This window comes from Pinus tabuliformis, chromosome 8 (assembly GCF_031772625.1).
Source record: "Pinus tabuliformis cultivar Carrire ecotype Pingquan chromosome 8, CPIR1, whole genome shotgun sequence".
NCBI classification, from domain to species: domain Eukaryota; kingdom Viridiplantae; phylum Streptophyta; class Pinopsida; order Pinales; family Pinaceae; genus Pinus; species Pinus tabuliformis.
In genome coordinates, this window is record NC_142294.1 from 1,577,570,146 (window position 1) to 1,577,642,234 (window position 72,089).

At 33.8% G+C, this 72,089-nt stretch overlaps 2 protein-coding genes across 3 annotated transcripts; both read left to right on the forward strand.

The window, feature by feature from the left end:
* The first annotated feature begins 6,676 nt into the window (after positions 1–6,676).
* Positions 6,677–17,534, forward strand: ASG1 (ATP-dependent DNA helicase). Of its 2 annotated transcripts, none has more exons than XM_089374151.1 (6): positions 6,677–7,118; positions 9,651–9,920; positions 10,111–10,284; positions 10,365–10,471; positions 15,947–16,320; positions 16,507–17,534. In XM_089374151.1, exons 1-6 carry the CDS (start codon positions 6,945–6,947, stop codon positions 17,214–17,216), a joined length of 1,809 nt encoding a protein of 602 aa, XP_089230277.1. In that variant the 5' UTR covers positions 6,677–6,944; the 3' UTR covers positions 17,217–17,534. The 2 variants fall into 2 exon arrangements, with proteins under 2 accessions (XP_089230277.1, XP_089230278.1); XM_089374152.1 differs by having other exon boundaries at positions 6,685–7,118; positions 9,654–9,920.
* A 9,497-nt stretch (positions 17,535–27,031) lies between these two features.
* On the forward strand, positions 27,032–27,658 carry LOC149242057 (uncharacterized). The gene has a single exon (XM_089370750.1). The coding sequence runs from the start codon at positions 27,032–27,034 to the stop codon at positions 27,656–27,658; it is 627 nt and encodes a 208-aa protein (XP_089226876.1).
* Positions 27,659–72,089: the final 44,431 nt, after the last annotated feature.

A 72,089-nucleotide genomic window follows, 5' to 3' on the forward strand; every position in this document is an offset into this window, starting at 1 on the left:
TCTGGTTATATTTAGAGAAAATCCGACAAGGATTTTTGTAAATCCAAGTTATGGAAGTTAAACTTCAAAATTTTAAGTGTTCTATACATTTTTGATGGTGCTGAATCCATTTCCACCATCAAAAACACAATTCAAACACTGTCTCTACAAGAATGTTTGAAATTTTTTTGCCCGGATTCCGGCCACTTTTGGCCGTCCGGGCAATTCCTCCGCCTCGTTAGACGACTCCTCAATTTTTTTTAAGGTTTGCCAAAATTGAAACTTCAAGATTGAAGTTCGACGAACCTGATAACACAAGATTAGATATACCAGTTATCTTAGAACTTCTACAAACAAAAAAAACACTGATAAAAAAGTTAAATCTTCACAATTTAACATTCATCTCACCCCTATGACTTTGCAGATAATTTAATCATTAAGTATACATCTCATACCTAACCCCTCACTAGGCATACACTAGCTAATACGTGGATAATTTCATCATGAAGTATTCATCTCATACATCACACCTCACTAGGCATACACTAGCTACTACGTGGTTACTTCCACTGCTGAGAGAGTGTAAAATTTCTACGTGGCATTTTCCCATGGCTTGAAAACTGTAAATCAAATAAAACTGTCGACCTTTTTTTTAACATGTATAAAACGTTTGTTTAAAGCCATGTTTGTGTACTCCTAATCACCACCCAACACGTCAAGTGGGAATTGATGCAACAATTTATTAATTGGAAATCCCTATAATCACACCATTGGCCCCATTCCCTTGTTGATGGGAAATCCCCATAATTAAAACATTGACCCCATTCCTTAGATTTTATCTTCAATCACGTTGTACTGTCCCCAAATGTTTTTCAACATGAAAATCACCTAGCTAAGTGTGAACAAACCCCCTAAGCCAATTGCCACGTCATCAGTAAAACAAACAACCCATGACCCAAGTGCCACATCATCATTAAGACCCATGACTTATGTACCATATGCATAGTATTTAACATCAACTCAAACACAGCTTTCCTATTAAGACAAAGGAGACCAATTTTAATGGAAATTTTGTTTAGTTCATTGCATGTTTGTCCCCCAAAAGCATGGCGTGGCAACGTAAGGTTAAAGAAAGTGGATAGGGTTTGTGTATTTTAATTGACACTTCATTATAGAAAAAGACAGTGCCTACGTGTACATAGTTAGGAAGAGTGTCGTTTCGTTAAAAACAAAAGTGTCATTTTCAATTCAATTAAAATATGGTGTCCAAAATAGGGTGGAGACTTAAAAGAAATGATTAAATTATTTATTAATGTAATTGTTATGAAGAATTTTTTTACAGATAATGTTTGTTTATTCTCTTAACGTTGATGGAGTCCATACATTTTATGTTTATTTAATGGCCTTCAACTTGACAAATTGGTAGTTGCAATTATCGTTGTGTGTAGCCCATCAAACTTTGAATTTGTTCACCTATACAAAAGTTTAATAATGTTTTTACATTTCTAAATTTCTTCCTTTAAATTTATCTATCTGCTTTTAAATGTGAAAAGTGTTTATCACATAGGTCAATTGTCCTGTTCTCAAAGGCCAAACTAACCTATCAAATCAAAGTCTAAAAAGCCAAAGGAACTTGTAGTGACCTCAAAGTCTTCATTACACTACACATTATTATAGGAGTGACACTTTGCAATATCTAGTGTACACATATTATAGGAGTGACACTTTGCAATATCTCATGTACACATATTATAAGAGTGACACTTTACAAGATCTAATCCTATGCACATGACCATTTGTTTTTTATATAAATATGCTTGGAGGAATAAAAATCCACTGTTATAGAATTCCAACTTTGTATTAATAGGGTATAAATACTCACTTTACTTTAATATAAGATAAAATATTGTATCATTTAGATAAGAATATAATCTTTATTTATAGATAATTTTTACAAAATAAAATATTATATTATTTTTGGATAAGAATATAATTTTTATTATAAAGACAATCTTGTGAGGATAAAAATTATTATATTTTAGGTTTTGCTAAATTTTACAATATATGTAAAATAATATATATATATATATATAATTTTGAAATTATACAATGATTTTAATACAACAAACATTATTTTTTGTTATTATAATCTTGTTTATTATTTTACATAGTTATAAAATATATGCATATACAATTTTGGCTGCGACAACAAAATTAACATCACTAAAAGTGTGCATATATCTATATATATAATGTTTTATTGATCCATAATTTGTAAGTATGTCGACAAGATTTTACATTCTTTATTAATATCTTTTGGTAAGATTTTCATAAAGTGTCTACTATTATGGATCCTTTAAAAGACTTTTAAAAGACTTCTAAAATACTATCTGCTCTAAAAAAAACATACACTAAAGAAATAAGTGATAACTTGCTACTTTATTATGTCTAGCACTATTGTTTATTAGTTCTTGTTCTACTAAGTCCATGGGTTTAATCACATGTGTTATTATATTTTCATCTTCGTTGTTCCTTGTGCTAAGATCCTCTGATTGAATGTCATTGAAAAAGCTCCTTTATTTATTGAATTTTCCATGTGCTTAAGAAGGTGGCACTTTGTCTACACAATTTAGCATCCAATTAGTGGATCCTTAAAAAGGCTTATAAAATACTAATTGCTCTAAAAAGCATACACTAAAGAAAAAAGTGTGAACTTGCTACTTCATCAAGTCCAACACTATTGTTTATTATTTTTTGTTCTACTAGGTCCATGGGTTTAATCACACGTGTTACTATGTTTTCATATCCATTGTTCCTTATGCTAAGATCCATTGATTGGATGCCATTGAAAGATCTTCTTTAGTCATTGAAACCACTATGTGCTCAAGAATATGGCACTCTATCTCACACAATTGATAATTATTGCTTGACTTGTAAGAGGGTTTTCATAATTTCTATGAATTGCATCATGCATTGTTGCTTCAATTCCCTAAATTTTGAAATAAGGGAGAGAACAGAGGCTCTATTTCCTTGGATCATCTCTTCATGTGTCCTTAGAATTCATTTAGATTCCAAGCGATCTCAAGGCTTTATTATGAAGAGTAATGGCAAGCCATCCTCTGCACTATGAATAGATGCTAAAAAGATACCCAAACTTCGAGAATACAATGCTTTCCTCATTAAATGATGACCCCCTCGTGCTTAAGTAGGAATGTAGATTTTACCCTTTGTTATGAAGATGGAGACTCAACCTTGGAAACAACTGAAAGAGATATTGATTCCAAGATCATGGAAATAGTGACCAAAAAAGAGCCCAAAGAGCAAAGTTGAAATTGTGTAAGTATAAATCTCATATACATTGAAATGCCCAAAACCAAAATACCATAACAAATAATAAAACTCTACAAGGATTTAAAATAGAGATTTATGGAGATGAATGAAATTGATGGTGACAAGAAGATTACAATGAAAATAAAACTAGTCCTAAAGAGGGTAACCTAGGATATAATCCAAGAGATCAGTAGACTAAAATTTAACCTACAAAGGTGTGACTAGAGGAAGATTATAACTTTCCATTTGAAAAAATTATTACCAAGCACTATCCCACCTACACCAAGAAGTGTTAACTCCATGCCATATGCTCTTGTAGCTAGAGGAGTGTGTGGTACAAGAGAGGGTCTCTTCATGTTTAATGCTAAGCTTTGATGGATATGTTTATGCATTGGTGCACCTATTTGATATTAATGCTTAGTATTTGTCATTACCCAAAGTTTTAAGTCAGTAGTTTAATGGCTACTTACCCACAATATGCCAATTTTAAACTTAAGTGCCTTATTTTCCATGACAACATTTAGTTTATTGTTGTTATGGAGAATATGAGAATATGATATCTTCTAAATCTTTGAAGCTTCATATTATGGCAATTACACTGTTCCTCTAGGATCAAGAATAATCTTCTCAATCTAGCCACCCTTAAATGTTCACCCAAATTTGAGTCAACTTTTTTTGATATTAAATATAAAATCACTAAATAATTTAATTATTCTAACACTAATATATAAAAATTTAATCAAATCGTAATCCAAACCATTAAATATACATCCAAAATAAGTCCACTAAATAATATATATATATATATATATAAACACTTTGTATTTCATTCCAAAAACAAAGACTTACAAAAATATATGGGCATAACTACCATATGAGCTCTAGTTAAACACAAACCCATTACATATCATATATATATATATATATATGGAATATAAACACTTTGTATTTCATTCCAAAAAACAAAGATTTACAAAAATATCTGGGCATAACTGCCATATGAGCTCTAGCTAAACACATTCCCATTACATATCCCTTCTTGATCCATAAGATAAGTAGGAGGATTCATCTCCAGAACTGAGTAAAATATACATTAGAGTAAACAACATACAAAATATCCCATCAGCCAAGATGTTACCATAAAAAAGAAAGATAGAAATCATCAAGGGCATAGAGATTCAATGACAAGCATATCATAAATTTACCCAAGAGCCAAAAGCACTCAATATCATCCAACAACCAGTACCAAAAAGACCTCATAGAAAACAATCCACCACCATTCCATCCAAATACAACATACACACAATACTCGAGCACAAGAGCATACCAACCCTGCACCATATCAACAACGTGTACGAGAGAGTATCCCAAACAAGCCAAACTAGGAGACATGATGATAAACCTTTGCACACCCATACAAAATATCAAAATCCTCAAAACACATATCATACCATCTCTTTATTGATAACATAACTGTCACAATAAGAGTTCGGAGCTTAATAGAGCAAATGATAACCATATTAGCTACCCAAGAGCCATTCCTAACCAGAGAACCAAAACACCATCAGAAATTTACTCCTCATGATCTAAAGAGGGTATTGTAGGAGTCAAAGTGTTATCACCCACTGGAGGGTTTGTCAAATCCCTAGATTCAGAATCACTAAAGAAAAACCCTTCCATTTTTGTTAAGCGAACATCTACATTCTCCAAGCAAAAATGTAGATTATGAAGCATCCACTTCATATCCTCTAGAGAAGGGAAAACATTGTAGTTGTTGACCTCTTTGTCTCAGAAGACAAGTTGTAGCAAAGTCATGAGCTGTTGATTAATAACCAAGGAACTCAGGAAATGCCACTATTGTTGACAAAACCTACGAGGAGCTGGTAACCATTTCTCCTCCTTAGACACTAATTAAGAGTCCGAAAAGTAAGGGCGGTTACCCGCTTCCTTACTCTCCAAAATGAGAATCTCGTGCTGTACTTCCAAAGGGACCACATCAAAAGCAGAAGCTATAGATTTAGAAGCAAAAAGATACACCCTTTTATAGTCATAATGATTAAAACCACCTATGCAAATACTCATTCTCTATCTTGGAAGCATGAGGACTGAAGCAAAAAGATACACATGACATCCCTTTTTAATAAAACAATATAATTAAACAACTCCTAAAATCACATTTAACACCTCAACTAGTTTAAGTCATCAATGTCTTACTAAAAGACAAAATAGTCATATGCATTTTATAATTTATTTAACAGTTAAATTATAAAAACCCATAACATTTGAGGTATTAATATTATTTGTATATTATGAATATATATATATATATATATATATGTTATAGATTGGTCGGATGTCAAATTTCAGATATTTTCTATGATGTAGATTTTGTATTACAATATTATGGGTATGTCTCATATTTAATATTTTTTTTCATCGTTTAATAAAAAATTGTGATTAAATTTATTCATGATTATTAAATGATTTTTTTAACTGTAAAGTTGACTTTAACTCTGAAATTTAAATTATAATTATTTTTCCTACTTACATTAGTATTTTAAATATATTACATTAATATTCTAAATATGTTGAGATTCATTAGCAATCAACATAAATTATATATCTAATAATTATCTTTCTTATTTACATTTATATTGATTTGAAATAATTTCGGAAAAAATCACATAATAGATTCAAGTCAATGCATTTCGAACGAACCAACGAGTGTCCTTCAACATTTATATTCTAAATCTTCTTTAACCATTTAATTTACAAGACTAAACTAATATAATATATAATTACAATTTAATATCTTACATATACTTTTATTTTAATTTTTTAAAATTAAAGTAATGAATCATGCTCTCCCATCCCCAAGAAAAACAAAAACAAAATATATACCTGATTTTATTTTAACATATTTTTAAAATTTTTAATGACACCGACAACTCATGAACCTCGGTAAGTAATTTCGCTGAGTTTCAATATTCCAAAATACAACTCAATAGTGCTGCGAGATGCAGCTCCTCGAAGAAGGCGGCGACAACAACAAGTTGCAGCCAAATTCAGACAATATATTGGATATCAATTGGATAAAGAAGTCTATTCAATCTAAAAGTACCTATGAATTCCAACCCTTGATTTGATATTTGATATGACAAACAAACCCTAGGAGAGAGAATGCAAAGGGTAATTGAACACCATGACCCCGGAAAAACCAGAAAAGCATGAAAGAAATTGGAAAGAAAGGGAAATTGGAAAGAAAGGGCACCATTTTTCAATGGGGTGATGACATACCTATCCATACATAGTATGTTTATGGTATTGGATGATCTCCATCCCATACATTGACTTGCAAAGACCTGTACGCCCGCATAGTGGGGGATTTCCCCATGTGGGTCGGCGCGATTCACTATAATTACCCTCAACCTTAGGGAACTCTTAGGGACATCTAGACGCGGGTTTCTATCCATTTCTCGTTTATTGCTCGTTTTCCTGTGATTCTAACATTTCAAAGGCTTCAGTATTGGCACTCTCCCCGCCACTGATAGGCCTTGGACTAATAATAATTTCTGTTACTGCGAATTGGGTTTCGATTCGTTTATTGGTTTTGTCCTCAAGAGGGCCGTGCATCGATGGTTCAGTTCGTGAACAGCAAGAGCCCGCAGACCACTGTGGTCTCATCCGCTTTGCAGACAGCAGAGACTCTAAGTCCATCCGATGTTAAAATGGAGAATGTTGATGCCGCAGATCAAGCAGTGCAGCCTTCAAGATCAAAGAGAGCCAAATTTGCAGTGCCATGTCAGCAGGTATTGACTTACCTAATCTACACTTCCTAAACAAAAAAATAGAAAGGAAAAAAAGAGAGGATAAAACATTATATTGGGGATAAACAATCCCTTCATTTTTAGGAAATCTGAGATTTGGGTGATGAGTTGGATGTGTGATTTTCAATGTATATTCTGTTGTCGGCGTGTTCGTTCACTGTTGAGGTCGAATGATATGTGTTTCAAAGTGATGAGGCTTGTTGGTGTACAGAGAGTTTGCAGGATCATAGAAATATTTAATTTAAAACATAATTTTTATTTGCTTGTTTGATTATTGGTCTAGGTGATTTTGGCCGAATAGATAACTGGGCAACGCAACAGAAAAAAAATATGTTCTTTTGCTATGCAGTCATTTGGGGCATGTTACTAGAAGCACTTCCAACAAAAGGCCAAAAAAATACTTTTGTCATGCCAATATGGTTTCTTTGGATTGGAGCTAGCCTTTGTTATTAGCAGTAAGAAACAGGGTTCTGCATCTCCTAAAGAGGATCGCTTGGAAATGTTTATTATGTTTTTAAAAGCCCTCTATGCTGTGCAGACCTTTGGGTCATGTTTCTCGAAGTGCTTCTAACGGAAGGAAAAAAATGCATTCTGTCATGCCAATATGGTTTCTTTGGATTGGGGTTAGCCTCTGTAGTCTAGTAGTAAGAAGCAGGACTGCATCTCCTAAAGAGCATCGCTTGGAAATGTTTCTTATGTTTTTAAAAGCCTCTTCTTGAGTGTTTCATATCAAGGATTTCCCAACGGGATTTGAAGAGTGCTGCAAGTCACCAAGTCTGTTATAAGTGAAACTCTAAATGGTTAAATCACGAAAATTGAAAATTCGTATATGCGCAGTCCGCAGCAAGAACGTGGGTGCCTTAATAAGTGTTGTAGTTATGTTTGAGCCTTGAGTTTTGTCGGCTCAAAATAAAAAACAAATGCTTAACAAAATGCTGATCCTATCCCCATTGTTAGTTTGCCAGTTGATGCAATTTGTCCAATGTTATATTGAATATAGCAGCAGCATACCTGTCAAAGCCCAAGTCATTATTTATTATTGCTTGTTATATTGATGTCTCATTGTTGGGCAGGAAATGTGGAAACACATATAAGGCTTATAGGTTTAGGTGTATTTGCTGCTACACCAAAAAGGCGCAGGCATTAGTAAACTTTCAAACCATGATCATTACCTTCTTTTTGAGTGGTCCCAAGGTGGATCCCAGAGTGGCGGTTAGTCCGCATGATTGATTCCCAACGAGGTGAGTGTCTGGAATTAGTACGCGGGAATGAGTGTCTGGGATTAGTCCGCATGATTGATTCCCAATGAGGTGAGTGTGAAAATCCAACACCCTCCCTTAAATGCAAATAGGGGAATCGAACCTAGGCCAAGGCTCTAATACCATGTTAGGTTTTCCGTTACACCAAAATCCTGCATACATTAGTAAACTTCCAAACCATTATCGTTACCTTTTTGAGTGGTCCGAGGGTGGATCCCAGAGTGGCGGTGTATTTTCCACTGTCATGCTCTTAGGTTTTCCGCTACACCAAAATGGTGCAGGCATTAGTAAACTTTCAAACCATGATCATTACCTTTTTGAGTGGTCCCAAGGTGGATCCCAGAGTGGCGGTTAGTCTGCGTGATTGATTCCCAACGAGGTGAGTGTCTGGGATTAGTCCGCGTGATTGATTCCCAATGAGGTGAGTGTGAAAATCCAATTCCCAACGAGGTGAGTGTGAAAATCCAACACATGCAACATTCATGAAAAATAATCTTTCGGTTAATACCAGCTGATTAGGCAAGGCGAACAAGTTACCAAATAGAAATTCCTGGATCTTTAAGGATCTTCATTTTACACAAGTGACTCCAGAGGTTCACTGTTAATAGTGTACTCTAAAAAACACTTCTTTAGGGGTCTGAAGTATTCACTGTTCACTTCTTAAATGGGAGAGGTGAGGACGAACATTTCAGACTGTTGTGTATGGTTCTTTCTTCTGCTATAATGTAGCAGTCCATAAAAAGGAAAATTTTTAGTCTATACTGGCAGACTAGTTTGGAGTTGAGGCAATCCAATCACTTCTAATCCTTGGCCTCAATGATGTGCACTCTAGACTAAACCTGGGTTTTTCTTTGTTAAGAGTACCATTCTAAAAATTGTTAGGTTTTTGCAGTCTATCTTTTATTTATTGGGATGGTAAAAACAATTCCTTGGCTTCAAAGATGTTCACTCTAGACTCTACCTAGTTATTTCTTTGTTAAGAGTGTTATTCTCAAAAATGTTCTCTAGGTTTCTGCAGTCTGCCTTTTATTTATTAGGATGGAAAAAACATTGGTTTGAAACCATGTATTTACTTTCTTCTTTTGCGTGATTCTCTTGCGGTGGACTTGAATTAGCATGTAGCTAACGTCTCTCGCGTTGCACTATGCTTTTGAAATTCTGCTGTACTTGGTTGGTGTATTGTATGTTTTGGCTATCTTGCAACCATTTGTGACTATTCTTGAATGGAAATCCGTCATTTCATACTGTGTTGTAGCAGCAGTGGAGTGTTGGACCAAGCTCAGGACATCTTCAATCAGCTCATGTCAATCCATTGGATGAACCAAGCCCACTGGGTTTAACACTGAGAAAAACACCTTCCTTGCTAGATCTTATTCAAGTGAAGCTTTCTCAAGGGGATCCTGCATTTTCAGGTCAAGCTGCAGGCAGAAGGAGGGACGGAGGGTCTTCAGCAGCACAAAACAATCCTGACAAGCTGAAAGCCTCCAATTTCCCAGTCTCTATTTTGAGGATTGGCACTTGGGAGGTAAGCAGATACAGTTGTAAATTCATATTTAAGCATTGCCTTCGCAATCAGGATGTAAGGTGAAAGAAGCTAAATAGCAACATCTGGTGTGCATCCAAGAGTTTCCTGGTGCTGTTTTTTGATACAGTTTCTATTTTATCATCTTAAATGAACTAATGACTGAATAGTTCAACGTATTTGTCTCTACTAGTGTATATCGAGATATGAAGGTGACTTGGTTGCCAAATGCTACTTTGCAAAACATAAACTAGTATGGGAGGTCTTGGATGGTGGCCTCAAGAGCAAGATAGAGATTCAATGGTCCGATATCACAGCTCTGAAGGCAAGCTATCTGGAGGATGAGCCTGGCACCTTAGATATTGAGGTAAAAAGGAAAATCATATGGAAGGAAGCTAAGGTCAACCGTTTTCACCCTTGTATTGATTTTACTATTGTATGTTCCAGGTGTCAAGGCCACCACTGTTCTTCAGGGAAACTAATCCTCAGCCAAGAAAGCATACTTTATGGCAGGCTACTTCTGACTTTACAGGAGGACAGGCCACCATATGCAGGTTAGTAAATATAGTTAAATTCTTGTATTCTTCACTTGGAAAAGTTTAAAACAAAAAGAACCAGTCTGTGCTTTTAAAGATTATCCTCACCACTTGAATCGTAATTATCACTGTACTCTATCTGGTAAATACCATTCTTTTATTTTGAAGTGCTATCTGATAATTGATTCATTCTTAATTGATCTTTGGGGTGTTTGCTATTTCAAATTACAATTGTTAATTTTTTCTGCCCCTTTTAGTTTTGTTTACAAGTGGGATCAATGAAAATAATTACATAAGATGCAATTGTGAGAGAATATTTCGGTAAATCTACATGTTGTACACGATATAATTCATTAGATATACGTGAGTACAAAAATGTGGAAGGTGGAGTGTTACGTGAGATTTACAGACATCGATTATAGTGGTAGGTGATTTACAATTATATATTAGAATATGAGTTACAAATATAAAATATAAAATCCTAGTGGGATTCAAGTTGGATGGATTGGAGCAGAAATTGAGGGTTGTGCAACAACAACCACTAGTTACAATGTAGGAGCCGCAAGTTTGGAATAGGACTGCAATTTTGTGGCAAAAATTAGTGTTAAGCGATGGACTGCAATTACTGTACCATGATTGTGTGAAATACAAAACACGAAGAAGGATTGCAAAAAAGTGAGAGAATTCTCCACAAATAAGTGCAATGCATTAGCTACTCACAAAGGAGTGAGTAAGGCTTACTAGTTTTGAACCATTCATGAATGACGGAAATTCATTGTGGGAACTTTGGATGAGGGTTTTAAACAACCTTAAGAGACAAATATGAGAAACTTTAAGGAGACTTTGACTGGGAGTGCAAAATCCAAAGACTGAATTTAAGGAATTCTGAGGTGGCAGGTAGAAGAGAGTGACCCAAAATGGAAAACTTATATATTTGAAAAGCCATGGGCTGAACTGTTGCTCTTTATTGTAGGAGAGATTTGTGTTCAGGGGATGAGCTAGGATACCCCTTGAATCCACAGTCGAAATCTTTATGTGCAAAAAGAAAAAGAGAATTTCTAGGTGGAGATAAAAACCTTGAGATGGACAATAGAGTGGATGAGACTTGATTCTATGGAGGCTCTGAAGCCGAAAGAAGAACCAACATCAAAGTTCAAAGAGGATTTGACTTATTTGTGCACAAGTGAATGACAATGCAAACATTCACATAAGAGTGAATGTGAGAAAATATTGCCACAGCTGTACACATATGTTGTACAATCTATATTTCCTATAAGATATATAGAGTACAGAATTGTGGTAGGTGATGTAGGCGAAGATTTAAGTGGAGGTAGGTGGAGTGTTAGATGAGGTTTACAGATATAAAATATGCTGGTAGGTAGAGTCATAGTAGCAAGATTTGAGTACTAATGGGTTCAAATACGATTCTTAATCAAAATTTCTCAGTAAGGCACCAATACAGAAGTAGAAATCTTTATATATATGAAAACATTATTTTATTTCAAAATTGAGAAAATTTAAAAATAAGAATATACATAAGCCATTTAAAGTGTAATTTAACATTCATTCTTCATTGAAAACTTGAAACACATCCCTTGTTCAAGTTACTCTATGCATAAATCCTCCCATCACGGATTTATATAGGTACCTCCTTTCAGAAGCTTTAGGTTAGATGGCGGGAGGGCAGGGGGTGCATTAGGCTTCTCCTGTAGGAAAAAAATTAAAATGGAGGTCCATCGGAACTTATCAGAACTTAATCTTCTTATCAGAATGTATACTAATGCATAAATTCTAAATTGCAGATCGCTGTCTTAGTCCTGGCCATGAATACGTGTATCTGGCTATCATTCTTTGATTGCATGCTTCAGCCATCCATTTCTACTTTCAATCCTATACTCTCGAGTCTCAACTATCAGTGTTAAGGTTTCTGTAACAGACCATTCAATAGACTAAATTCTAAAACGAGCCTGCAAACTCTTTGAAAATAATCATTGAAAAAGCTCAAAGTATTGTTTTTTTAACAGAATTCAAAGAAGCCCTGAAAAATGCGAAGGACAATGGTATCGAGGTTAGTTAAGTTTTTGGCTTAAAATATTAATCTAACCCATCATACCTAACCATTTAAGTTTTAACCTCAATTAACTCTAGCACTCAAAAGCCATAAAACCAAGACTTATGCTTAAGAAGCATGAGCTGATGTACATGGAAGAATCAACTGATGATCAAAATATAAGCAGACACCAACCATACCATATCTATATTGTATGGAAAATTTGCCAAATTCTGTTGCCGATTTTTTTGCAGGAAAGGCCAATATGGCCGAATCTTGCTGCTATGGGTAGAGTGTTAGGTAAGATTTATTGTTATCTCCTAGAATAGGAGTTACAAAATATAAAATATGAAGTGTTAGATGAGTTATCAATTTTTACCAGTCGCTTATGAAGAGTTTTCTTTTTCAAAGAAAACCTTGTGGGACCCCCCTGATTTCCTCAGAATATCCAGATGGAAGTTGGCTTAACCACCGGACACCATAGTGGCTGGTAAACCCAAGGAACTCAACTGAATTTCAATGTGTGACCTCCTTGTTGGAAACATGCCTTGGATGGACGGTTCCATTGATTGATCCAACTCTTGGGCCTTGGGGATATCTCCTGCAAAGAGTTGATGTTTATACTATATACAAATATTACACGTATTTGATTAAGTCAACCATGACCAAGACTCATCACTCTGTGATTTCCTTTTATATACGTCTCACCCTTCAGAATTTGGACTCTGGTTTTATTTCAACTTTTGCACTATTCTGTATAAATATGACCTTGAGAAAGTTGCTTACGGTTTATAATTTTTTTGATGGAAATTGAATTTTCTCTTTACCTGTATGTCAGGTATGGCAGTTGTGATGATCTTTTTCATGCAATATGTGGCTTGTATCTTTTATACTTTGTAATATGTCATTTTCTTTGAGAGCAAGGGGATGGGTGTACAGCTAGCTTTTTACATGTCTGTAGCTTTCTACCTGTTTTCTAAATTAGAAAATGTTTACCTTTATCTCAGCCGTTTTCTGGTTAAAATGTGCGTTATATATCATTAATCTGCAAAGATGCAGTGCATCTTACGATCTTATATTATAGAGTCACAGGAGAGTAACAGGTGTTTCTCCTCCCAATATTGGTGAGAAGGGCCAACTTGTCTTCTCTGGCTCTCTTTGATACAACCCTTCTCTGAATATGCCTCTTCTAGCCTGATTATATATTTATAACTTAATTTGATCTATAAGTAGACAATTCATCAAAATCAAGAATAGCTGTATCTTAATTGAATGTTCCCTAGCAACACCTTTTCCTCTGGAAGAAGGAGACCCCTGATGATATCCCTTATATTTTTTCCTTCTTGTCTAATCTTCCACTTGTCTTCAAAGGTGACCCCTTTGCAGTAGAGGAGGGCAACGAAATATCTGGGGTACTCAACCATTCCTAGAATTTGCAGGCTCTTCTATGTTCCCACAAGACATTACTAACTGGCAAATCACACAGATGTTGTTGAGAGCTAGCCAGCCAAGTGCCTTCGACTGGGAAGATGAATGGGTTATCCAGGTATAATTGTACCTATGTGTTTACCTGATCTCTTTGTCCTTAACGGCCCTTCTTTTCTGTTAAGCCTATTAGTAAGTGAGACAATGAGAAGCAAGGCCGAGTCTGAAGATAAAGCTCCTTGGATTGCTGTCTAAAATTGACTTCCCATAGAAACATTTCCTGCTCTTCCAGATGGGTTTTAAACTTTTAAAACCTGTAATGCCATTGGAACAAAGAGGTGTCTAGGATGATTCGACAGAGTCCAGAAGGCCTGTTTATTGGCTACTGGTTATATTCGTGCTCAGGTAACTGATCTTGAAAGCAGCCAGAATTTTCATCACACAAATCCCCCTTCTGTGAAAGCCTTTCCATTGCTTTTTCCTGAATAGGAAGGGATAAGGCCAATCTGTTCTATTTCTGTACAAGACATCCTAATATATTTTGCAGCCAGATCCCATCCATGTCTGCAATCCTTAGTCCCAAAATATCTTTGGCTACCACTTGTTAGGCTTGCTAAATCCTCGTAGCACACTGAAACATGAAATTTTTTTAAATGGACCTGGCCTTTTAAAGGCTGCTGCTACACCTGACAATATCACAACAATACTTTGCTGATCACAATTTATCAAGCATACTTGGAATTCTTGAACATCTGGGCTTTGAGGAATGATTTGTGACATTTTTCAATGTCTAGACATCTTTTCTGAAGATTAGCCTGAAATTTGTAAGCAAAGTACCTTGAATTAAAGAAGCCAATAGTACTAAGGTTTTGTTAAAATTCTTTAGCACATGGTAACAGTCCTAGTATGATTTCTAGCTTAACTAATTAGAAAACTTGAAAACTAAAATCTTTATCAAACATGCAATCTGAAATCTACTAGATACTGAAATACGTGTCACTGAAGAAAGCAAAAGCAAGTACACAGATTTGAAACTCAAATCACATCACTGTTTATTGCTCCTTGAAACAGGAAATAACTGAAAATTTCAAACACTACTATTAACTTCCTAATATTAACTTCTCCTAATGAATCTGGAAACATGCACAACAGTGTCTCAACTGTGGTCTTTACTCCAAATCATAGTGCACCTTACTTGCATGGATAGACAAGCCAATTAAAGTCTGGTTCTACTGAAGATGATCTGAGATATGCAAACATGCTTCCTTAGCTGAGGTGGAGAGTCAATAACTAGGGTAGTGCTCCTTTTAACTGTACATACAAAAACTAAATAAGGCAAAGCTAAATCTGAATTTGTAAATTGGAAAAAGCATTTTAACTGGAAATTGACTGAGGATGGTGCATGCATGATTTTGGCATGCATGTGTCCTCTGTATCTCTTTCTTCCACAAATGGTCCTGTGCACTCACCACTGCTGTACAGAATCCATGCTGGAGTATCTGCCACTGTACCTTCTCTGCATGCATGCACCCTGATCTCTCTGTTCGCTGCTGCTGGCTGGATACTTTCTGAGGTGCTACAAAATCCAAATGCTTTTTGAGGCAGATGGTGTAGATAGTTTAGCATACAAGCATTTCACATATTAAATTTCCTAGATAAGATTTTACCCTTGCCAAGGCAAGAAAAGTGCGAAGTCTCCGTACTTGCAATACACCTTGGTTATTATTATGCTATATCTATAAAACCCTAGATATTGTTGAGCGGTTTTCCTAAAATACTGTCCATCTGTTTAATATGTTGTTAATGATTTAACACTAATTTGGGACTTTTGTGGTCTGGTAAGCAAGTCTATCATCAGTAGATATAGCCGAGCCATAATATGAAGGGTAAATATAATAAATTAATCATGCATTATATATAAGATATTATTGTTCAAACTGAAAAGAAAAATTAATTATTGCTTGATTATCCAATTCCATTACAAAACTAACATTCATTTTGGTTTCAATGCATTATAGGAGACACTTCCTACAGTGTCCTCACGGGCTGCTGAACAGGCATTATGAAAAGCTTATACAATGTGACCCTCGGTTAAACTTGCTTAGTAAGAAAGGTTTCCTCAGCGAGGCTTCTCCGCTTTTTGATTCTAAAAGTGCAGTGTTTCAAGACCAGGATGAGCAGTCCAGCTATGCGAAAGCACAAGAAAATGGGTCTCATGTTTTCACGCAGTTTAATCATTTGAAGGAGGAGTATCTGGCACCCTTCTCATGTTTCCCAGATGGAGCACCACCAGTGGCTCAGACACTGGTTCCAAAATTTGAACCACTCGATTCTGAAGTCAGTACAGTTACAGTTAAGGCTACACCTCATGAAACACCTTCACCTAGTTCAGGTATGTGACATGGTCTATAAAGGCTAGTTACTGGTATTCATCAGTTGATATGAATTAGTGAAATGTTTCTTATTATTGTAAGAAAATAAATTTAGGATATTGCTTAAAAGAACTCGATTTGCTTTCCATGTTCAAAAGTTGTATTTTTCTTTGAATTAAAACTAGTGACATTTTGTTTAACATCAGTAATGGACTCGCAAACTATTGAAGATAATGGCAACAGTGATAGTGATGAGGTGAACATGAAAGGTGCCACACAGTGGGAGCAGATGCGATTATTGGAACCTTCTGATGTCTCAGTGCACGAAGAATCTGAGTTAGCATTCTCAACATCTATGAGTACCTTGGCAAATCAGATAGGCTTATGTTTTCAAGAGCAGATACGTTCTTGCAACTCTGTTTATACAGGGGAAAACAACTTGTCTTCACACAAAAGGATTCTTGATGAAATTGCTCAACATTTACTTGGTGATTCTATGCTATCAGCATCGTTTGATGAGCAATCAATCATTGCAAGAGTTAACTCCATGTGCTCTCTCCTTCAAAAAGATGTTTCTAGCATGACTGCTTCAGAGACGAGTCCTGGAAAAGTTGACAATGAGTCAGTGACAGGTTATGAGGCTAAAAATTCCCTTGGAGAAGATGATGAATTAAGGCATGAGATAAACAATGAAAGCAGCAATGCATTTTCAAGGAAGTGTGACCGTGTTCCTTTTCAGTTAGTTGAAAATAGTGCCATGGACTCTAAGCAGAGAACTATTACTCCCAGAAAAGAGTCATCTGGAGATTTGCTACTCCATCTTCCTCGCATTGCGTCTCTTCCTCAGTTTTTTGTTCATGCTTCAGATGAGCTGGCTATGAGGAATGATCCAACAGGCACAGTTGGAGGCAACTGACTGAGATGACATTTGTTTTGATGGACTACCATGACTACTAACTCCATCCTGTGGTTGGAATGCGAAGTTTTCTTGCTTCTTGGATTCAAAGATTTCCAGCATCCTAAATCATGAGTTGAAAAAAGTCACTTCAGTCATGACCCTTTTCCAAAATTTGTTGGTTTCCAATTAATTGCCAATGTTGATCAACATATGTGCAATGGAACAGTCTTTGGAATGTCAGTTGATGTACTTGTATGTATTTTCTTTTGATTGTATATTTGTACATTGCCACTTCTGAGTACATTTAAGTTAATAAAATGACAGGTCTGTAAAAAATCTGATTCCACCATTTCTCCTGGACATGCTCGATTCACTGAGAATGGACCTGGGGCTATGAAAATTTCCTCTCCTTATTGTGATCTTTGTTAGTGTAATTCCTTGCGAGTGCAGCTTTGGCTGTGCAGTCTATAAACAGAAAGAGTATTTGCAAGTGGAGATAAGCATACTCTCGTGCACTGGCTAATGAATCACCTGTTAACAACGACATACAGTATCCATTTGACTAAAAAAGTTCTTGATTCCTTTTGAATAATAGTCGCTTTGGCTGTCAGCTTTCTATCTAAAGTTTTCCAACTTGTAATGCACAGTATGTTATAAATTTTTTGGCTTAGTGAACATATGGCCTATATAAGGCTTGTTAAGTGATGTATACTATTGAAACTTGTAATATGGACTACTGATTGCATTTTATTGATTCAGCCACATGGTTTTTATCTTGTGTTAAGATTGTGTTAAGAAACAGTACAGGAGTGGATTGGTCTCATATAGACCTGCATGACAAGTTTTGCAAAAGTGCAAAGCATTCATGAAAATGTTAGCCTTCGATTTTAAGAACAGTGCTGAAATGACGGCTTTCAAAAAAGAAATTTGATATTGCAGTTTCGCCTTCATGGGCTGATATTTGACACTGATTCAGCTCGTACAATTGAATTCTCATTTGTGATATTTCACTGCTTAAATATAAAATTGTCATAAGTTTTGGTAAGGTGGTGGGTGCAGATGTCAGAGCAGCAAATTTTCAGAATGGGAAAATTGAGGTGCTCATCAAAGGTTGGGGTTTCAAAAATATAATATATGCATACGAAAAGCATACAGGAATGTAAAATGTTCAGTTGCATGAGTCTGAAATTGGTCGATATTTGCTTTTTCCTATGGGCCAGTTCTTGCTTCCTTGCTCTCTCCTATCATGTATATAATAGTTGACTGCACTCAAGCTATAATCAATATGAAACTCAAATATTGCAGCTATAGCTTTGAAGAGCATAAAGTTAATGGAACATAAAGTTACTAGAACTTCTGATCTACATGGCCTTTATACTTGAACGTAAAGTAACTAGAAATGTGCATGATGAAGTATTGAAGTCGGAGCAATGAAAAATTTGGTGATTTTTTTTTTTTTTCTCTTGTTATATTACTTTTCTTTTGTCTTCATTTTAACAGAACAATTGGGCTATTGCCCAGAAATGTTGTATTACATGTTTATGTGCTCACACAATTATTTGCTGCATCGGTGGGCTGTTCAGGTTGTTGAGGCTTTCACCCTGTTGTTTTAGTGCTGCTTACACTTAATTGCTCGGTCTCGGTGGCGCTCACTATTAAGTTGCCACCAGGATTGAACTTGGGCTATTTGTTATGACAAATATTTAGATTTGTTGTTTCACCAAGGTTTATATTTGCACATACAATTAAGAATAATTATCATTTATATGTTATAATGATAAACTTGGAAGGAGCTTGAACTTTTTTAAATGATAACAATGGTTCAACTTGAAAGAGCTATTTTAAAAATGCTATAACGATTAACTTGAAAGAGCGTCAACAATATGGAATACTTTTTGTAATTAAATTCTGGACTCCTTTGCATTTGGCTTTCTTTGGAGTTTTCAGGCACTGGTTTTTGACTCTCCGATGCGGTTAAGATATACCTGCAATTCTAATCCTGATTTTGAGCTATTGATTTGAAGATGTAATTGGCTTTTTGTGGCTTGAGAAGTCTAAATTGCTCAGTGTAATAAAACACAGTTCACTGACATAAGCATGTTCTAAATGGATTTCTTTTATGATGAGAAAAATCATCAATTTACCTCTATAGGTTGTGAAGAGGGGTTGAGGAAGGGATCAATATATTTGAGGATCGTAGTTTATTATCATCATTAAAATTAGGTGATTTGTTAAAAAATTTATATAATAAAGCTCAACCAAACTAAATTTGCATGGTTTAATTATTTTTTTTTTTTTTTTTATATATATATACTTTTTGCATTAGACATCTGAGGTGCCACAATCATATAGTTTTTATATTTGCTCTAATATATTATTGAACACTTGTTCATGTATTTTCCAATAGCATAAATAAAAACGTAATTGGGAATCCGTCTATTAATTAATGAAAATCATACAATACAACGTAATTGGGAATGCGTCTATTAATTAATGAAAATCATACAATACAGAAATTTCATGGTCCATGCATATTCAATTCTACACCAAGGTTTAATTGATAATAAAATCTTATAGCTTATGTATAATTATTATTTGAATATGAATTATTTAATTAATTTATTTTTAAGTAATTTTTGCTTATAAAATTGAAGAAGAAATACTTGTTCCCCTTCACAAAAGAACATTCTAGTCAATGTTGGTTCACTTATTGTTGCATTATATTTTGAGCCACGATCAAATTAGACGTGTGTTAAAAATCTCTTTTTTGGTGTGTAGTGCTTTATCCACTTCATGGACCTTGGAGGTGCTTAACATAGGAAGTAACTGATAAGGGGTTTTGACAATATATTTCTTGATAGGGGTCATTTTTAGAGTGCTATAAGTGGTATTGTTTTGCCATTTTGCAAAGGGAGACCATTGTGCCCATTGGTGTGGCTTTTTAGAAGCGAAGCATTGTAAAGAGGTTTCTAAGCACTTGTTAGTTGTTTCATTTGACCATCTATTTAGGGATGATATATAATGCTTATACTCAATTGGGTACCCTGAAATTTAAACAACTAATAGAATTTGCTAGTGAATGCAAGGTCATGATCTGAGACATTTGAGCTAGGCATGCCATATAACATTAAAATCTAATCCTTGAAAACTTGGGCAACTAGGGAGGGAGTAAATGGGTTAGATAAGGACACAAATGAACATATTTGAAAATGCAATTAAATACCACCATGATCACTGGTTTGTTACCAACTCCTGGGAGTCCTATTATAAAATCCATAGGGAGGAGCAATTGTAATTGAAGGTGAACCTCCTCCGCAAGTGTGTCCACATTTATGGAATTGTGCAATTCCTACGAAGCCTTTTTTCACTAACTTCTCCATACGATAAGAGGTGATAATTTTATGGGATGTAGGTATAAGTGCCTTGAGGGTAAGTTTGTATCCCTCTTTAAGGAAGTTCATGCATATGCCATTGAAATGCATGATGACAAGTTTCATAATGTAATGATTCTGCCCCAAGAACTATATCACAATTGCCAATTTTAATAGTGAATTGAATTTATATAATAATTTTGTAACAACTTCCTTTGAGGAAGCAACTACTCATGATGAGTGCAAAGAAGCGATGCAAGATGAATATGATGCTCTAATGAAGAACGGGACATGCAAATTGGTGGATCCTCTGTTCAAAACCAAACTAATTGGCTACAAGTGAGTTATAAGAACAAGTACAAATCAAATATCTCACTTGACAAGAACAAAGTAAGGTTCGCGGAAAAAATATTTGCATAGAAAGGTGTTGGTTATCAAAAAAAATTTGCCCCACAAGAAAATGGGCCACCATTTAGACTCTCTTCGCTTGGCAATACAATATGGATGGAAAGTCCATCAAATGGATGTGAATACAACTTTTAGCTTGAATGGAGACCTAAAAGAGAATGTGTTCACGTCTCAACCAAAAGGTTTTGTTGTGAAGTGACAAGAACAAGTATGTAAACACAACAAATTATTATATGGCCTAAATCAAGCAACACCAACCTAGTATGAATAATTAAGTATGGCATGGAAACAAGGATGTGCCCACCTCCTTCTGAAAATTTTAGAAATAAGGTTGTATAACTTTTCTCCAACATGTTAAATTTGCGAAAACCATGTGACACAATAGTATTAGAAGGTGGCATGCCAATGCAAATTTTCCTTCTACTTTGAGGGATAAAGAACGAAATACCTATCTTGATACTGGATGTTACAATGGGAGTAGGTGTACCTCCAATGGGGACTCTAGATATAGGATGATTAGTATTCTCAATAGAGATATCAGAGGAAGGGAGATTGGGTCCCCCAACACCTTAAGTATTAGTGGTGTTATTCATGATCGACCTTTATTGAAGAGATTCAAATGTGAAACTAGATTTTTGTGTTGAAAGTCACAAATGTGTAGAAGTGAACTCTATGGGCCAGTAAGAAGTGGATTAATTTTTTTTGGAGTTGGATTAGGGATATCCTCAATTTCAAGTGGCCCGAAATCACAATAAGGAGGAGGGGGTGATGCCCTTCCATGTCTAGGTCTATCTAAATCCCTTAACAACCGGTCAGAGGTTAGTTCTCTTTGCACTTGTTCTTCCCTTGTGGCACTATTCAAGACAAAGTGTGTCTCTTCTTCTAACTCATTTAGATGTGGGTCAGTATCATTTGACCTTTACATGGTAGCAAGTGGCTCCAAAATTTTGGGAGTGATGCCTCAAATCCTTAAAGATTGGTAGAGTGATTAATATGTCACTTTGAACTAAAAGGCCAGTAAAAGCAAAAATCAATTAAATACTAGGCTTTCTACTCTTGAACCACAAATCAATCTAATGCAAAATTCCTAATAGGGAAATAATAAACACACTACTCTTCCAAAGAAAAGTCCAAGGTGATTAGGCCATGGAGCTTAATGAATGAAGAGCCATTCAACAGTTCTTCTCAAAATTGGTTTGAGATGATTAGGTTCCAAATCCAAATAATGAAGGTATAAGAGACAGTTTTGGTAACCCTCATGCAAAATTCAACTAAGGTGCAAGTGCCCTTGTGAATATGGGCACCATATAAAGGAGTCAAAATAGATGTTAGGCACTTGTCTCATGTATTGCAAGTACTTCCCACTTGTAGTCACCAATAACAAATCCTATAGAAAATCCACTAAGGTTACCATTTTGCAACATATAATTGAGTGGACAATTCCGGGTTAAGTTTTTATGTTTGGGAAATGAATGTAGAACTAAGTTTTATATTTGAAATCCTAGAGAAATGATATCACCTCAAGGACTTTCCACTTCAACTAAAGTTCTTGTATATGCATATCCCACTAAATAAAGAAGAGGGGATAGCCTCAATACTTTCTTAGCTTTAACCTCATGCTTGGCATGTGTGTAAGTCATGCTTTGCTAATGAATTTCATTGCTAATATTGGACTTTCAACACTCGCTAATGACTCGACTTTTTCTTTTACATCCTTGGAGAGTTTAATCTTCAACCTACACCAAGGGAAAATTTACAAAGTTGAGAGATTAGTTGGCTATTATAGGGACTGTATTGGAGGATAAGGAGTTGGTGTCCATTGCCTTGATTCAACTTACTCCATCTCAGAAGCCTTTTGTCCAAGGTATTTGTGCTCATGAGAAGATGATTTATTTTTCAAAGATTTTGGATAATCTTGTGTAGCAAGATACTAGGTTGGAGTCTTATGTAGTTTAGCGAGAGGAAGTAGAAGACCTAAACCTTGTTGGGAATATGGGATGGGAAGAACAAAATGATACAAGAATAGTAAGAAGGATTATTCAAGTATTGGAAATAAATATTTGAGTATGGTAAAATGTTTTAGGTGTCACCAATTGGGAAAATATGCTAGCTAGTGTTCAAAGAAAAATGAGGGGAAGGATAAGAGTAGCAAGTTGCAGTAAATGTAGCTACTGTAGTTGCAATGGATGAGGGATCATCCCTAAAGAGACAACCTTATCTATGGTCTCTTGTTTATTTTCTAACGTCGTTTCAAGTGTTGGATGCTATGTAGGTAGTGGGGCATCAAGACATATGACTTATGACATGAACAAGTTATGCTAGCATCCTATGAAAGGATTTGGTTCCATTTCTCTTCTAATGCCATCAAGTGTTATTCTTGTGCTAAATGATATTTTTGTTCCTAGTTTGAAGAAAAATATTATTTCAATTTCTTGTATTATGAAGCTTTGGTTTAGAGTCGCATTTGAAGAAATGCATTTCACTATTTATGATTATAGTCTAGCAAGTATTAGGATTTTGGCTAAAGGTGTGCTAAATGTTGGCCTTCAAATGTTGTTTGCTAATCCGATGGAACTCGTACATACCAACAAGAAGCCAGGTGAGACTTCTAGTTTTGAGGATGTGTGTAGGAGTATCCAAATATTCAATGATGGCTTGTATACCTACCAGGGGATATGCTAATCATATTGCATTAGTTACTTCCATTTGTGAGCCTTGAATATAGTTGTTTTGAGAAGGTTAGATTTGATGCTTGATTATGGAGAGTGATTTTTGGGTGACAGTTCCTTTCCAAGAGCCAATGATTGATTTTGAGACCAGAACACATTTAGATTTACAAATGGAAGTTTTGGTTGAATTGTAAAGGTAACAAACTAGTTTTGGTGTAAACACTTTCCTTGTAAAGAGAGTGCTAGTTTTTGAGGATACTCTAAAAGTGTTTACAACATGCTTGGGGGTGCTTTATGTGATGTGGGGCACATGGTGTATTGATTAGCCTTTGTTGTACCATGATGGACAAACACATTAGAATAGATTGATTGTGGATCAATATGATTTGTTATAATGCTTGTTTGGCAAACTTCCTTATGGTGTTGGAGACGTATGTGGCTTAGTGACTTCCTTAATGAGTGCACACATGGAGAAACCAATTACTTGCTTAAGTGGATGACACACTTTGGTAGAGAAACATTGGGAATCTTGGAGGAGGGTATCAAGCTATATATAACATGAGGGGACTCCACTTTTTGCATGAAGGATTGTACTTGAATTGAGGATGCTCGGGTTGAAGAGTGATCATGTACGTGTGGTAGACTCATAGGTACACATGGATTACTAGATTGAGTTGTAGCATTAGAGGCATCATAAGGAGGAGTGCTAGACCCTTCTTGAGGAGCATTTAACCTTGTATCCTTGCTTGCTAAATGTGCATGCCTTGGAGATTGACATGTGTAACCTTGATATATAAATGGATGAACTATAACATTAATGTCTCAGAAACATGGATCTTCTACATGAATGAAATTTGGTCTCCATTCTGGGAATTATGTAGATATCTGCATCTTCAAAATGGAATCCAAACTTAGTTTAATGGATTTATATTTCCACTAGCCAATACTAACACGTAAATTTCCCCCCTTTCTATCAATGCTAAAACAAAATAAACCTCGATTGCGTAATATGTAAATCGACAACAAATATCTAACTTGGTCAGTGAAGTTGAAATATCAACATGTACTTAACAAGTCATGTGGGAACAATCAACCCCTTCAGCACACACACACACACACATTATATGTCTTTGTGCTTATTATGCTTCCAATGGAAAGCCAAAGTCCATACCCATCGACACTCTCAAATGGTCTAACCAAATGGATTGTATTTTATTTTTTACTCACTCTAACTAGTTTTCAAGATTTTCAACAATTTAATAAATGAAAGGTTATGTTTCAATATTTTGATAACCATCACGACAAGTATTCTCCCTCACAACAATGCTTCCCTCAATATGGTTTTAAATGGAAAAAAGGAAGACAAATTATGTGAGAATAACTATTTATTTTAAATTATATATTCCAAAAATAACAAGGTTGTTAATGATCAGGATGGTGTGCCACAGCTCTGCCTATGCTTACCCTAGACGTAACTCCGACCACGATTAGCAACAGTCACCATAGCATTTTCTCCACAGTTACAACCCGCCGTTCCTCGCCTGCGTTTCCATTTGTTGACGTTAACGGTTACCATGGAGGATATGGAGCTTGATGCAGTAGATTACTCGCCAGATCCCTACTCAGAGCAAGCCGTTTTTTGCAACCCTAACCCTAAAACAACTCCCGTTTCCTCTACTCCATCCAGCTCGATTCCGGTGCCAGTTGTCTCCCTCCCTGGGCATAAGGACTCCTCTCTTCGCATTAGGTCCCTCTCCATCGACTCGCCAACTCTTGACTGCTCGCCGTTGTCTCCCGGCACCCTTAACCTGCTAGCTTCCTGTTTATCTCCTCTGTTCGAACCTGGGCCTCCTATGAAACTTTGTTTCTCTCAAAATCCATCCTCTTGCCTGTGCCTCGAACCTGATACAGCTGCACAGAATTAGAAGACCTCTGATCACCCTAGATCTAGCGAGAAAACACAGGGTACTTTTCCTCCATCTGGTTGCTTCGATACCCCGGTAATTCGAGTTAGGTCGACGGAGACTCATCCAGCATCATATAGGCCCTCGGATCCTTTACAGGATCACCCTACTATGCCAAGAACAAGTAAGAAGAAAACAAAGTGTGTCAAGGCATCCGGTAAGGATTACACCATCAAGTTCGGCGAAGGACTCACCATGGGGGAAGTTGCTGAAAAAGCAAGGAAAGTGCTGGTGGGTAGGGTTCGTGGAAGAACATACACAACAGAGCGATTGGGGTTATGGGTAAAAGAGATATGGGGACAAATCTTCATACAACTCCCGGAGGTTCAGATACTGCCTCGTGGGTGGTTTGAACTCCACTTCACACTTGAAGAATACACGAACTTGGCTCTGGCTCGATACTGGCATATCGAAATGGCTCCGGTACTACTCAAAAGATGGAGCCCTCTTTTCGATCTAGAAAGAGAGTAGATAGGAGCTGGACCACTTTGGGTACAGTTACCAGGCTTACCCCTCTAGTACTGGTCAGAAGAAGTGTTCGTAAGGATCAGGAATACCCTTGGCACCTTCCTGGACTATGAAAAATCCATCATACAGTCTAAAAATTGAACCCTAGCACGCATTCTGGTGCATCTAGACACCCGGGAAGGACTGGAAGAAAAAATTACACTGCAATGGCAAAATTTCACCAGGGTTTAGATCTTAGATTATGAGGGTGTGCCTTTTAGATGTCGAAGGTGCCACAAGGTTGGGCACTTGTTTAAGGAATGCCCTATGGTCTCGAAACCCCCGGAAGCAGCTGTGGGATAGGAAGCAGGCAATGAAAAGGGAACCTCGGACATCCCCAAGAAGCACTCCACGGCCGCTCCAGCTCCATCTCGGAAGGCGACTCCATCCAAGCCAGACTAGCACTCCTCAGGCAACCCTTCGGGCCCTCCATCTCCTCCTCTGACTCGAGCCAAGGCAGCTGCAGAAGCGGCTCGTTCAACGGGTATTCCTCTTCCCTCTTCCCTTGTTCTATCTTCTATTTATGCATTATCTGCACAACATATGCATAATGCATCGACACAGAATTGTTCCACCCCTCTTGCATCCATTTCCTATCCCCTTCTCCCTCACCATCTGGTTTACTCCACTACCTCCCCTATCACTCATCCAGAACACACCTCTTCCCCATCATCTCCACCCCCGACACCCCCTCATCCATATAACTTGCGATCTCGACCTCCCATTGGGGATACACACCAATCAATCTCTAGTCTTGGACTATCCCTCCCCACAACATCTATCAAACCTCTCCGGGGGCGCAAATCATACCTCTCGCATGCAATTCTTCGAGCGAGTGCTGAGGTGATATCGGGAAGGCAAACCTCATTAGATCGGGTACTTAGAGCTAAGAAAACCCTCGACATGGTTCCCCCATGAAATGCCTATCATTTAACTATAGGGGTTTGGCTAGCTCTCCCAAAAAACTAGCCCTTCGCAAACTTTTTACTGCTGACCCTGTTGATATTATCCTTCTTCAAGAAACCCTGGGGGAAGCTCACCACATCACTCGGGTTCTGCAGAGTATATGTCCGGGATGGGAATTCATTGCTCTAGACGCTGTAGGTCGATCTGGTGGTCTAGCCTTGGGATATAATCCCCGATCTATAAACCTTAAATCGGTTTGGGGAGGGAAGGGGTTCATTGGTATAGATTTTTTCTCTGCGGAGTTGGGCATGGAGCTCCGTGTCATGAATGTTTATGGGCCGTGTCAAGGACGAGAGGCTTTCTGGAATCAACTTCTTAATCTCTCCTTGACCTCACCAGACAACTTCATCTTGGGAGGGGACCTCAATTTTTCCATTGGATATAGTGAGTCTTGGGGATCATTGGCACAGATTGATCCACTCTCTGATATTATGGAAAATCTCCTCGAACAAGCTCACCTCATAGATATCCCTATGAACAGACCACTGCCTGCTTGGAGGAATAGAAGGGTTGGGGAGGTAGCCCTTGCCAGAAGGCTGGATCGTTTTGTCATAAAAAATCTGTTGATTCAGTGATTATCTCATTACAGGTAGTGGGTTGGATCCAGAGGCATCTCTGACCACTCGCCTATCTACCTGGAAATATCTGGTCCGCCTATCAAGCCCAAAGCCCCGTTCAAATTCAACTCATCTTGGCTACAGGATCCCTCATACAAAAATCTGGTTACTAATTACTGGTCACAAAACCCTCCTTCACAGGGACTCACTTGGGCTAAGGGTTTTTGTCAAAATCTTCTTCAGCTCAAAAAGCTAATGATCAAGTGGGTAAAGGAAAGACATCAAAGGGATACCCATACCCTCTCCACTGTGGAATCAACCTTGGTGGACCTTATGGATGACAAAAACAGTGGTTTATTAAGTGCTGAAGCCAAATTAAACCTGATAGAGATGGAAAATCAAAGAGCCAGAATTTTGAAGGAAAGAGAGGAAACCTGGAGACTCAAGTGTCATGCAATCTGGCTCAAAGCTGGGGATGAGAACACAAGGTATTTCCAAAATTTTTCCAAGGGAAGGAAAGCCTCCAATACTATCTAGCAAATGCCCACCCTGGATGGAGTTATTGCGAAAACTTTTAATCAACTATCATAGTTAGGCATCTCACACTTCCAACAACTATTCAAGGAGCCTCCGGTTACAATCCTTGTTGAGATCATACAAGTAGCAGGGCATTTCCCAAGATTTGTTGGTTCGGAAGAGGCAGTTGAGATTACTTCCCCTATCACCAGAGATGAACTTGAAGGGACTTTAAAATGGTTTCAGAAAGATAAAAACCTTGGACCGGATGGTTGGCCCATTGAATTCTATTTAGCCTTTTTTAACCTCATCGGGAATGATCTTCTCAATGTTGTTGAAGAGTGCATGACCTCTGGAAGATTGTATGAGGCTATCAACGCCACTTTTATTGCTCGCATTCTGAAATCTGATTCACCAACATCCTTTAATGCTTTCCGCCCCATCTTACTCTGCAATACCCTGTACAAAATCATTGCAAAGATCATAACGAATTGGCTTTGCCCCATACTCTCCCACCATATTTCCCCTGAGCAATTTGCCTTTCTCCAAAATAGGCAGATCCATAAGGCCATAGGTATAGCCCAGGAAGCCATTCATTCTATTAAATATAGGAATCTGAAAAGCATAATCCTCAAGATTGATGTTGCTAAGGCATTTGATCGGGTTAGCTGGCTCTTCATCAAGATGATCCTGATCCACTTAGGGTTCCATTTATCATTCATAGACTGTATTATTTGCTACATAACCTTAGCTTCCCTCAGTGCACTGATTAATGGCTCAACATCCCAATTCTTTCATGCTGAACGTGGGCTTCGGCAGGGATGCCCACTGTCTCCTCTTCTGTTTCTATTAGTGATGGAAGGTCTCAGCGGGCTCATCGACACCTCTAAAAGAGAAGGCAGAATCAAAGGTCTGAAAATGAACGAACTTTGCCACCTCACACATCTGCTCTTCGTAGATGATGTTATGATCTTCCTGGATGGCAGCTTCAGGGATTCATCCTCCTTCCATGATATTCGAACCCTCTTTGAAAAAGCTACAGGCATGGCCGCAAACCAGTCAAAATCTACTATTACTTTGTCACATACCACCCCACAAGAGGATAGAGCAGCGCACCGGTATTTTCATTATCAATCACACAACCTCTCGGATGGACTTAAATACTTGGGCTTCCGGATCAAACCCCACAGCTATCAGATTGCTGACTGGATCTGGTTAGTGATTAAAATTGAGAGGAGGTTGAAAATCTGGAACCATAGATTTCTTTCAAGAGCAGGGAGACTTATCCTGATAAAATCAGTACTAGAAGTCACCCCGGTATATTGGATGTCACTCCCCTGGATCCCTCAGGGAATTCTTGGACGTATACATTTGTTATGCTGCTGATATCTACGTAATGGCCAAAAGGAAGGTAAAACATTTGCATGGGTAAGCTGGAAGAAAATTGCTATGCCAAAAAAATCCGGGGGGGGGGGGGGGGTTAAAAGATTTGCCTATTTTTTCCCAAGCTCTTGCAGCCAAGATGAGCTGGTCCCTTCTCACTGCACAAAATCTATGGATGACTGTGACATATCATAAATACATTTGGCCACAGCAAACATTGGACTGGGTACGTTTACAAGACTGGCCTCGTGGGGGCATATCCATAGTATGGAAAGAAATCCTACAAACAATGCCTTTCATCAGAGCAGGCTTGGCTTGGTGCATCAACAATGGAACATCTGTTTGTTTAGGCATCGATCCATGGATAGGTGGGGGGAACAGATATAAATTTCATCCTGATCTCATACATTATCTCAATCATAGGAATATCACGACGATTGCGCAGATTGTTGATCATGATCACAGTACCATATTTAGACAACAATGGAGACTAGCACATGATCTAGATATTCCTGTACAATGGCAGCCTATCTGGGAATCATATATAGTGGCGTTGTCTGAAGCACATGTGACTCTCAATTAGGACCCTGATGTTCTAGTATGGATCCCAGTTGAGCATGGGAAATACACCCCAAAACTGGGCTATAACCATCTTCTATTGGACCGCAAGCCTACGCTCACTAATGCATGGTGGCTACAGATATGGAGACTGAAAACTCCCCCTCGGACACGCCTCTTCATGTGGAGTGTTTTAAGTAACAAAACTCCCACAGGTGAAGCCCTTATGCGCAGATCTATACATGGCCCGATTTGGTGCGTTCTATGCAATCAAGCATCTGAAACAAACGAGCACCTGTTCTTGCTCTACCCATCTGTCACTCATTTTTGGCAAGCTGCTACACAACAACTCTCTATGCAGAATGCATGGCAGGGCTCTTCTATCCTCCAAGCATGGAACAATTGGATTACAACACACCAGGGAGCAAAGGCACAATGCCTACCTCTTATCATCTGCTGGACCTTATGGCTTACCCGGAACCGTATTATATTCAAGAATGAATCTGCCCGCTGGCCACTACTCATTGGAAAGGTTGTGGCAACCTATCATGACATCCCAAAAGAGGCAAAACCCCACACTCGCAAAATCTCGGTCCCTGAACAGATTGATAAATCACAGCTGTGGGATTTCTTCGATGGGGATGCCTAACCTCATGGCTGCGTAGGGGGTTTCTTGCTATACCACTCGGAACATCATTGCTACATCAAATTGGGACTAGGGGAGGGAGCAAACAATTTTTCCGAGCTTATCACTCTCAGACATTTGCCTCATTTTGCACTAGCTCATAACTGCACTACCATATAGATCTTTGGAGACTCACAAATCATTATCAATTGGTTCAACAAAAAAAAATCATTGTCATGCTATTTCACTTCAAAATATTTTGGATAAAGTCTTCAATCTCAAAGCAGTGTTTAACACAGCCTCTTGTCATCATATATACAGGGAATACAATGAAGATGCTGACAAACTTTCCAAGGAGGGTTCACTACTACCCCGAGGCATGTGGATAATCTCTGAACAGCAAGGAACAGATTTCTATCAGTAGCATCATAGGCCACATATAGACCCGGAGTACCATAGGGTGGAAAGGCCATAACTATATTTATTTTGCTGTCATTTTATAGCTAAAACAACATGTATATATTTATATTTCTGTTGATAAATAGACATACAGTCTGAACATTGTACAGGAAATGGCAAGGCCATCCATTTTGACACAGCTACATTTTTTTGATAAGGTCTTCGACCTACAGTTATTGCATATGCCTTTGGCATATACTACATGTAATTTTTCCTCTTAATGAAAGATTACGATTTTTCCTTGAGAAAAAAACAAGATTGTTAATGATGCAATATAAACCTAAACTCTTTTAATATCACTTCAAAAAACATCTTATTATTATTTTTTCCAAAACCATAAAAAAGAATAACATTTCATTACCAATCATTGAATCCTACAACAAATAAAATAAATAAATATCTCCAGCGTTAGAAGAATATAAACACATCAAAAGTACATTGTTCCACTTAGCAATCTTCTCTACCCATTCAACATACCATGATATGTATATGATGTTATCTACCCATTCAACATACCATGATATGTATATGATGTACTTTTCAATGGTAGAATGTTTAGCATTTATTACTATTCCTTCCATTCACGTAATACAAGAAATGAACATGAGGAGGTAATGGAATTACTACAATCACCAAAAGACATGAGCTAAAAAGATAATGGTTTGTAATTAGCTGTCCATACAAGTTCAATGTAGGTAGATTAGGAGAATTGAATATCATGAGAATAAACTAATAATTGTTGTAGGAGACACCACCCATTGTGAGACCACAAAAGACAAAATCACCTTTATGGGAATGTGAATAATGGAGGTGTAAGCAAAACCTGGTATGCATACAACCTCTCCCAAGCATCCAATGGCCAGTGAAAAAAGGTAACGGGTTGATTAATAGCAATATAGAGTCAGAAAAAAGGCCAACATCTCTCACTCCCCCACCATCAATTTCATCGGGCTATTAAATGAACGACTTGAGACACTAATGATTGTGGTCTTCAAAATGGTTGGTGGAAATGCTTATGGGCAATATTTTGGTGGGCTAATTAAAGAAAGAAGTCTGTGAAACAAAGGATGCTGTAGTTTGTGATTTTTACATCAAAACCATACTATTCCAACAATCATTAATGCTACCAACGAACAATCATTAATGCTACCAACGAGCAAACAAATGATAGTGTATTTGAAGAAATTCAATGATCAAATTGTTGGAATAGAGTTATGGGAAGACACTGACATGGACATAGTCTTGTAATGGGAATCTTTCTATGATGATTATCTTGTTGCGTACAACATTCAACAACAAGTAATTGAATCCATCACTTCAATTTAATATTTTTGATGTATAAATATTATTTAAAAAATTAAAATTAAAATGGTAATGCATGAAATTAAATATTAGGAAACAACAATGCCTTCTCTTAGAAACCCAGATGAGAAAGCTAGCATTTGAATACTTTTATTAGTATTTATTTTTGATAATTGTAGGATTGGTGTAGTCTAATTGCCCTTTGGACCAAATTTGAATAGCCAAAATTTTCCTCTTCATCCTCCACTTTTCTAAAAAGCACCTTTTATGAGTTTATTTCTAGGAGTATATAGGCTGCAATGTTGGTGTAGATGGAAGACCAAGTATACTTGCTCTTTCTTTTTCCATTCCCCGACTCAGATTAGGTTGGTAATGGCATAGAGCACAAGTCTACCTCATAATATGTTCTCTACCTTGGATTTGATATGATAATAATGTCGGTTGAGTAAAAAACAATCAAATATTTCTTTATCAACAATAGAGTCAACAATAGAGGTGGAGTACAAAAGTGCAATGAATATCGCTACTTAGGATATATGGTTGTAGCACTTTCTCGTAAAATTGAGTGTTTAGTTTCATTGTCCAATAGTTATATGGTGGAATAATCAGATTACACTCAAGTTCTATAGAGATGTAGTACAATAACAAAGAACTAAGCATATTGAGACACTTATGCACTTTATTAGAGAAAAGATCCATGATTGAGTTATTGATTTTCAATATCGTCCTTATTTAGAGTCGATTAGCGACATCTTCACAAGATCTTCATAGAGAAAAAGTTCATAGCCTTGTGAGACCTTTTAGGGGTGAAGGACACAATTGCATAGAAATTGGTCATGTTAGCATTACCTCTCTCCTTTGTTGGGTGCGTTATATTGTTTCCACGACTAGTTGAACGCGTTGTATTTTGCGTCAAATCTAGTGAGGGAGTCACATTTTTTTTTATGCGAACTGAATAATAGTTGGGGAAACCCAAGGTTGGGGGGAAAACCCAAAGATGATGGGTGAACATATCTATGGTTTTGTGCATGGGTTTTGCACATGGTTTTGGGCATGATGGTTTTCTGCCCATGGGCTTTTGTAGATCCGATCAAGGGAACTACGGTTATGTTCTAATCCAGGGATAGTGGATTGGGGTTTGTGAATGCTTCAACATGTATATATATGTATTGTAACATTGAAATGAATATAATGAAAAATCAATGTGGTAGTCCCAATTTTGGGATACAGGGGAAATCTATGTATGTTTGTTTTATGTTCTCTCCATTGTATATTTTTCTATTTTAAGAATTCGTTTGTAGGTAATTTTTGTACAGGGTTAAAACCTACATCCTTTTCTTTTTGGCGGTGGGGGGGAGTGGGTGGGAGTGGTTTATTCCCACTAGGTTTTCCCTCTTTGCCTCACTTTTTGTTTTACATAGATGTTTGTACATGAGTATCTAACATGGACGAAACTTGTTAGGACTCATGTATTGTGCATATACCAGTTATCATTCACGCGGGTGTTGGAGTACAACACATTACCTAATCTTCATTTCTTACCCTTTAGGTGATCTTGTGATTTTTAGCAGTTACTAATTATAACATGCCTATTTCTAGTAGGGGTTGTCATGTAGGATGACATGTGACAATGTCTAGGCATTTATAGGGTAGTGGCATCATTATTTCTTATCCATTAATGTTCACTTCCTTATTCCTAGCCACATTATCCATAAGTGCACACTTCCTTCCTATTTATGAAAACAAAATTGATCCAAAATGCTATCTACTTGTCCCTTTATCTAAGGAAACCTTATCCTTTGAATTTTACTCATATTTTTTGAGTTTTTCTATATTTTTGGACTTGGGAGTGTAGTACATGAGTTCTTTCTTTAGTTCTCATGTATTTTTGGCTCATCCTATCCTTAGTTAACTCTATTATTGACCCTAACTCTTTTTTAGACCCTACAACTCTCTTTTTTTGACCTAGTTAATAGGAACTAGGGGATAATTTCTTTCCTACAAGTTGTGCATGCACAAGGGACCACACTTCGTGCACATTAGTCCTCTCTATGAGAGTGTTATTTGATTTCACCCAAGTTAAGAAATGTACTACAAGTGAAATTGAATTGGTGTTTCAACTCCTTAGTCTATTTGAATGTTATTTCATTCTCTCTTATGTGTTATTGTCTTGCAATTGCTAGTGTAATATTTTTTCGTAGCTAGATCTTGTGCTTGTGATTAAAATACTATATAAAGTTAACCTCTTTATCCATTTTTTATTTGCTAAGGTATCATAATTCATAAGGCAAAGAGTATGCAAATTGATGAGATATGTGCCCACATTAAAACACCAAGACAATAAAGAAAACTAGTTATGATGGTCAATTACTAATAATAATAACCAATATGTATGAAAATAAAAGAGAAATCTAAACTAACGAATTCAGTTAATAATTGGCTAACGAATTCAGTTAATAATTGGCTAGCTAAGATTGAAAGGTAACTCTATAATGTTTGACACCCAAGAAGAAGTAAAACTCAGATTTAAATTAAGGGAACTTGAAGAAGAAATATTTACAAAAAAATCATACATTAAAATTAGTATTATGATGGACTATGAGGGCATAACCTTGTAGACATAGTCGATCATGCTTGGGACTCTGAACCTGTTTTTCATGTAGTTTAATGAATCATGCAACTATGTAAATTGAAGGCCACATGGTCACACCATGGTCAACACATATGACAAAACCTAAACAATTAAAAATATATTGGCCACATAATCAAGAGTTTAGGCACAAACACAATTTGTGATATTCCAAGGGTGATTTGTAGAAAATGATGAATGATTTAAGAAAGACTGAGATCCAACCAAAGGAATAAATATTAGATTTCAACCTTGATGGAGATGTGTTTCTACTATTGTGATTTTGTGCAAGGATTTACCAAATTCACTTAGCTAATAGGTTGGAAACATTAGTGCAAATAGAAAGTTAATATCAATTATGGGAGCGACTAAAGCTAAATAGACTACATTCCCAATATGTAATCGACATAAATCAAAAGAGAAGGAGATGCAAAACCTTAGGGTTAAGCTTCTTGAAGTGTTTTCCTTTGATGCGGAGCAACAAAAAGTGAACTTGAATAACGGATTCTCTTTCATGGCCATATGCATAAATACAACAAAGGGTTAACACTACAATTCTCTCACAATAGTAGTAGTTCAAATTATTAGCTTCAAATCCAATGGGAAATTTAACATTCAATCATTTAAACATGCCTATGGGGAAAGAGACCAAATGCTTTGTACTAATATGAGTGATAAGAATATTAAAAAATAAATAAGTTCACCTTGAGGGAGCTACATATGCCCATCTATAAGCTCTCTTTTTGCAGGGCTTCTTTTGTCGTTGAGGCTCTCCTTTTGATTTGGTGGTGAATGGAAAATCTCTCATCTTCATGCAATGGACATTGAATAACACAAATTGAGTCTTACCAACACTTTTGAAGCATAATTGAGCTAAACATACAAGGGGCTTACAATATTTTGCTATACTCTTGCAACAAAATGATTCCTTCATTTAAATCTCTAATTCCATGGAAGATGCAAGTGTTTATAATTTTTTTAGAAGAGACAATGAAAGAAAAATGGAGATGTTTCCTAGATTTATGCATGCTATTGCCTTATTTAACTCTAACATTTTTGAAATCCACTTAAACTAGCACGACCACATTAATAAATGTGGTTGATATATGCCGATAGACGTATATCAATCACACACACAACCACATTAGTAAATGTGGTTGATATACACCAATAAACATGTATGGTAGAGATTTAAAATTAATAATGATACTAAAAAAATATATAATTATAATAATTGTATGTTATAATTATATTATAATAATAACTATTATATTATATAACAATATTATTATTATATTATAGCTATAATAATAATTTATAATACTTTTTATTATATTATAATAATATTATTAAAATATTATAATAATATTAATCTTAGGATTTAATATATTACATCTTAAGATTAATATTATAAATATTAAAAACCTTAGGATTAATATTAAACCCTACTATTAAATTATAAACGCCAAGATTAATATTATAAACCCTAATATTAATGTTATAAACTTTAACATTAATATTAAACCCTAAGGCTAATATTACAAACCCTTGGATGAATATTATAAACCCTAAGATTAATATTATAAACCATAATATTAATATTATAAACCCAAGGATTAATATTAAACCCTAATATTAAATCCAATAATATAAATCCTCATATTAAACCAGAATTTTGAAATGTCAAATTGTTACATTGTGACAATGCTTGTCACAATGCGACGTTGGATAGATTTTTGTACCATTTCAATGCTACAAAACTAAACCCTAATATTAAACCAAATATTATAAACACTGACATTATAAAACCCAACATTATAAACCCTAAGATTAATATTATAAAAATTAAGATTATAACCCTAAGATTAATATATTAAACCCTATGGTCATTATTATAAACCATTGGATTATAAACCCTACGATTAATAAACCATAGGATTATTGTTATAAGCCCTAGGATTAATATTATAAACCCTAGCATTAATATCATAAACCCTAAAATTACAAACCTTAATATAAACCACATTTATTATAAACCTTAGGATTAATATTAAATCATATGATTATTATTATAAACATTAGGATTAAAAATAAACCCTAGGATTATTATTACAAACCCTAGGATTATAAACACTAAGATTAATATTATAAACTATAACATTAATATAATAAACCCTAAGATTACAAACCTAGCCTTAATGTTATAAACCCTAACACTAACATATATTTAATATATTAAAATTTAAGATTATAAATAATAAAATTAATATTCTAAACCCTAGAATAATAAACCCTAATATTAATAAATCCTAGGATTATAAACCCTAATATTAATATTACAAACCCTAAGTTTAATATATAACCCTAGAATTATAAACCCTATAATTAATATTATAAAACTTATGATTATAAGCCCTATTATTAATAAAACCTAGGATTTAATGTAATGTAACATTCCGACAATGTTTGTTAGGTTGATTGATGCATCGAGATAATGTTTGTCACAATGCGACATTGAATATATTTTTGTACTGTTCCAAAATCACAATATAAACCCTAGGATTAATACTAAACCCTAGGATCAATATTATAAACCTTGAGAATAATGTTATAAACCCTATGATTGTAAACCCTAAGATTAATATTATAAATATTAATATTAATATTATAAACCCTAGGGATTATAAACCCTAATATTGATATTATAAGCCATAAGATTAATAATAAACCTTAAAAGGAATATTATAAACCCTAATATTAATCTTACAAACCCTAAGATTAATGTTATAAACCCTATGATTAATATTATAAACTCTAATATTAATATTATAAACCCTAAGATTAATATTAAACTCTAATATTAAACCTAATAGTAGAAATTCTAATATTAAACAATAATTTTGAAATTTCGAAATGCAATATTGAATAAATTGTAATGTAATGTAACATTGTGACATTGATTGTCGCATTGCGATAATGCTTGTCATACTACGACTTTGGACAAATTTTCCTACCATTCCAACGCCAGAATATTAAACCACATATTATAAACCCTAACATTATAAAACCTAATATCATAAACCCTAATATTAATGTTATAAAACCTAAGTTTAATATATTAAACCCTAGGATTATAAAACCCAAGATTAGTATTATAAATTGTAATATTATAAATGCTAAGATTATTACTATAAACCCTAGGATTATTATTACAAATTCTAAGGTTAATATTAAACCCTAAGATTAATATTAAGCCCTAAGATTATTATTATAAATCCTAAGATTAAAAACCCTAATATTAACATTATAAACCCTAGCATTAAGATGAAAAACCCTAGTATCAATATTATAAAGCCTAAGATTAATATTATAGACCGTAGGATTATAAACCCTAGGATTGATATTTTAAACCCTAAGATTGACATCAGAAACCCTAACATTAATATTATACAACTTAGGGATTATAAACCCTATGATTAATATTATAAAAACCTAAGATTAAATATTAAACCTTAAGATTAGTACTATAGACCCTAGGATTAATATTATACACTCAAGGATTATAAACCTTAGGATTTATATTATAAACCTATAATTAATATTATAAATCATAGGATTAATATTAAACCCTAATATTAATATTATAAACCCTAGGATTATAAATCATAGGATTAATATTATAAACATTAAGATTAATATTATAAATCCTAAAATTAATATTATAAACCCTAGACCCAAGTATTATAAACCTATGATTAATATTATAGGCCATATGATTAATATTAAACCTTGAGATTAATATTATAAACGCTAGGATTATATATTGTAAGAATAATATTGTAAACCCTAAGATTAATATTATAAACCCTAGGATTAATATTAAAAACCCAAAGATTAATATTAAACATTAGAGTTAATATTATAAACCCCAAGAATAATTTAAACCATAAGATTAATATTATAAACCATAAGATTAATATTATAAACCCAATGATTAATATTAAACCCTAAGATTTATATTATAAACCCTATTATTATAAATCTTAGGATTAATATTATAAACCCTATTATTATAAATCTTAGGATTAATATTATAAACCCTAGCACTAATATTATAAACCTTAAGATTATCATTAAACTATAAGATTAATATTATAAATCCTAGGATTACTATTATAAACCATTAGGGGATTCTTGAGGTCTAAAATGGGCTTCCTAAGAAAAATGTACAACCAAAATAAACTTTACAAGAACCAATAGGATTCAAGATGATGATGTCAACCATGGGGGATGATTCACCATTTTTGGAGTAGAAAAGTACAAAGATAATAAAATAATAAAACTACTTTTCAACTCATATTTTCAACTTATCTCCCTAAGTTTTTACTCAAATTTCAAAAGCAAGAGTACTCGTTGGATGTAAAATTTAATTCCTCATCCAAGGAGTACCCATGTTGCATACTTTCGATGAACCCTACTACACGAAAAATGAGGAATACCTGAAAAAAAGTGATTGCAATCACATTTTTCATGTATTTCTCATTTTTCATGTAGCAGGGTCCATTGGAAGTATGCAACATGGGTACTCCTTGGATGATGAATCAAATTCTGCAACCAATGAGTGTTTCTGCTAGAAACTTAAGTAAACCCATATGGAGATAAGTTGAAAATACGAGTTGAAAAAATAGTTTTGTCTTTTTTCCCTCTAAAATTTGATGATGTAATCTAATCTTATTTTATTATTTCCACCATTATTTTATAATTTCCTTAGGAGGCCCATTTTAGACCTCAAAAATCCCCTAATGCATAGGATTAATATTATACACCTTAAGATTAATATATCAGACACTCAGTTTAATATATTAAATTCTAGGATTATAAACCTTAAGATTAATATTTTTTTTTGCTAAGTAAGTTTAATCTATTATACAAAAAGAGAACAATTACATCCTTGGAGAACAGAGAGACATCAAGCCTGTAAGTTAGGCCGTTTGTACATGCTAGATTCAGAAATAGAGAGATTGAACCTTATATCCCGCGCAGGGGAAACAGAGTGATGCACATATCCGACACTAGACATTCCCCGTGAAGGGTATACAGACACAAGTAGTATCGCCACATCAGACACTAGACATTCCCTGTGAAGGGTATACAAACACAAGTAGTATCGCCACATCAGACACTAGACAATAGAATCGGTACAAAAAACATGGAGAAAGATTGATAGACAAAACCATAGATAACCTTTCCTCCTTTTCACTGGGCATCCAAAAATGGTGAGAGCTGGAACCTGGATTACTCATCGGGTTTCTCCTCTACTATCCTACACCAACCCACTTCCGGTTCCTGCATGTCTGGCTGAGCATGGGCCTCCGGCATAAAGCTGATGGCACTGGCTGGCTGGGGCTGCCTCCGATGCATTTCCGAGGTAGGCTGTGGAGAACTGGGATTATGGACTTCCTCATTATGTGGAGTTGGAGCGCTGGAGTCTCCCTCGTTCTGAGCTTCCTCGATGAAGAGAACAGAGACATGAGCCGTTATCCGAGGGCGCGTGAGAGAGCAGTTGAACGAGAAAGTGGCTGATCCAAATGAAGACGAATTGGCAGAGTCTGGAGAGTTTGGATCCAGGTACTGGCTAGGGGTCAGAATGCACTCTGTTCCTCGATGATGAGAATGCACTCTGTTCCCCAAGGGTTACGACTCAGCTGGAGGCTGTGAAGGGGTGCCTCGTCCAGATCCTCTGCGACTCAGCATATGCTGGCGGGGTCTCGGCATCGTGTAATGCCAAACTCGAACAACAGTAAAAATGTCGCCAACAGTGGAGCTACCTTGCCCTGTATTGACACCACAGGGGCTGTTGCTTGTCTCTGTGAAGGAATTACACTGCCAGAGCGTAGCCTCAGGCTCAAATCGAAACCAGCCTTCGACGTCAGACCATCCCCAGACCCATTCTTTCTCCCAGCTCTGGATCTTGCCGAACAGAATGAAGCACAAATTCAGATTACTGGCAGTGAGGTCATTTAAAATGCAGGTGCCATTCCCTCGATCCTCACCCGCCATAACTATGGCAATCAAATTCGCAGCAGGTTGAAATCCTCCCGAACAGATGTAATTGGACCTCGATTTAATGCCAGGACCGAACGGTTGATCATCCGTAGTTTTATTCACCTGCTCTCTATTAACCTTCCACCTGATTTCCTGTCCGGCGAGCATGCTGGACATGTGCCAGCCATTTGCCTCCCTCAGCCGTCCCATCATGGTTAATAACTTACAGATCACCCGCATCCGGGGAACCTTAAGATTAATATTATAGAAACCAAGATTAATATTAAACCCTAAGGTTAATACTATAAACCCTAAGACTAATATTATAAACCTTAGGGATTATATCCCTAGGATTAATATTATAAACACTCAGATTAATATTATAAATCCTAAGATTCATATTATAAAACCTAAGTATTATAAACCCTAATATTAATATTATAAACCAAATATTATATACCATAAGATTATAAACCTTAGGATTAATATTATAAACACTATGATTTTTTATTTTTTTCCTGTAGAAAAAGTCGTAATTTTATTCATGATGACAAAATGTACATTTTGTAGATGCTAAAAAGCATATGCATATGGCCTGTACTTGTTTTCACAGGATACAAGGCAGACAAAAAAGTAAAAATAAAATAAAAATTGTCTACTGTTCTTTCTTCCCTTTCTTCTTTTCCACCTTACGCCAACATCTAGTGTTGGGAGTGGCCGTTACAATGGAAAGCTGATTTTCAGTGAGAGTGTCTGTGTCAGAATCAGATCCTTCTGATCCATGGGTTCGATTGATGCCCGTTATTTCCATCCCTGTTAGTTGAGATGTTTTATGTTGTGTTTGGTTGCTGGAATCTTCCTCCTCTTTTAGTGCACTTTTCTGGTTCTTTTGATCCTCTCTTTCTGCCTGGAGTGCTATTATTTCTGTTGTTTCTACTTCTTCCTCCAGAGGGTCTGTGCACTGCCATCCTTTTGGCTGTTTCTACTGCTTTTTATTCCATTTGGGAGTTTGTTTTGCTGTAGGACAGGCGCTGTGGAGGTGTCTTGTTTGTAGACATCCACAACATCAGAAAGCTATGTTTTCATAATCTAGTGGTTGTGTCCACTGTGTATTGTTGAAATTCAAGTTTATGCTTTCTGGTAGTTCCTCACTGAGATCTACCTCCACACATATCCTGGCAAATGTGAATGTCCCCCTTGAGATTCTGTCTTCATCCGTCTTTAGGAAATTTCCAAAAACGTTCCATATGGCGATTAATACCTTGTGATGCTAAAAATGTAACGGGAGGTTGTGCAACCTGACCCACACTGGTATCTTTGATACCACCATTATGTTGGCGTCAAATTCCAGGAACCATGGGTCATAAATAGTCCTGCATTACCCCAGAACCATGGGCCTTTATTGAGGATGTATTCTCTTTCTTGTTCTGTTCTGAATTTGACTATAAAAAAACCTTTGGGGCATAGATATATCTCACAGTCTGGAGACCAGGCCTCGTATATCCATTAGTGCAGAACATCGGATTTTGGCCAAAACCCATTGAATATGCATATGACTGAATTGGAATAAAGATCTGTGTACGGGTTTCTTACCTCAGACATGGCGATGGTGAGTGTAGGGTTCTCAGATTTTTATTCTACAATGTAAGGTCCTAAGAGCTCAACTGTTGCTGTGGTTTTGTCCTGCTCTTTCCCCTTGCCTTTGACTAATTCCTTGAAAGAGCTTGTGCTTTTTGAGTTAGTTTCGACACTTCCACCCCTCAATCGCAGGTTACTTATGTTGGTTGTATCTGAGTTGATGCCATAATCGTACAGTGTAAGATTGTCCTATAAGCTGTGGCTTGAGCAGATTAGGTTTTACTGGTATGCTGGTATACCCAGATGGTACTGGATCTGGTTTTTTAGCTCCTGGATCTTCCTCCCTTCCAAAATCCTCCAGCAAATAGTTTTGCCTTCCAATGTTTTAATGAAGATTTGTAACAAATCCTCTTCTTTTGGGTGCACTTCCACCTGCGGTGTTGCTGCCTCTGTTACCCTTGTGCCTATGTTTATCCTTGTGCCTGGGTTTATCAGATTGGATCGTCCCATTGCTTCCTCATAGAGCTTCATCCTGGTCTAACAGCTAAGTGTCGTAAGCTTAAGAGCCCTGAATCAGATATCATAGAGGGCCTCATTGTCCAGCACCATGTACTCATCGACATTCTCTGCCAGCTGATGCACAGAAAGTGTCGTATTGTAATAATCCACCACGATATCAGACACCTTGAGAGATGGGAAAACAATGAAAGTGTGCCTCATTCTATCAGAGTATTCCTCTCGGATCTTGGAGATCAAGAGGGTTCCAATTCCAGATCCAGTGCCTCCCCAAACACTATGATTAATATTAAATCGTAGGATTAATATTATAAACCATAGAATTATAAATTGTAGGATTATTTATAAATCCTAGGATTACAAATATTTTAGAAAAAATTTAAAATTTTCATTCTTTCAAACATAAGTTAAAAACTTTTAATCCGATATATATATATATATATATATATATATATATATATATTTTTTTTTTTTTTTCACTGAATAAAATATTTCAACCCAAACTCAACCATGACTAATTTCACATTTTCACTCCTTTGGCTTTGTTCATATGCCAAAACCTCCTAAGTCTCCATAAATCCTTTTAACTTCTACTTCTATTACAATTATGGCTATGTTCATATTTTTGTCACCCTTTAACTTTGATGGTTTACTAGAACTATTTTATGGGAAACAATTCTTAGTTTCATATCAGTATTATGAAAAACTTGTCTGTAAGTTTATGTGGTTTTCAGATATTAAAGAATTTGTTTCCAGAATTTATCTACTGTAAATATTTTTAATCGACGTTTCAAGTCCATACTAGGACCCATCATTAGGAGTAATTGATGAGAGAAAGAGGAGAGCAAAAAGGTATAAATAGATTAAAAGAAAGAAATGACAAATTTTTAGGAAACATAATTCTGCCATCCTCCTCTCAATATTTATTCTCAATTTTTTTCAAGTACACGACTCTCTTCCCAAGTCTCCTCTCTGTTCAGGGTAACAATAATTGTCTGCAAGTTTATGTGGTTTTCATATGTTGAAGAATTTGTTTCCAGATTTTTATTCACAGTAAACATTTTTAATCGACGTTTCAAGTCCAGACCAAGACCCATCATCATGAGTAATTGATGAGAGAAAGAGGAGAAAAAAAAGGTATAAATAGATTAAAAGGAAGAAACTACAATTTTTTAGGAAACATAGGTCTGTCATCCTCTTCTCAATCTTTATTCTCAATTTTTCGAGTAGACAAGTCTCTTTCCAAGTCTCCCCTCCGTGTAGGGTAACAATACTTGTCTGCAAGTTTATGCGGTTTTCAGATATTGAAGAATTTGTTTTCGAATTTTTATCCACAATAAGCATTTTTAATTGATGTTTCAAGTCCAGACTAGGACCCGTCATCAAGAGTAATTGATGAGAGAAAGAGGAAAGCAAAAAGGTATAAATAGATTAAAAGGAAGAAACTACAATTTTTTAGGAAACATAGCTTTTCCATCCTTCTCTCAATATTTACTCTCGATTTTTTGAGTAGACGAATCTGCTAAGTTTCCCCTCTGAGTAGGGTAACAATACTTGTCTACAAGTTTATGTGGTTTTCAAATATTGAAGAATTTGTTTCCTAATTTTAATCCATAGTGAACATTTTTAATTGACATTTCAAGTCGAGACTATGAACCATCATCAAGAGTAATTGATGAGAGAAAGAGGAGAGAAAACAGGTATAAATAGATTAAAAGGTAGACATTACAAATTTTTAGGAAACATACGTTTGCCATCCTCCTCTCAATCTTTATTCTCAATTTTTTTGAGTATACGAATCTCTTTGGTCATATTGAATATCCATATGCGTTTTGAACAAAAATTCTAAATGCGAGAAACTCTATATGGAATCTGTAACAGAGATTAAAAACAAAATGACAATTCAATTTTTCACAAGGTTACGATGCTATACATAACAGAGCTCAGATTGGGACCCTATTCATGTACATTCAATTTGTAAAGTGGTAACAATGTGAATATGGTTTTTCCAATGAGGGAAAATCAGGGCAGATCAACCCAAAGGGATCACATCCTGCTAACTAAACTAGTAGGGCCTAACCCAAGGGCGTTGAGGAGAATTGACCCTGTGACCTCCCAATTGACGAGTTACTTAGCAATGGGAAATCAACCAATTGAGCTAACCCTTGGGGTTAAAATGTGAATATGGTAAATACTATAATAATGTGAATACGGTAAAATATTGCTAGAAATAATTTCTTCTTCATTATTAATTCCATTATGACGCTTCCAACTGTAGACAAGAATTTCAAAGTTTGAGACAAGAGAACATTAAATTTCATTTCTTTCTTCCTAATTAATTCACAAGAAATATGTCCATGGGTTTTCATTCCTTTGCCTTAGCATATATTGCTTTCTCGCTCTCAATGTGACAAAATGGAGGTTTAAACCAAAATTGTGTTATTACGGTTTACCAATCATGTTTGCGTTGACTCATATTGACATTCCGATTTTCGTCAGTTACTAGGATCTTTATCGACACAAAATTATAAGTGACAAAGGTGCCAAATATATTTCCATCATTTACCATACTTCCTTTTGCTTGTTTATGTTCCTTTGGTCGGTACAATTCATCATGGAATGATTTCATGGACTCACCGGACTATGAAACAAAAAGTGCAATCGATCAAATAACAACTGCTACCTTCTCCAAAAAAACAAGTCGATTAATTTCCCGCATCTATTCGTCATGCGTTGATTAATTTCTCTGATCCCTTCGTCTTATGAACACATGCAAACACAACACGTTATTATTTTAATAGAAAATATTAAAAATAACTGTTGCGTAAAACATATCTATTAATATAAAATCTCATCCATCCAAACAAATCTAAAACAAAAATTATTTGCTCATCCTGAAATCTTAACCACCCGTTTAATAAAAATTAAAATTTCTTCAACCCCAATTCTAATATAAACCACACCTATCAATATAATGAAACATTCTCAAACTAGAAAAATCATCCCAGACAACACAATAGAATATGTTAATCACATTATTAAAAAAAAAACCTATCTAGGGCATTACTCACACAATTTATTTGTTTAATAAACTTATGTTTCAAATACTTATATGTTTAGTTAGTTGTTTAGTTTGATCATTCATAAACCGATGATGATGACAACGGTAGTTCTCCTCCCCAACTCCAATAAGTAGCAAGCAAGGGCCAGAAAAACCCAACGCTCTTTTTTAATTAAAATTTGAGTGTAAAACCTTTTTTCTATGGCTTTAAGTTCTTTTAAATGTTATAAAGAAATGTACACGTGTACATGTCCTCTTCGTAAACAACAAACTCTTTTTAATGAATTGCATCCACGTGTACAAACTAAGAAGAGTGTTCTCTTCGTAAAAACAAAATGTGCGGTGAATTGCCTCCACGTGTACCTAATAAAGAAGAGTGTCCTCTTCGTCAAAAACAAACTCTTTCAAGTGAATTGGCATTCAACTAATAGAGCTGGAGGATAAAAAAAGCTTTTCCCACCGAGAATTTCTTTTCAAAGTTTATTAGCCTAGAGTCCTTGTAAAAACGATTATAGGTCTATTCAATATATCACCTTTTTTATTATTATATATTAAGATATTAGTTTTTAATTTAATTATGGTTTACTATGTATATGTAAATCTTTTTATAAGGACCCTGCTTAATCATTATTTAGGTAATCCCAACTAAACTAAACAAGGATTAAAAAGTAACATTTTTAGTTTAAGTTTCAACATGTTAGTTTCAAAATAGAGTAGAGAGAGTGATTGCTACAATGTTATTCAAATATATTTATTCTTAAAAAAAAATCTATTATTATTTTTACATAATTGTTATAATCTTATTTATTATTTCAATTATCTTTTATGTGGCGATTATGTTATGCAGGTTTTGATGATGGGTGATCGACTTATACACTAATCTTTGTATATATTTATATCTTATTTTCAAGTTTTATATGGGCCAAGAAAAATCAAGGATTATTTCAATTATGCGAGGTCCTCTTTATTACTTCATCCCATTGACCTTGATATTGATAGACCACCGCCACATAAATTTTCATATTCCTAATCTCTCCAAGAGAGAGATAAACCATGGTTTTTGTTTTGAGATAAGGTCTCTAGTTCACCTAGCTTGAGCTTGGAGATTCTCATTCTTCTAAACTTAAACATTACTCACACTTGTAATGCTAGAGTGATGATGGGTATTGAGATAGACCACCATATCCCTTGAGAGCACTATAATTTTTAGATAGCTCCTCAAAGCTTGAGATAATGACAATTTTGTATTCAGATGCCCTCCCCACTACGAGGTCAACAAACAAATCTTGTCTCCTAAAAGATTCACTTAAATCTCTCTAAACACTCATGATTTAAGAGGGTTTGAGATGTTTACCCCTCTTTGAGAGATGTTCGACCTTCATCATTGGCTTATTAGAGTCTTGTTTCCCATACTGATATGCACCAAGTTGATCACCTCTTACTTCCATCCCTTTGACACTAGTAGGAAGAGACCCATGTAAAGCTTCCAATCTTACATAATATAGCCACAGGACATCATAGACCCAATGGTTGCCATGGCATCTTGCCCATCATAAAATTTATTTGTGGCCTTAAATGTTAGAAGTGCTTCCCTAGAGAGAATTAGGTCTTGGTCTAGGTAACCTCCTTCTTGAACCCCATCTTATAGCACTAGTACTTTCCTATTAAATTTTCTTTTTCTTACTTTTAGATTATTTTTTATTTAAATATTCCTTGGTGTGTGAATTTTCCTTCCTCTTGGCATCTTACACATTACATTATTTGTAGTCCCATCAACCAATTTTGATCATTTTTTTTTTCAAAACGAAATGGATAGAATTTATATTATAATAGTTACATACATGGCCAAAACCATTTACACGCTTTAGTGATTTCCAAGGCTTGCAAATTTGAGATTGAGAATGGAGGCTCAATCCAAACCCTCAAATGAGTTACCCATGACACAAAAAATTCAATCTCTTTCCAACTAAATTTTTTCCAAAAGGCCCCCAAACTAAATTTTTTCCAAAAGGCCCCCAATTTCTAAACACATTTACTTTCTATTTTTCACTATTTTTATTTTATTTTATTTTTTATTTTTTATTTAGTCTGACTTCTTGTTTTTCTTGGTGAATTTCTTTTCCTTTCTTCCCAACTTGAGTTCAACCCACATTTTCAGCAAATTCTAATCGGTTGTTCTTCAATAAGTGCATGTTAATATCCTTGAAATCTTCCTCATCCGCCTGGTTTGCCCAAGAAGTTGCATTTTCAACGTCATTCCTTGTGGTTTCCAGAGGGGATACATTTTCCACGAGGGTTTATGGCTTTTCAAATTTTGTTGCATTCAGAAAAATCCTTACTGGCATCCGGAAGATCCACATTGACAAGCATTTTTTCCTGCTTGGATTTTGATGCCATAGATGCATTTTATTTGGCCATATCTGCTTCCTTCTCATCTTTTGGTTCTTTCTTATCATGAAGCTCTTCCTCTTTGTATAATGTATAATGATCACCTTACGCTCCTTCCCACTATTTTGGCCTTCAAGATTTTTTCCGTGTTTGCTATTCTGAGAAAATTTGGGGCATTTTTTAATTACAAGCCCCAATTCATAGCATGCTCTACACTGAAATGAAATATTCTCATAATTAAGCTTTTGGACCCAAACATAATTTGGAGCCGTCAGATTAATCTTCATGGGAAAACCCTTGTTGAAGTCCATCTCCACACATATTTTAGCATAAGTAGTCTTGTTGAGGACAACAACAATAAAAAATTCCCAACACATTCCTAATAGAGGAAAGCAATGGATGATTCCAAAAATGCAAGGGAAGGTTCAAAAGCCTTACCCAGATTGGGGACATGGAGATTGATGTCGTTATTGAGTCAAAAGTGGGAGTCCAAGGCTGCATGAATAGACCAAAACTACCCCAAAACCACGACCCAACTTCACAAATTTCCTTCTTGTCATCTATATTATAAAAAACCACAACAAAAAAAACCCCTAGCCATAGGGTAAATGTTCAGTTCATCCGTTAAAAGGGGCTTCCATGTCTCAAAGATCCATTTGTATAGATTAACCAACCACAACTAGTACCCATTAAACTTGCAAACTAAGCCATGCTCCAAAAAACAAATTTCACAACAAATAACTTCCTCATCCACAAGAACATTGAGGGAAGGTATTTCTTGAACCACTGGAAGACCAAAACCAAATTTAAACATGGAACTGCAAAAATTAAAGAAGAGCTAGCTTTATCCGTAGCCATACCTACAAAAGAAACTCTCTTTTTCATCGAATTACATGGATTTTCCATTGGGCGAAATGTAGAAGAGATCTGTAGAAAATTCACGCAAACAAAGCAAAGAATGATAAGCTAGGGTGAAACCCTATCTTCCACAAGGGTTTCCATAGCTCCTGCCATCCTTGTGCTAATCCACTTGTTACAACAAATAGATTCTATTTTGACAAAAAGACAATAGATTCAAATTCGACAAAAAGAAAAGAGAAACAAATTTCAAGATAATTTGAGTTTACAGGATCCAAGTTCCCTACATGGCAATGAAAAAGTTATAAACCAACTTTGATCAATAATAAATATTATTATGTAAATTAAATTAAGAAATATTAGTGACACTTTGTAGAGTTCCATTATATCTAATATAATGATGATGCAAGCACATTGCTCTATTATCTCAACTTTCACACTCCTCCTTGTCAATGTTATTGAACTTTTGTAAATTTAAATTGATTTTTTTAACCATACTTAAGACAATTTTTTCAATTTGACTCAATTTCAATTTATCTTTATATTTTTACGTGTAAATATTTAACAAACAACAAACATGTCCAAATTGCAAAATATTTATTTTGTATTTAATATCATATAGAGAACACCAAAGATTTTTGGGTAACTATCTATTTTGTTTGAGATGTCCAAAAATCTTCAGCATCATTAAATTATAAATTGCAGAAATATACATACTAAAAAATCATATAGATAATTTGGAATGAGCTATATTAAAACTTTTCATTGATTATTGTATCTCCATTTAAATATTTTTTTAATTAAGTAAGTTTACACTTAAGTAATCTTTCATTCGCAATAGTAAAATCATCAATACACCAACACAAACTTGTAAACACATATATGCAATTTGTTAATAACAAAGTGGGTAGTAAAGAGTACAAACCTTAGTTACGAACCTCATGAGCTAGAAATTAAACAATATATCTCCCCATCTATATGAAAACTAACCTAAGTCACATGACATGAGGACAAGAGACACGGAGGACACGTAAATACGAGTATTCGACACGAGACACAACAACCCCAAAAACAAGACACAAGGGACGTGTGATATATATATATATGTGTGTGTGTACATACATACAATATATATATATATATATATATATATATATATATATATATAATACTGATATATAATTGTTGATCCATATTAAGTTACTCAAATATAGTATTAGTTTATTAATTTACTACATGAATGATGTTCATTGCTCACAGTTAAATGTTTATTCTTGAATCTTTATGTTATTAACTTATTAAACAGATTGAGAACCAAATCAAGGATCTCAACATGGGCATTTTGCGTATTGCACATGTGACACTAGACTGATATTTTATTTCTTGGTAATTCTAGCTCTCTTGCCGACTAGTATATGAATCTAACTTACTCAAGTTGCACATCTTGGAAAATGTTGGCAATTGCAAGATAGACTCAACTAGGTAGAGCCCTATATATTTAAGTCAACTCTTTGTAGCCATTAAAATTTATATCATTCACATGCACAACCACATTAGTAAATGCGGTTGATATACACCAATAAACATGTATGCTAGAGATTTAATATTAATATTAATATTAATAATGATACTAAAAAATATATAATTATAATAATGACTATTATATTATATAACAATATTATTATTATATTATAATTATTATAATTATTTATAATATTTTTAATTATATTATAATAATATTAATCTTAAGATTTAATATATTATATCCTAAGATTAGTATTAGAAATATTAAAAACTTTAGGATTAATGTTAAATCCTATTATTAAAATCATAAACGTTAAGATTAATATTATAAACCCTAATATTAATGTTATAAACCTTAAGATTAATATTAAACCCTAAGAGGAATATTGCAAACCCTAAGGTTAATATTACAAACCCTTAGATTAGTATTATAAACCCTAAAATTAATATTATAAACCATAATATTAATATTATAAATCCAAGGATTAATATTAAACCCTAATATTAAATCCAATATTATAAATCCTCATATTAAACCAGAATTTTGAAATGTCGCAATGCGACACTGAGTAAATTGCAATGTAATATAACTTTGTAACAATGACTGTCACACTGATTGTCACATTATGACAATGCTTGTTGCAATGTGACGATGGATATAATTTTGTACCATTTCAATGCTACAATATTAAACCAAATATTATAAACCCTGACATTATAAAACCCAACATTATAAACCCTAAGATTAATATTATAAAAATTAAGATTATAACCCTAAGATTAATAAACCATAGGATTATTGTTATAAACCCTAGAATTAATATTATAAATCCTAGCATTAATATTATAAACCCTAATATTACAAACGCTAATGTAAACCACATTTATTATAAACCTTAGGATTAATATTAAATCCTAAGATTATTATTATAAACACTAGGATTAAAATTAAACCCTAGGATTATAAACACTAAGATTAATATTATAAACCATAACTTTAATATAATAAACTCTAAGATTACAAACCTAGACTTAATGTTATAAACCCTAACACTAACATAGCAGACCCTATATTTAATATATTAAACCTTAGGATTATAAATAATAAGATTAATATTATAGACCCTAGGATAATAAACCCTAATATTAATAAATCGTAGGATTATAAACCCTAATATTAATATTACAAACCATAAGTTTAATATATTAAAACCCTAGGATTATAAGCCCTATAATTAATATTATAAAACTTATGATTATAAGCCTTATTATTAATAAAACTTAGGATTTAATGTAATGCAACATTGTGATGTAATGTAACATTTCGAAAATGTTTGTTAGGTTGATCACTGCATTGAGATAATGTTTGTCACAATGCGACATTGGATATATTTTTGTACTATTCCAAAATCACAATATAAATCCTAGGATTAATATTTAATCTTGGATCAATATTATAAAGCCTAAGAATAATATTATAAACCCTATGATTGTAAACCCTAGGATTAATATTATAAATCTTAATATTAATATTATAAACCATAAGATTAATAATAAACCCTAAAGGGAATATTATAAACCCTAATATTAATACTACAAACCCTAAGATTAATGTTATAAACCCTGTGATTATAAACCCTAGGATTAATATTATAAACTCGAATATTAATATTATAAACCCTAAGATTAATATTAAACTCTAATATTAAACCCAATATTAGAAGTCCTAATATTAAACAATAATTTTGAAATGTCTCAATGCGACATTGAATAAATTACAATGTAATGTAACATTGTGACATTGATTGTCACATTGCGATAATACTTGGCATACTACGACTTTGGACAAGTTTTCCTACCATTCCAACGCCACAATATTAAGCCATAATATTAAACCAAATATTATAAACCCAACATTATAAAACCCAATATCATAAACCCAAAGATTAATGTAATAAAACCTAAGAATATAACCCTAAGATTAATATATTAAACTCTAGGATTATAAAACCTAAGATTAATATTATAAACTATAGTATTATAAACCCTAGGATTATTGCTATAAACCCTAGGATTATTATTATAAATCTTAAGATTAAAAACCCTAAGATTAATATTATAAACCCTAACATTAAGATGAAAAACCCTATTATTAATATTATAAACCCTAAGATTTATATTATAAACTGTAGGATTATAAACCATAGGATTAATATTTTAAACTCTAAGATTGACATTAGAAACCCTAACATTAATATTATACAAGCTAGGGATTATAAACCCTATGATTAATATTAAACCTTAAGATTAATATTATAGACCCTAGGATTATAAACCTTAGGATTAATACTATACACTCAAGGATTATAAACCTTAGGATTAATATTATAAACCCGATAATTAATATTATAAACCATATGATTAATATTAAACCCTAAGATTAATATTATAAACCTTAGGAGTATAAATCATAGGATTAATATTATATACCTTAAGATTAATATTATAAACTCTAAAATTAATATTATAAACCCTAGACCCAATAATTATAAACCTATGATAAATATTATAGAACATAGGATTAATATTAAAACTTAAGATTAATATTATAAACCCTAGGATTATATATCGTAAGAATAATATTGTAAGCCCTAAGATTAATATTATAAACCATAGAATTAATATTATAAACCCTAGGATTCATATTAAAAACCCATATATTAATATTAAACCCTAGGGTTAATATTATAAACCCCAAGATTAATTTAAACCATAAGATTAATATTATAAACCATAAGATTAATATTATAAACCCAATTATTAATATTAAACCTTAAGATTTATATTATAAACCCTAGGATCAGAAACCTTATGATTAATATTATAAACCCTAGCACTAATATAATAAACCTTAAGATTATAATTAAACTGTAAGATTAATATTATAAATCCTAGGATTAATAGTATACACCTTAAGATTAATATATCAGACACTCAGTTTAATATATTAAACCCTAGGATTATAAACCTTAATATTAATATTATAAACAATAGGATTAATATTAAACCCTAAGATTAGTATTATAAATCTTAAGATTAATATTATAAACCTTAGGGATTATAAACACTATGATTAATATTATAAACACTGAGATTAATATTATAAATCCTAAGATCAATACTATAAAGCCTAAGTATTATAAACCCTGGTATTAATATTATAAACACTACGATTAATATTATATACCATAAGATTATAAACCTTAGGATTAATATTATAAACACTATGATTAATATTAAATCGTAGGACTAATATTATAAACTATAGAATTATAAATTGTAGGATTATTTATAAACCTTAGGATTACAAATATTTTAGAAAAAATTTAAATTTTGCAATCCTTCAAACATAAGTTGAAAACTTTTAATCCAAAATAAACTTAAACAATTTTTTTTTTTTTTTTTCACAGATAAAATATTTTAACCCAAACTCAACCATGACTAATTTCACATTTTCACCCCTTTAGCTTTGTTCATATGCCAAAACCTCGCAGTAAACATCCAAAGTCTCAAGAAATCCTTTCAGCTTCTGCGTCTATCTCAATTATCACTATGTTCATATTTTTGTCACCCTTTAACTCTCATTATTTACCATAACTATTTTATGGGAAACAATTCTTAGTTTCATATCAGTGTTATGAAGAACTTGTTTACAAGTTTCTGTCGTTTTCAGATATTAAAGAATTTGTTTCCAATTTTTTTATCTACTGTAAATATTTTTAATCAACGTTTCAAGTCTAGACCAGGACCCATCATCAGGAAAAATAGGTCTGCCATCCTCCTCTCAATATTTATTCTAAATTTTTCCGAGTAGACGACTCTCTTCCAAGTCTCCTCTCCGTGCAAGGTAACAATACTTGTCTGCAAGTTTATGTGGTTTTCATATGTTGAAGAATTTGTTTCCAGATTTTTATTCACAATAAACATTTTTAATCGACATTTCGAGTCCAAACTAAGACCCATCATCATGAGTAATTGATGAGAGAAAGAGGAGAACAAAAAGGTATAAATAGATTAAAAGGAAGAAACTACAATTTTTTAGGAAACATAGGCCTGCCATCCTCTTCTCAATCTTTATTCTCAATTTTTTGAGTAGACGAATCTCTTTCCAAGTCTCCCCTCCATGCAGGGTAACAATACTTGTCTGCAAGTTTATGCTGTTTTCAGATATTGAAGAATTTATTTTCGATTTTTTATCAACAGTAAGAATTTTTAATTGATGTTTCAAGTCCAGACCAGGCCCCATCATCAGGAGTAATTGATGAGAGAAAGAGGAAAGAAAAAAGGTATAAATAGTTTAAAAGGAAGAAACTACAATTTTTTTAGGAAACATAGGTTTTCCATCCTCCTCTCAATCTTTACTCTCAATTTTTCGAGTAGACAAATCTCTTTTGAAGTCTCCCCTCCGAGCAGGGTAACAATACTCGTTTGCAAGTTTTTGTGGTTTTCAAATATTGAGGAATTTGCTTCCGATTTTTTATCAACATTGAACATTTTTAATCGACATTTCAAGTCCAGACTATGACCCATCATCAAGAGTAATTGATGAGGGAAAGAGGAGAGAAAAAAGGTATAAATAGATTAAAAGGTAGAAACTACAAATTTTTAGGAAACATAGGTTTTCCATCCTCCTCTCAATCTTTATTCTCAATTTCTTCGAGTAGATGAATCTCTTTGGTCAAATTGAATATACATATTCGCTTTGAACAAAAATTCTAAATGTGAGAAACTCTATATGGAATCCGTAACAAAGACTAAAAACAAAACAACAATGCACTTTTTCACAAGGTTATGACACTATACATAACAGAGCTAAGATTGGGACCCTATTCATGTATAATCAATTTCTAAGGTGGTAACAATGTGAATATGGTTTTTTCAATGAGGGAAAATCTGGGCAAATCAACCCAAAGGGATTACATCACGCTGACCAAACTAGTAGGACGTAACCCCAAGGGTGTTGAGGAGAATTGACCCCGTGACCTCCTAATTGACAAGGTACTTAGCAACAAGAACTCAACCAATTGAGCTAACCCTTGGGGCTAACAATGTGAACATGGTAACGGATCGCTAGAAATAATTTCTTCTTCATTATTAATTCCATTTGGTGCTTCCAACTATAGACAAGAATTTTGACGTTTGAGACAAGAAAACATTAAATTTCATTTCTTTCTTCTTGATTAATTCACAAGAAAGATGTCGATGGGTTTTCATTCCTTTACCTTAGCAAATATTTCTTTCTCACTCTCAATGTGACAAAATGGAGGTTCAAACCAAAATTTGTGTAATTATGGTTTCCCAATCATGTTTGCTTTCGCTCATACTGACATTCTAATTTTCTTCAGTTACCAAGATCTTTACCGATGTAAAATTATAAGTGTCGAAGGTGCTAAATATATTTCCATCATTTTCATACTTCCTTTTGCTCGTTTATGTTCCTCTGGTCACTACAATTCATCATGGAATGTTTTCAGGGACTCACCGGACTATGAAACAAAAAGTGCAATCGGTCAGATAACAACTGCTACCTTCTCCAAAAGAATAAGTCGATTAATTGCCCAGATCTGTTCGTTATGAGTTGATTAATTTCTCTGATCCCTTCGTCCTATGAACACATGCAAACACAACACATTATTATTTTAATAAAAAATATTAAATATAACTGTAGCGTAAAACATATCAATTGATATAAAATCTCATCCATCCAAACCAATATAAAACAAAAAAATATTCACTTATCTTGAAATCTTAACCACCCATTTAATAAAAAAATAAAATATTCTAATATAAACCACACCTATCATTATAATTAGACATTCTCAAACTAGAAAAATCATCCTAGACAACACAATAGAATATGTTAATCACAGTATTTATTTAAAAAAAAAAAAAACCTATCTAGGGGATTACTCACACAATTTATTTGTTTAATAAACTTATGTTTCAAATACTCTGTTAGTTGTTTAGTTTGATCATTCATAAACCGATGATGATGACAACGGTAGTTCTCCTCCCCAACTCCAATAAGTAGCAAGCAAGGGCCGGAAAAACCCAACGCTCTTTTTTAATTAAAATTTGAGTGTAAAACCTTTTTTCTATGGCTTTAAGTTGTTTTAAATGTTATAAAGAAATGTACACGTGTACATGTCCTCTTCGTAAACAACAAACTCTTTTTAATGAATTGCATCCACGTGTACAAACTAAGAAGAGTGTTCTCTTCGTAAGAACAAAATATGCGGTGAATTGCCTCCACGTGTACCTAATAAAGAAGAGTGTCCTCTTCGTAAAAAACAAACTCTTTCTAGTGAATTGGCATTCAACTAATAGGGCTGGAGGATAAAAAGAGCTTTTCCCACACAATTTCTTTTTAAAAGTTTATTGGTTTGGAGTCCTTGTAAGAACGATTATAGGTCTATTCAATATATCACCTCTAATTTATTATTATATATCAAGATATTAGTTTTTTAATTTAATTATGGTTTACTATGTATATGTAAATCTTTTTATATGGACCATGCTTAATCATTATTTAAGTAACACCAACTAAACTAAACTAGGATTATGTAACTCTTGTCCCATTTTAAAAATTAATAATTTTAGTTTTAGTTTTTATTCGATTAAAAATCTCTTTTTAATCATTTGTTAAACTTAACCTTTTGTATGGATTATATAAATCATACTTAACCTTTTATGGATTATATAAATCATAATTTCCATATCTAAATTATAATAGAGTAGAGAGAGAGATTGCCATAATGTTATTAATATATATATGTCAAAAATCAATCTATCATGTTATTATTTTTATATAATTGTCGCAATTTCATTGATTACGATTATGTTATGCATGCTTTGATGGATGATTGATTTCTACATTAGCCATTGTATATATCCATATCTTATTCTCAAGTTCTATATGGATCAAGATTTAATCTGGGATCATTTCAGCTATACGAGATCCTCTTCATTATTTCATCCCATTGACCTTGATATTGATAGACCACCACCACATAACTTTTCAATCGATATTCCTAATCTCTCCAAGGGAGGGATAAACAAAGGTATTAGTTTTGAGATAAGGTCTCTAGCTCACTTGGTCTAAGCTTAGAGAATCTCTTTCTTCTAAACTTAAACATTACTCACACTTGTAAGGCTAGAGTAATGATGGGTATTGAGATAGACCACCATATCCCTTGAGAGCTATATAATCTTTAGATAGCTCCTCAAAGCTTGAGATAATGACGAATTTGTATTCAGATGCTCTCCCCACTACAAGATCAACAAACAAATCTTGTCTCCTAAAAGATTCACTTAAATGTCTCTAAACACTGATGATTTATGAGTGCTTGAGATGTTTACCCCTCTTTGAGAGATGTTCGACCTTCATCAATGGCTTATTAGAGTCTTGTTTCCCATACTAACATGCATTAAGTTGATCACCTCTTACTTCCATCCCTCTGACACTAATAGGAAGAGACCCATGGCGAGCTTCCAATATTACATAATATAGCCACAAGGCATCATAGGCCCAATGGTTGCCTTGGCATCTTGCCCATCACAAATTTATTTGTGGCCTTAAATGTTAGAAATGCTTCCCTAAAGCAAATTAGGTCTTGGTCTAGGTAACCTCCTTCTTGAAACCCATCTTGTAGCACTATACTTTCCAATTAATTTTTCTTTTTCTTTCTATTATATTATTTTTTATTTAATTATTCCTTGGTATGTGCATTTGTCTTCCTCTTGTCATCTTACTTATTATATTATCAGTAGTCCCATCAACCAACTTTGATCAATTTGTTAAAAGCGAAATGGATAGATTTTATATTATAATAGTTGTATACATGGCCAAAATCATTTACATGCTTCAGTGGTTTCCAAGACTTGCAAATTTGAGATTGAGAATAGAGGCTCAATCCAAACCCTAAAACGATTTCCCCATGACACAAAAAATGCAGTCCCTTTCCAACTAAATTTTTTCCAAAAAGCCCCCAATATCTAACACATTTACTTTCTAGTTTTCACTATTTTTCTTTTCCATTTAGTCTGGCTTCTTGTTTTTCTTGTGATTTTTTTTCCCTTTCTTCCAAACCTAAGTCCAACCCGCATTTTCAACAAATTCTAATGGGTCGTTCTTCGACAAGTGCATGTTGTTATCCTTAAAATCTTCCTCATCCGCCTGACCTACCCAAGAAGTTGCATTTTCAACGTCATTCATTGTGGTTTCGAGAGGGGATCCATTTTCCACGATGGTTTATCGCTTTTCAACTTTCGCTACGTTCGGAGAATCCTTACTGGCATTCAGAGGATCCACATTGGCATGCGTTTTTTCCTGCTTGGATTTTGATGCCACAGATGCATTTTATTTGGCCATATCTGCTTCCTTCTCATCTTCTAGTTCTCATGAACCTCTTCCTCTTTGTATATCATATAGTGATCACCTTACGCTCCTTCCAACTGTTTGGGCCTTCGAGATTTTTTCTAGTGTTTGCTATTATGAGAACATTTGGGGCATTTTTTAATTGCACGCCCCAATTCATAGCATGCTCTACTCCAAAATGAAATATTCTCATAATCAAGCTTTTGGACCCAAACATAGTTTGGAGCCGTCATATTAATATTCATGGGAAAACCCTTGTTGAAGTCCATCTCCACACAAGTAGTCTTTTTCAAGACAACGACAACAAAAATTTCCCAATGCATTCCCAATAGAGGAAAGAAATGGAAGATTCCAAAAATGCAAGGGAAGGTTCAAAATCCTTACCCAAAAGTGGGGCCATGGGGATTGATGTCGTTATTGAGTCAAAAGTGGGAGTCCAACGCTGCATGATTACACCAACACTACCCCAAAACCATGACCCAAATTTGTAGATTGCCTTGTTGTCCTCTATATTATAAAAAAGCCACAATAGGGTAAATGTTTAGTTCATCCGTCAAAAGGGGTTTCCATGTCTCAGAGATCCATTTGTACCGATTAACCAACCACAACCAGTACGCATTAAGCTTGGAAACTAAGCCATGCTCCAAAAAAAAATCACAACAAAAAACCTCCTCATCCACATGAAGATTGAGGGAAGGTATTTCTTGAACCACTGGATGACGAAAACCAAATTTCAACATGGAACTGCAGAAACTAAAGAAGAGCTATCTTGACCGACAACCATACCTACAAAAGAAACTCTCTTTTTCGTTGAATCACAGGGATTTTCTGTTAAGCGAATTGTCCAAATTTCAAAAGATTTATTTTGTATTAATTTCATATAAATAATACCAAAAAAACTTGAGCAACTATGTATTCTCTTTGAGATGTCCAAAAATCTTCAACATCATCAAAATTATGAATTGTGAAAATCTATATACTGAAAAATCATATAAATACTTTGAATTAAACTATATTAAAATTTTTCATTATATCTCCCTTTAAACATTTTTTTAATTAATTAAATTTACACTAAGTAATCTTTCATAAACCATAATAAAATCATCAATACACCAACAAAATCTTGTAAACCCATATATAACGAGGTGGGTAGTGGAGTAGAAGCCTTAGTTAGGAACGTCATAAGCTACAAATTGAACAATATATCTCCCCATCTATATGACAATTAACAATATAGTTTACAATGCCATATCTCCTATGTGCCATCTATTATATCATTTTTGGAATATTAATAATTTTTTCTGCTTGTACATCGTTTTTGTTTTTGCATTCTTTTATTATTTGCAATATTTTTCAATTACATTATTTGTTTGGAAATTCATGTTTAGGTTGGTACGAAACACAATTAATTTGATTAAGTTTTCATTTGATTTTGAAAATGTTATATATATATATATATATATATATATAAACACTTTAATCAACATTTTTTTTTAAATTTTAATGTTTTTTTATGTTGATTTCAAAAATTATTGACACAATATCAACTCTTTTTTTGGACTTATTTTTGACATTTTAGATTTTCTAATGTATTAAGTATGGATAATTATTTTTTTATTTTAATAATTTTTGAAGTAGTCATCTTCTTATTCTCTTTTGAAATGTTTTTTTTAAGTGTTTTTCAGGTTTTTGGTTTTTTTTTTGTTTGTTTTTCTTTTTGATAGTGAGCTTGATAACTGATAACTATAAGGCTCACTATCATATCCAATGTATAGGAAATTGAAACCATGAGGAATATCTGCAATAACTCGGGAGCATTCCATTTTTGGTATGAGATTTGCAATGTTTTCACAATCACCTGGTAGTATTTGATATTGGATAGTGTCGAGCCCATTTCAAATGTCATGATTGAGATGAGGATCAAGTTCAACATTCTGAAGACGTTGCTTTCTCGACCTTTCCAACTTAAATTTTTCAATAAAGGTTTTGAAACTATTTGATAATGCATCTGCATCCTCTTTGATATATTTAATGAAATAACCAAATATATGTATAAGTAATAAAATAAAAATAATTTACATATGAATAAAATGAATGTATAAATCAACATACCTTTTTAAATGCAAGATAAAATCTTTTAGTGTCGCTGTAGAACTTGAATTTAGGTAGTTGCATACAACGTCATCTCAGCTCTCTTCATTCAACATTTTAACCATATGTTCTTGTATTTTCATATAAACCTTATGACTGAATAAATAAAGTAAAAAATGTTAATGGAATGATATGTATAACAAATAATACAAACAACAATATGTTATATTTAAAAGAAAATTACAATCCAAAAATAAGTAAAAATAATTCAACAAACTTACTTTTGAAACTCCTCACGCATTTCGTCCAATAATAATTCATCAGACTTCACACGAAATAATATTGATTTGATAAGACTATTATCCTTCACTCCTTGCATTTCTCTCCAAGGTGTGATAATCATATCATCTCAAAGATTTTTAATTTCATGACTTATCTTACTGCTAGTACATACTATGGGTTTAGACTTTTTGAGATTATGATTTTTTAAGCAAATATTCTCCCACATGTTGAAAATCTCATCAATCCAATCTCATATTTCCCCAATTCTAAAAGCCAACTAGAAAATGTTATACATACCTCTGAATAACTCTAAACTTACTTTGCCACATTTTGCATTGATTTTTTCCTCAATTTTATAACTTATTTCCATACAACAATGCTTCCGAAAGTTTGGAATGCATCACTATATCTTGTGTTGAATTCCAAATTATGTCACAAGATTTTTATAGTAAATGACCATGCGTTCTTCTACTAATTGGAACATAAGATTTCTTGGGACTACATTCGATTGGAAATTCATGTTTAGGTTGGTATGAAACACAATTAATTTGATTAATTTTTCATTTGATTTTGATTTTGAAAGTGTTATATATATGTATATATACATTTTAATGAATATTTTTTTAAATGTTAGTGTTTTTCATGTTGATTTCAAAAATTATTGACATAATATCAACATTTATTTTGGGGCTTATTTTTTACACTTTAAATTTTCTAATGTATTAAGTATGGATAATTATTTTTTTATTTTAACTTTTTTGAAGTAGCCATCTTCTTATTCTTCTTCTTCTCTCTTGAAATGTTTTTTTAAGTGTTTTTCATATTTGTTTTTCTTTTTGATAGTGAGCTTGATAACTGATAACTATAAGGCTCACTATCATATCCAATGTATAGGAAATTGAAACCATGAGGAATATTTGCAATAACTAGGGAATATTCCCTTTTTGGTATGAGATTTGCAATGTTTTCACAATCACCTGGTAGTATTTGATATTGGACAGTGTCGAGCCCATTTCAAATGTCATGATTGAGATGAAGATCAAGTTCAACATTCTGAAGACGTTGCTTTCTCGACCTTTCCAACTTAATTTTTTCAATAAAGGTTTTGAAACTATTTGATAATGCATCTGCATCCTTCTTTGATATATTTAATGAAATAAACAAATATATGTATAAGTAATAAAATAAAAATAATTTACATATGAATAAAATGAATGTATAAATCAACATACCTTTTTAAATGCAAGGTAAAATCTTTTAGTGTCGCTGTAGAACTTGAATTTAGGTAGTTGCGTCATCATCTCAACTCTCTTCATTCAACATTTTAACCATATGTTCTTGTATTTTCATATAAACCTTATGACTGAATAAATAAAGTAAAAAATGTTAATAGAATGATATGTATAACAAATACTACAAACAAAAATATGTTATATTTAAAAGAAAATTATAATCCAAAAATAAGTGAAAATAATTCAACAAACTTACTTTTGAAACTCCTCACGCATTTCGTCCAATAATAATTCATCAGACTTCACACGAGATAATATTGATTTGATAAGACTATCATCCTTCACTCCTTGCATTTCTCTCCAAGGTGTGATAATCATATCATCTCGAAGATTTTTAATTTCATGACCTATCTTACTGCTAGTACATATTAAGGGTTTAGACTTTTTGAGATTATGATTTTTTAAGCAAATATTCTCCCACATGTTGAAAATCTCATCAATCAAATCTCATATCTCCCTAGTTCTAAAAGCCAACTAGAAAATGTTATACATACCTCTGAATAACTCTAAACTTACTTTGCCACATTTTACATTGATTTTTTCTCAATTTTATAACCTATTTCCATACAACAATGCTTCCGAAAGTTTAGAGCAACATTTGCCTTATCCCCACCACAATTTTCTTCAAATTCACTATGAATAAATTTGACCCTTTGGATGAAAGTCATAGACATCCTATACTCATTATCTGTATTATGATCTTATGCCAATAACTTTGCTTCTGTATTTGTTAAGCTAACATAAATGATGCATTTCACTGTTTCAAAAAATGAGTTATTTGGATATTCCTCCATCAATTGTTTTTCAGCCTCTGCAGAATGGTTCCCCCCAATTACATAATATTTGTATTCAAAACATTTTGACCTATCAAATGCCTCTTTGTTGGGAAATTTAATTAGATAAACAAGAACCACATAATCAACCACATGTGAATATGGATTGTATCTAATCAATGTTTTCAAGTTATGAACATGCAAGTGGTGTGTCTTTCTAATTTGATATTTAGATTATCTTTCATTTGACTTACGAAATTGGATGACATTAAGCTGAAATGTATGGTCACCATCAACTAAGTTTCTCTTTGTCAATTGATTTTGAATGGAATTTTGTTTTGTTTTAATAATGCCATCCTCTAAATCAACACTTGGTGTTATGATTTCCCTGCTACCTTTAGAGCTTTTACTATGATTTTCATTGGTACCCATGATTTTTTTAGAATGACCAACTTTTGATTTCTTCCTCCTATCAGTTAACATATTTTCTTCCAAATAAATAATCTCGTCATCATCAATTGGAAGAGAGACATCTGTGGGCGTTCTTCTTTTTTGTCTTTCATATCTTTTCTCCTTTTCAACAGGATTTCTAATTTCATTGTCACTAATGGAAACATATTCTTCAACTTTAGCTTCCACATCTTCAAAAGTAACATGTCTAGCTTTACTAGATTGATGCATTTTAGCCATTCTTTCCTGATCCCCTGTATGTACTCTTGTAGTTTCAGGAACTATTGTTTTTTGCTTCTTTCTCCAAACTTCTTCTGTTATCTATGTGTGGAAATTGTTGATCACATTCATAATATTTAGTTATGTATAATAAATTCCCTCCAACATAATTGAAAGACTCTTAGGAAAATCCTATCAAACAAAATATAACATGTCAATGCTAAATACACTGTAAAAAATATAATGATATTCACAATAATGCATAACACATAAATATAAATAAGCAAACTTTCAATGTTATTTGCAATGTCGATTGTGATTGTAGTACACATATTTGTAGAATATTCTGATATGTCATATTTTATCTTTAAGAAATGATATTTAACCTTCTCATGTGTCTTGGGAAGTTTTATAAGAACATAAACAATATCTGTATTCAACACCAAACATATGTCTTGTACTTTGCCCATCACCTCATAATTTTCACCATATTCAATATGACCACAATATAGATATATTTGTACACCTTAGTTGCTTTGTATATCTTTAACATACCATGTAAATTTCATTTTATTTATTTCTCGTGCCATCTTCCATTCTGAAGCAATCTTTGATGAATTTGAGGGGCCAGTTGCTTGACTTTTGCCATGTGTTTCAGTTCGGTTTCATTCAGTAGTATTCATAGAGGGTCCAACTGCAACATTAGATATTGTAATTGTTGATTTAGATCTAGTGATATTCACATATACATTCTTTGATACCATTTTCTTAATAAAAAATATAAGTTTATATTTTATTATCATAGGAAACTCTATTATTGTTATATTAAAAAAAATAAAAATTCTTTACATGATGAATTTATGGTAGTAATTTTTTTTAAAGTAAAGTAAACAAGAAAACATTATATATCCAAGAAAATGCAAACTAAAAATAAATACAACATAAAAAAATCAAACTAAAAGAAAAACTTGAAATACAAAAACACAAAACTTCAGAAGAAAACCATCAATGTAAATAAAAATTAAAAACTAACAAATAAAAATTAAGCAATCAAAAAATAAAATTGAATAACAAAAATAAAAAATAAAAATTATAAGATAAGTTTATAAATTAAAAACTAAAAGAAATGAAAATTAAATGTATCAATTATATTTAATTAAAAAATTAAACAAAGAAAAAGAAAAAATAAAAATTCTAACAGTCAATTGACGCCAAGTCTGAGGGTCGCCAGGTGGGTAGGCATTATGCCGCCTACAACCCTGCGGCTCATGACAATCGGAGGGTTGATTCCAGGAATTGGTCCTCCGTGCCCGCCCACTGGCTGCACAGGTCCCTTTGCCCGTCGATAGGTAGGGGGTCGATTTTGGGAATCATTCCTCCTCCTGCCAAGGGACACATGGTTGCAGGCAACGCTTGCAGCCATGGAAAATTTTGGGGGCTAATGTTCGCCTAGTGGGATAATTTTCCATGATTTTTCTAGAAAAAAAGGTTCACCAATTTCCAATTTTTATAAAAGATGATTCGCCCAAATTTTAGAATATAAAATTATTTTACCTTAAAAATCACCAAAATTATATAGAGACTATATATAAAATCATTATAAATTTGAATAATTTTACAAATATATCAATAAACATTTTATAGTTTTAATATTAGGGATTAGTGATATTCACCAATATTTTTAAACTTTAAGAAAATTTTCCATCCTTCAAATTTTCCTTGCCTGTAGCCATACGACCCTTGACAAACGGAGGACCGATTTTGGGAACCGACCCTCTGCTTGTCGATGTCTGCACGATCGTGGGTGGGTGTTTGTGATTGGCCACCTGTAGCGGTGTGACCCCTGACAGGCAGAGGTATGATTATGGGAGGGTCCATTCCCAGAATCAGGCCTCTGCCTATCGGGCCGCATGGCCGTGGGAAGTGCTATGTTGGCATCGATTGTCAATTTTTTTTCTTAATATTTTAATATAACGTTTCAACAATTTGTCAAATTTTGAATTATCGAATTGAGCTGCCCCTGGGATGAATAAAAAAAATTGAAAATTGGTTTTTCCATTTCAAAACCCTCAAAAATATGATTTTCTTGTTTTTTTCTCCTAAAATTCCTACAAATATGTGTTTTTTTATAATATTTTTCCTATAAAAATCTAAAAAATGTGATATTTTTATGTGTTTTTCCCCTAAAATACGATATTAAAAAACAATTCTTTAAAAAAAGAAAGAAAAATAGTATATATATATATAGATATATATGTCTATCAGCATCACGCAAAGCTGATGATATATATTTCATATGTTTCTATATGCTGCTCTATGTTCTTGCTTTATAGGTCTATCAGCTATTTGTCATATTTTGACATATTTGGTTTTTAATCAGTTAGTCACCTATGACAGGAGATCTTCTCTCTGTTATCACAGAACATGTTGTATATATTTACTCAATATAATTTTCTTTCTTTCTGAAAAAATAAAAATAAAAATATATATATATATATATATATATATATATATATATATATATATATATATTGTTCAACATAAAACAATAAAACAACATATTTTCCCAAATTCCTTTTTAAATGGTCAAAATAGAAAGAAAACTAACCTTTGAAATGCAGAGATCTCCCGTTAAAAGTCTTATTGATGATAATGTAGCTCTTGTGCAAAATTGCTCCAAGATTTTTGACGAATGCTCTAGAAGATTTGAGGTGATGTGAGGAATAAAAACAATGAAAGTTCTTATATAGCGAAGACTATGGGATTACTTTAATGTTTCTTGAATGTGGGATTAAAATTAAAATTAAGAAAAATTAATATATAGTTAATATTATAGGTTTAGATTAACTTTTGTTAAATGTGGGATAAAAATAAAATATAAATTATAAAAAATAACTTAATTACCTAGTTAATGTTAGATAATTTAAGTAAAATATTTATTTTATTTTTGAAGGAAAACATTAAAGGAAAATTTGTGTGGAAAATGTGAATAGAAAGTAGGGTCAAAATTTTCAAGACAAAATTTTAGTAGAATGTTTTCAAATAAATTTTGGAGGGAAATTATTCAACCAAAATTTATTTTTTGGGGGCGGGGGGGGACTTTGGAGTGATTTTTTTCAAGTGAAAATTTTGGGGGGAAACTTTGGAAGGAATTTTTCATTCTCTAAGTTATAAATTTTCATTGGGAGAGAGTGCATTTGTATCATTCAACATCTTCTATGAAAAGTCATGGATTCTTCTAATAGTGAAGTTTCTCTTTCTGCAACATCAACATCTTCCTCATGTAACAACTCTATTCATATTGATGAATATAAAAAGAATTGTTTCACTATGAATAGAGAGTCAAATTTTCCACTTAGTCCTAATCTCGAGGATTATGAGAGCATCACTGACAAAAGGGAGGATGAAGAATTTCTTGCAAATTATAATTTTTGAGGCACAAATGAGGATAATGCATTTTCTCCGAGTCAAGATTTCAAAGGTGCTCATGGTGGTGATATATTTCCTCTAATCGAGGAATTCAAAAGCACATATGAGGATGGTGAAGGATTTACTCCAAGAAATGATTTGAAAGCACAAAGGATGATGATGAATTCCCTCCAAGTGAGGATTTCAAAAGAACAAATGATGATTGTGAAGGATTTCTCCAAGAAACAATTTGAAAGGCACAAACGATGATGATGAATTTCCTCCAATTGAGGATTTTAGAAAGACAGATTATGATGGTGGAGAATTTACTCCATGCAATGATTTGAAAGGCATAAATGATGATGATGAACTTCCTCCAAGAGAGGATTTCAGAAGCACAAATGATGATGGTGAAGTATTTCCTCCAAGCAATGATTTGAAAGGCACAAATGATGATGATGAATTTCCTCCAAGTGAGGATTTCAAAAGCAGTGACGATGATGAGAGATTTCCTCCGAGCGAGGATTACAAAAGCACAAATGATGATGGTGAAGGATTTCCTCCGAGTGAGTATTTCAATAGAATAAATGAGGATGGTGAAGAATTTCCTCCCAACAAAGATTTCAAAAGCACCGATGATGATGATGGATTTCCTGTAAGCAAGGATTTCAAAAGCATATATGAGGATGATGAAATATTTCCTCCAAACAAGGATTTCAAAGATACAAACGATGATGATGAATTTCCTCCAAGAAAGGATTTGAAAAGCATAAACGATGATGGTGAAGGATTTCCTTCGAGCAAGGATTTCAATGGAAGAGATGAGGATGGTGAATAATTTCCCTCGAGCGAGGATTTCAAAAGTATTGATGACGATGATGATGAATTTCCTCCAAGCGAGGCTTTCAAAAGTACAAATGATGATAGTGAAGGATTTCCTCTGAGCGAGGATTTCAATGGAAGAAATGAGAATGGTGAATAATTTCCCTCGAGTGAGGATTTCAAAAGCACTGATGATGATGATGATGATGGATTTCCTCCAAGCGAGGATTACAAAAGCATAAATGATGATGGTGAAGGATTTCCTTCGATTGAGGATTTCAAAGGAAGAAATGAGGATGGTGAAGAATTTCCTCTGAGTGAAGATTTTAAAAGCATCGATGACAATGATGGATGTCCTCCTAGCGAGGATTATAAAACCACAGATGATGATGATGATGAAGGACTTCTTCGACTGAGGATTTCAGTGGAAGAGATGAGGGGGGTGAAAAATTTCCTTTGAGCAAGGATTTCAAAAGCATGAATGAAGATGGTGAAGAATTTCTTCTGAGCTAGGATTTCAAAAGTACATATGATGATAATGAAGAATTTCCTGCAAGTGATGATGGTAATGAATATTTTCCAGGCAATGATGATGTCAAATTTCATATGTTTAGAATGATCATAGTGAGGATAATATTCCTCCTAATAATGATGAAAATGCTTATAGAGAGGATAATGAAATGATGGAGACGTTGCAAGAAAATATTGTATCTAGGAGTAGGACTAGACCTTTTCATATCGATCCAAGATATTCTAGTTATATAAGGTATAGGACATAATATCTAATGAGAATAATTTCTATCAGTGACCTGATTTCAAGTGAATGTTGTCAAAAGGATTACTTGAAACATATGGATTTCAAGTTTGCATTAGAGAAAAGGAAGATATATTTGTCAATGAATAAACACATTCAAAATTCATATTTAGTGGGGTGCATGCAATCTACGTTGGCAGGCTATGATTACCATATTGGGAATTTATTTCTCTGTAGAATGGATTTCAAAATGTTTCATTCAATTGGTAACTTTATTTGTCAAGAATCCAACCAAGATTGGAAAAATATCCCACATTTTATTCAAAAGTACGTTATAAACAAGAGATTGGGTTGTTAGCAAACAATGTAATGTCATGGATGCAAAAAATACTTCTCAAAGCATGAAGAGTGTATGTCAAATAAATACACAATACATATTCCAGATAATTTCCCAAGAGGAGAAATCTACAACTTATATAAAGAATATGCAAAAGGTGCTGAAGGAGATGGTAATTTGATTACATATTCATATTTCACGAGGATATTGAGGAAATAATTCAACAATGTCCATATTTCTAAGAAGACAAGGATGGGAGTTTGCAGTACATGTACTTCTCTTAAATAAAAAAGGAATAAATGTCAAGGGGCAGAAAGAGGTATGCATTCACAACATTATTTTTTACAAAATTGGATAGTTATCAACTTTGAAAATGAATTTGTTAAGAGGTTTATTTGATGTTATGTGCATATTCCATTATAAAATCACTTGAAGAGCATCACAATCAGCAAACAAGTGAAAGGAAAAATTTGTATAAGCATCAAAAGAAGTGTTATGTTAATCCAAATAAATATTCAAGTTTGATAATTGATGGTATGGACTAGGGGAAAACACTTCTACCACATACTATCAGCACACCAAAAATTTTACAAGCGGAAAATTTTATTCAGTTTCACTTGGTCTATTATATGGTATTTAATGGGAAAATCTGGCCAAGGGTTTACTTCATAGCTCCAACTATTCATAATGACACAAATATGACCATAACCATAATTCATGATGTGCTTTCTCATTGGTATTATAATCTTCTTGAAGTTTTGTATATGCTATTAGAGAACACTAGTCGTGAAAACAAAATCAAATTATTTTTGGATGTCTAAACATGCTTGTTGAGTTGGGAATTTTTCAAAAGGTAAAGGTTAGTTTCCTTCTTATTGGGCACACTCATGACCATATTGATAAGATATTCCATCGTTTTTCAGTAACATTGAGGAGGAAGGATGTTGGGAGCATGCCATCATTAATTGAATTTATTAAGAAAACATACATTCCATATCCTATTTTTCATGTGTTGGAAGAAACTATTGACATGCAAAGGTTTACTTTTGGATTGCATGGTGAGGAGAAATGCATTGAACAACTTAATGACATTAGCTTCCAACATCAATTTCATATCAAAAAAATTGACGAGAAAACACTTATATGAAGCAAGAAGTATTCAACTATTGCAAAATGGGGGCTGTCATGAGGTTTAGCATTCTTGAAGTTCATTCCTGATTATCCACTATTTTTATCAAATATATTGTTATTACAATCAGTTGTTGAAATCCATAATGCACGAAGGCATAAGAGAAATACAAATTATTCTGAATGCTTGGGAGAAATTAATAAATCTATTAGAGATACATATGAGTACTTTGATGTTGTTGATTTAGTTTAGTGGGAGTCTTTTTTCAATAATGAAAGTGATATCATTTCAAGATCAAGAAATGAATATATATTTTTGAAGACTCCATTTATTTGGCCACAAAATATGCCAAATGAACATGAGGAAAGAAACATTGTTGAACAACAACAATCTCAAGGTATTATTAATTCTTAATAGACAAAGGAAAGATAAATGTATATTAGTTCTATAAGATCACGTGCACAATGTGAAGCCATGGAATACCTTTACAGGGGTTTTGTGCAAGGTGCTAAGGAGGGTTACATGATTGCAGTGTTAGCGGATGGAGATCCACATGGCTATCCATTTTTGGTTTCCAAGGTTATAAAGGTCATTAAATAAAATGAATATGCTACAATAGTTGAAGTACACTGATATGCCATGAATAAACACCCTTTCAATGGTGTGTAAAAGCTAGAGATGGTAGTTGATAAATAAATTGGTAGAAAGAGAAAAAGAAATGGTACAAATATAAATCATCACTGCACAAACCTCTTAAAATTGGAGGATATTGACATACTTGTTTATGAATTCAATTTAACAAAGAGAGGAGCTCTTTGCTTCAGGACCATAGATATTTTGAATAGGTTGCTACCAAAAGAAGCAGTGTTAAGATGGGAGTCTGCTAAACCTCGTCATAGATCTATAAGACTTTTAAAACCTGAAATGGTGGGCATACATGTTGACTCATATGGGGCACTAGTCGATGAAAGAGAATAATATGGGTCATCTTCATCTACATGCAGTCATTCATA

What these genes read in the sequence shown, in the direction of transcription:
- LOC149242057 (XM_089370750.1), top strand. Translation starts at nt 27,032, where the DNA reads ATGAAATGCCTATCATTTAACTATAGGGGTTTGGCTAGCTCTCCCAAA.
- ASG1 (XM_089374151.1), top strand. Translation starts at nt 6,945, where the DNA reads ATGGTTCAGTTCGTGAACAGCAAGAGCCCGCAGACCACTGTGGTCTCA. An exon ending in CTGGCACCTTAGATATTGAG is followed by an intron (nt 10,285 to 10,364) that starts GTAAAAAGGAAA and finishes TGTATGTTCCAG; the next exon opens with GTGTCAAGGCCACCACTGTT. An exon ending in AACACCTTCACCTAGTTCAG is followed by an intron (nt 16,321 to 16,506) that starts GTATGTGACATG and finishes GTTTAACATCAG; the next exon opens with TAATGGACTCGCAAACTATT.